At 42.1% G+C, this 53,095-nt stretch overlaps 5 protein-coding genes across 12 annotated transcripts; 4 read left to right on the top strand and 1 right to left on the bottom strand.

Annotated features, from left to right (window-relative positions):
• Positions 1 to 1,076: 1,076 nt before the first annotated feature.
• On the bottom strand, positions 1,077 to 3,240 carry fam167b (family with sequence similarity 167 member B). Its single transcript, XM_023399880.2, has 2 exons — positions 2,810 to 3,240; positions 1,077 to 2,367 (listed from the first exon to the last, which is right to left on the bottom strand). Exons 1-2 carry the CDS (start codon positions 3,107 to 3,109, stop codon positions 2,104 to 2,106), a joined length of 564 nt encoding a protein of 187 aa, XP_023255648.1. The 5' UTR covers positions 3,110 to 3,240; the 3' UTR covers positions 1,077 to 2,103.
• A 1,029-nt stretch (positions 3,241 to 4,269) lies between these two features.
• LOC111650079 (myotubularin-related protein 9) lies at positions 4,270 to 11,511 on the top strand. 4 transcript variants are annotated; one of them, XM_023399860.2, is made up of 12 exons: positions 4,270 to 4,396; positions 4,512 to 4,779; positions 5,168 to 5,224; positions 5,744 to 5,852; positions 6,055 to 6,180; positions 7,313 to 7,486; positions 7,568 to 7,785; positions 7,879 to 8,040; positions 9,387 to 9,528; positions 9,972 to 10,192; positions 10,299 to 10,450; positions 10,637 to 10,752. In XM_023399860.2, exons 2-12 carry the CDS (start codon positions 4,595 to 4,597, stop codon positions 10,735 to 10,737), a joined length of 1,647 nt encoding a protein of 548 aa, XP_023255628.1. In that variant the 5' UTR covers positions 4,270 to 4,396; positions 4,512 to 4,594; the 3' UTR covers positions 10,738 to 10,752. The 4 variants fall into 4 exon arrangements, with proteins under 4 accessions (XP_023255628.1, XP_087028345.1, XP_023255629.1 ...); XM_087172219.1 differs by having other exon boundaries at positions 4,290 to 4,400; XM_023399861.2 differs by lacking the exon at positions 4,270 to 4,396 and adding an exon at positions 11,423 to 11,511 and having other exon boundaries at positions 4,411 to 4,779; positions 10,637 to 10,759.
• Positions 11,423 to 15,174, top strand: tdh2 (L-threonine dehydrogenase 2). Of its 2 annotated transcripts, XM_023399864.2 has the most exons (9): positions 11,423 to 11,515; positions 11,633 to 11,839; positions 12,510 to 12,552; positions 12,642 to 12,712; positions 12,854 to 13,003; positions 13,087 to 13,259; positions 13,343 to 13,433; positions 13,532 to 13,801; positions 14,218 to 15,174. In XM_023399864.2, exons 2-9 carry the CDS (start codon positions 11,647 to 11,649, stop codon positions 14,361 to 14,363), a joined length of 1,137 nt encoding a protein of 378 aa, XP_023255632.1. In that variant the 5' UTR covers positions 11,423 to 11,515; positions 11,633 to 11,646; the 3' UTR covers positions 14,364 to 15,174. The 2 variants fall into 2 exon arrangements, with proteins under 2 accessions (XP_023255632.1, XP_087028346.1); XM_087172220.1 differs by lacking the exon at positions 11,423 to 11,515 and having other exon boundaries at positions 11,751 to 11,839; positions 11,942 to 12,552.
• A 561-nt stretch (positions 15,175 to 15,735) lies between these two features.
• On the top strand, positions 15,736 to 26,928 carry srrm1 (serine/arginine repetitive matrix 1). Of its 4 annotated transcripts, XM_023399883.2 has the most exons (17): positions 15,736 to 15,843; positions 16,777 to 16,866; positions 17,099 to 17,221; positions 19,533 to 19,703; positions 20,012 to 20,112; positions 20,215 to 20,439; positions 20,705 to 20,890; positions 21,003 to 21,122; positions 21,357 to 21,565; positions 21,869 to 21,949; positions 22,852 to 22,938; positions 23,145 to 23,280; positions 24,215 to 24,301; positions 24,392 to 24,877; positions 24,994 to 25,180; positions 25,761 to 25,934; positions 26,083 to 26,928. In XM_023399883.2, the coding sequence occupies exons 1-17, from the start codon at positions 15,823 to 15,825 to the stop codon at positions 26,191 to 26,193; spliced, it is 2,595 nt and encodes an 864-aa protein (XP_023255651.1). In that variant the 5' UTR covers positions 15,736 to 15,822; the 3' UTR covers positions 26,194 to 26,928. The 4 variants fall into 4 exon arrangements, with proteins under 4 accessions (XP_023255651.1, XP_023255652.1, XP_023255655.1 ...); XM_023399884.2 differs by lacking the exon at positions 22,852 to 22,938 and having other exon boundaries at positions 15,739 to 15,843; XM_023399887.2 differs by lacking the exons at positions 15,736 to 15,843; positions 16,777 to 16,866; positions 17,099 to 17,221 and adding an exon at positions 17,457 to 17,585.
• A 1,128-nt stretch (positions 26,929 to 28,056) lies between these two features.
• clic4 (CLIC family member 4) lies at positions 28,057 to 47,611 on the top strand. Its single transcript, XM_023399888.2, has 6 exons — positions 28,057 to 28,443; positions 40,369 to 40,478; positions 42,654 to 42,779; positions 43,143 to 43,249; positions 44,225 to 44,406; positions 45,655 to 47,611. Exons 1-6 carry the CDS (start codon positions 28,375 to 28,377, stop codon positions 45,817 to 45,819), a joined length of 759 nt encoding a protein of 252 aa, XP_023255656.1. The 5' UTR covers positions 28,057 to 28,374; the 3' UTR covers positions 45,820 to 47,611.
• Positions 47,612 to 53,095: the final 5,484 nt, after the last annotated feature.

Here is a 53,095-nt window from a genome sequence, read left to right as displayed (position 1 = left end):
CTTTTTGACATTTAGGCGGTGGTCTGTTACAGAACCTTTTACTGAGCTCATTTCTGTAAAACAACTAGAAAACAAAAAGGTACAGATACAGGATGAAATAATATCGTGGATCAAGTGGGACATAAAAAAAGGGCTTCGCCATCTTCAGTTCAGAGTTCAGCTTGTGACAGGCTCTAAGGGTATCCCTATTCACAGCTGTCACGATTTCCAAATGTGGCTGGAAATCGCATTCTGTTACGCAATCAAACTGAGATGCTATCAATATGCAGAAAGTTTTCCAGCCCTCCTACCTCCCGCTTCACAGTGCAGGTGCTGGCCTCTTTCATGTGAGCAAGTGTGGCTCTCGATTGATGCTAATGCTTACTCACATACACTTAAACACAGTCTTTAACAATTTCAAATATCATAAACTGATAGATGTATATGCTTTATTTAAACTGATATCAGCTTCCGCTCATATGATGACAAGTGGTGTGGTGTGTGTGTGTGTGTGTGTGTGTGTGGGGGGGGGGGGGGGGGGGGTCAAGGGAAACTCTGCAGGGCAGAGCGGAGTGGCACACCAGTCTGCAGCGCTTCATTGTAAAAGCATTCACTAAAGAACAAAGCCTCAAGGTATCATACCTGCATTCTCCATATAACACTCATTTCCACTGTCGAGGTCTAACGTCACACAATGAGGTCACCCATGTCCTGAAGTATGGCATGTTACAATGATTTCAACAATCCTACTTTTGCTCTCATTTTCACACAGTGACCGCATTCTGCCAAGGCATATTTGGTTTCTTGTTCAACTAATTATGCTCAACAATGTCTGTGGTTATGCACATCCCCCTAGGGCTCCATTCATATGTGTGGATATTACACCGGGTCATGAATGTCTTGTGGAGGGAAAGAGGAGACTATTGTGCACGGGCGGCTTTAAGAAACAAGGATGGATGACATGGGATGGATCTGATCATGTGGCATGTGGTGGCATTTAAGCAAGGTAAGACTGATAGTAGCACACTTTTCAATCATGTAATAACTTGCATTTTAAACTTCTTGATGTGCCAATAAAATACAATTTACAACTGACAGGCATAGTAAACTCTCTTTAATATTGTGTTGTATATGCAAAAAATTAGCCGTTTACATTTTAAGGCATTTTGCTTTTAAACTCATTTGTCATGTACATTCATATTACAGTGGCATGATTTAACAATATCAGTGATAAAAATGTCAATAAATGATTTTACATTTAACACAATTACAAGATATGTAAAATATAACAACAAAAATATTTTACTCTTCTTACTTATATAATAAACCATCTAACATGGCCTAAACTGCCCACTGAGCACCTCAGTCCGCTCCGTCACTATCCTGCCATATATAGCTTACAATCTGTGCTCTGCAGCATGTGCACTGTGGTAATGGAAAACAAAATGTATCACACATACTGTAGCCTCCTGGGTCCTGTCACTGCAGCGGTGAGCGTATAGAGATATTTTTGGTTTGTGAGGAACGAGGGGTATAAATCTGCAGGAGTGAGACCACCGACTTCCTGTGAGGATACTGAACACTTAACGTTTGCTTTATCTGATAAGACCAGATTGAACCAGATGTGCCACCTTTATACTTTATATATCTGTGAATTACTAATGATGTGACCTTGTGACCTCCTCCCTCCCCCACCTTTTTGGCACATGTGCAACCTTGTTTCTGCAACTCCAAATGACCTTTGTATAAGATATATAACATAATGCCCATCCCATAGCTATCATTACATTTCAGTCTTGCTCTTAGTCTTCATCTACTTTGATGCACATTGCATTGTGCAAAGAACAGTCAATAGTGGAGCAGCCCAGGCTCCGTCCAGCAGGAAGGTGTGTTGGTATTAAGGGTGTGTGCCCCTACAGGTCTGCACACAGAAGCTTCCTCATGCATGTCAAGCCGCTGTGCACATCTAAAGAGTTTATTTTCATTTTCACCCCTGGCACCAGTAGTTGGCAGCCACTCTTCAGTCTGTCACCAAAACACCCTCAAAGGAGGAAATAACCCCAATAATATGCCCACAGCACCAGAGAGGAAGCCATGGGAACATTCACAGTCATCTTGACTGTTTTAACAAAGTGAGAAGCGTCTGGAGTTGATGTTCATCTTGGTGAGGCCCAGGTGTTTCAGAGGGGTGGACAGAGCAAAGGCGGCCTTCATGGGGATGTCACACAGCAGGTCTGATTCCTCTCCGCACTCCTCCAGCTCGTAGGTCGCGTCGTCCAGCATCTCCTTATGGCGGTCACACACCTGCTCCACCTTCAGCCGGTGGATCTCCCCTCGCAGACGGATCAGCTGACGGGCCAGACGGTTGTCCTGGACTTGCATCTCCCTCTGGAGGATGGAGCAAAGGAGGTTGAGGAGAAAGTGAGCATCAGTGAGATACCAGAAAATATGTGGAAGTTTGGATTTAGATAACTTTAGATTTAGTTTTATTTACTCATCAAAGGGTTTTAATCACTGGTATGTGCTATATACGGGTACAGCATCCTGGGACTGTGAGAAAACAGACATCTGTTTGTTCCACAGACTTTGTTTATGCAAAGATGACTGCATGAAGTAGGTCATGCAAGGCCTTGACTTATGCAGAGCACATCACTGACGAATCATTGCAACATAGAACATCTATTATGTGTAGATGGGTATCATTGTTGATTTTTGGTTCGACAGGAAGAAGGAATTTCAACTTCTATGACATTACTTGCACTAAAAATAACACTAATTGCCCTATATGTTTGTCAAATAAAATGAAATAAAATGTTTGGTTGTCACTCACCAGCTCTTTTCTCAGAAACTCCAAAGCATCATCAATAGTATCAAAGCCACAGATGTTGCGCACAACCAGCTCTGAGTTCTCATTTCGCAAAATCGCAGGCATGGAAACGACTTGTCCCCCAGAGCCAGGAGCGTCTGCTGGACAGCCTTCCTTCCACGGTCGGCTCTGGACCCGCTCCTGCCACTCCAGATAGGATGGTCTGCGAGTCTGTAGCTTCAGCTTCTCTGTGAGCGCTTTCACGCTGTCCAGATCCTCAGCGCGTCCCTCGGAGGACTCATCTCCAAACTCCTTAAAATCCATCGCTCCAGAGAAGGAGAGTCAGACTGCGACAGAACACAGTCCCTGGAAAATCCGCGTCGAGTTCGCTCGCAGGTTTTTGCAGCTTGGCGATTTGAGCGCAACAGGTCCTCACCTCCTTTATAGGGAGAAAAGGAGCAGTGACCGCCCATCCCGCGGAGGACAGGGAGGCTGCAGAATTTATAGGCTTTTTATGAACGAAGACAGATTTCCCTGAACTTCCTCCAGATTCTGTAGCAGAGACTGGGCGTCGCTTTGTCAAACTTTTATCTTATTTCATATTTCTAAACAAGCAGTGGTGTAGGAAGTGGACAGATTCTTTACTATTGTATTTCTACAACAGTGTAGAATGCCCCAATACAAGTAAAAACACAAGTTCTGAATTCAAACTATTACTTAAATCAAAATACAGAAATAATAATAATGAGCTGTATCGAACCACTTTACATTCCTGGGTAGTTTAATCTAACACACTGCGTGGGCTACAATTTCATAAGCCTGCCATGTGTTTTGCATGTAAAAGCTGCAATCAGCAAAGAGTAAATACATGTATTGTGTAGGGACATGGAAAGTTTCACTTTCCTCTGAAAGATGGTGCAGTGGAAGGATAAAGTGTAGCATAAAGTGGAAATACAGGTAAGCCACAAGTACCTCAAATGAAGCACGGTACTTGAGTACATGTACTTGGTTACAGTCCACCACTGTACTCTTGTACTTTTTTTTTTATTAAAATGAGGCATTCTGCATGAGTAAAAGTACTTTCATTTCTAAATACTTCCATTAGCTACTGAATGCAGAAGTAAAGTAAAAGACTCAAGCAGTTCCTCCACCACAGCACAAAACAGCAAAAGTCTGACCGGTGGGTCGTGATTTACACCTGCTCTCTCTCTGTTTGCCTATGCTGCCATCTAGTGGCTGTCTCTTATACACATCTACCGGTGGGTCGTGATTTACACCTGCTCTCTCTCTGTTTGCCTATGCTGCCATCTAGTGGCTGTCTCTTATACACATCTACCGGTGGGTCGTGATTTACACCTGCTCTCTCTCTGTTTGCCTATGCTGCCATCTAGTGGCTGTCTCTTATACACATCTACCGGTGGGTCGTGATTTACACCTGCTCTCTCTCTGTTTGCCTATGCTGCCATCTAGTGGCTGTCTCTTATACACATCTCAGTGTTGCTGTCACTCAGGAAACGTGCACTTCCGTTTTCAGTCTACTCAAGCAACACATTTTCCATTTCGGTGACCACCCTGTGTTTGAGAAGGTGAAAGCTATACACCAGAGGCTGGGTGGGTATGTTCACAGAAAAATGAAATCTATTTATAACCTCCTTATCGTCAAACAAACAGAGCGCAACAGCGGTGTAGACAGAGGAGGAGGCTCACTGCTTTCATTTGCTAACAGAAGCGGCGAGGAAGTGATTTGAAGTCGAGGTCTGTGCTTCTTAAGTTCGCCAGCGGTGGGTTTTGATTTTTAACCGGCAGCAGATGGAGTTTTCTGACCACATCAAGACCGCCAATGTGGAGGATGTTGTGCTCCGACAGCCCCTACACCCGCCGAGCAGGGGCACCCTGTGCATCACCGGCCACCACCTGCTCTTCTCGGACAGGGGGGAGGGCAGCTCCCGGCAGGTTTTACTGCTCCTCAGGAACATCGATGCCATTGAGAAAAGGTGAGGGAGGACGACTGAGAAGTGAGAGGTCATCGTCACTGTGACAATGTACATCTTACCAAGTCGTGTAGTTTCCTACTGCATTAGAAAATGATCATGTGCAGCGGTAGAAGTCGGCCAAAACAACAACACGTCTCTTGAGTCAACAGGAATCCATCAACAGCCATAATGTTTAATGCGTCTAATTACATCAATTAATGAGGGATCTTTCAAGCACTAATTTCTTGAGAGTATGATTGCAGACTTGTGCATGATCAAACAAATAATCAATCACACTAATCAACAATAACTAACCATCACCAAGTTGCCTCTACTGTGCCAGTGAATGATCTAATGTCTAATTCATGTCTAATTACACTATTCCTCAAATCTTTTTTTTTTTTACCAGTGTGGAAAACCTTTTGGGCTATTCCGCCCTCTTCTCTAATGCAGGCCGCAGTGAAAGGTTGGACATCATTTGTGTTGCAGTGTGTCTGCTCTGTGCTGCCCTTATTGTCCACAGTACTGGAGAATGAAATTTGCTAACAAGATTACAGCAGCTCTCCTGTCACCCTGCACACGCTTGTGTTGAGGGTTGCTTGCTATTTGCTTTTAAGCCTTGTAGAAGCTTAAGCCTTGCTGGAAACCACTGGATATATTTTTGGTCAGTAACAGAGAGTAGGAGTTGCACACTGATTTGTCAGCAATATAAAGCCCCCTCTCTCTCTCTCACACACACACACACACACACACACACACACACACACACACACACACACACACACACACAGCCCAAACCCAGACTGGGTTTGTCATCCATCTCTGCTGCAAGTCAAACTTTCTGCACTGCAAGAATCAAGACATGCAGCATTGACGGGAGGGGGGGGGTAGAAATACATGTTTTGTTTACATTCTTTTGCAAGAGTCATAGTGGTGTGTGTGTCTTTGTGTGTGTGTGTGTGTGTGTGTGTGTGTGTGTGTGTAGGATATCTGGATCCTCAGGAACGATTACCATCAAGTGTAAAGATCTGCGTGTGCTACAGCTTGACATCCCAGGCATGGAGCAGTGTCTCAATATTGCACGCTCTATCGAGGTATAATAATTAATCCTAGAATCGTACTGAGCCCTGAAATGTACAAAAGGTTGAGGAAATCATTATTTGGTCTTGTGATGGGCTCTCATCTTTTTTTGAATACATTATCTCTCACTATTTCCTCTTTGCCCTGGTTTCTGCTTTAAATCTGATAATAATCTATTTCGATGTCTTACAACATTCTCTTTCTCACTCTCTGTAGACTCTGTCCTGTCTGGACTGTGTGTCGGAGATGTATCCTTTCTTTTACAGACCTACTGATCTCAGCCTGGAGGACCAGTGGGGTCTCTCATCCCCTGAAAAGCTCTACAGTCAAGTGACAGAGCTCGTAAGCAACAGATGAATCTCTATAAACTTGTTGCTGCTGTACAGACATGTAATTTCACATGCATAAAACACATGTACACACATAAGTCTCACAGGCAACCTTTCCCAACAGTGACCCACCACCCACATGACAGGAAAATGCCAGGGGCAAATGAATGTAGGGGTCAGGATTCAGGATATCCTTGTTGCTTAGCTTTCATTTGTTTTCCCTTAATTTCAGAATGTGCTGCACATAATGTGTATTCATGCTTAACAGACAGACATCTTCCTCTAGGAATAGCATGTTGCTATGGTGAGGGGTGGACCCTGAGGGCAGCAGCATTGTTGCATGTGTTTTACAGGCACAATGTTCCCAGAACATGGGAGATATCTGTACTTTTCATCAGGCTGGCTTAGTGGAACCTGATTGGAGCGTGCATGTCTTTGTCTTTCTTGCCACTTCCAAGAGAGTTGAGCTGTCCTGTTTAGCTGACAACTACAAATTGTAAACTGTAACTCTTGATTAAAGAAAATTTAATATCAAAATTTGTCACAGGGTTAGGGTTAGGGGTGTCAGGTCTGTCTGTACACCCAGATGGTTATCTCAGCCTAGCGTAAAGACTAAAAATAGGCTAATTAGAACAATGATATAGAGCTAGGCTAATTGTTTCCCCATGTTTCCAGTATTAGTTAAGCTAAGCTAATCTGCTACCGGCCCCAGCTTGATATATATTCTTTAGACATGAAAGTCGTATCAATATTCACATCTAATTCTTTGCAAGAAAGCGAGTCGATGTATTTCACAACATTTGAACTATTTCTTTAAAGCTGTTTCTTTGGAAAACATATTAGCTTCACGTACAAGTTTGCATTACAGAATGGCATCCCATGTTGCAGTTTTGTCATTTTATACCTATATGATGTGACCAATCAGTAGTCAACAGTGAAACAAAACATGTATTTTCCCTCCTGGTCTTTAAGAATGAACATGTCAGCAGTTAGCACATGCACCCACCCACATGAGAGCTGTTTCCTGTGACATTAATATCATGAAGTTGAAATTTTCCAACCAGGGAACTGCTGTTTTCAGTAATTCATTAGTTATTTGTTTTGTGTGACTAGTGTTAATCACCTTCTCTCTCTTCTGTTTGCAGCATGATAGGTGGAGATTGAGCACTGTGAACAGAGAACACTCAGTGTGTCCCACCTACCCCTCAGCTCTCATCGTTCCCAAGGACATAAATGATGACATGTTGGTAAAAGCAGCCAAATTCAGACAGGGGGGACGTTTCCCCGTCCTCTGCTACTACCACAGGAAGAATGGCATGGTGAGATGCTTGTGTGTTCCTCCTCTAGCCTACAATATATACAAGCTACCAAACAATTCTGACCAAACTAAAACTTTACAGGTAATCATGCGCAGCAGTCAGCCGCTGACGGGGGCCAATAGGAAGCGCTGCAGGGAAGATGAGCTCCTCCTCGAGGCTGTGATTGACGGCTCTGACAAAGGTTACATTATTGACACCCGCTCCAGTCAGCAGGCTCAGCAGGTCCGGATGACAGGTGGAGGGTTTGAGTCCAAATCGTGCTACAGCCGCTGGAAGAGACTACACAGACAGGTGGAAAGGTGTGTGTATAAGAAACGTGTACTGGGAGTGGATGCTGTTCATCGTTTTATGATACTGATCTTTCACCATTTCCTACATATGTGTGTCAACAGGGGTAAAGCTCTCCAGGAGAGTCTAATTAAGCTGGTGGAAGCCTGTGGTGACGAGTCCCATAATATGGACCGTTGGCTCAGTAAGCTCGAGAATTCAAAGTGGCTGTCTCGCGTCCAAACTGCTCTGTCAACTGCTGGCCTGCTGGCAGAGTGTGTGGAGAGGTAAGATCTTACACATCTTATGTGTGTGTGGTGGGATTACAGTTGGTGAGCTGTATGCAAATACATGTGTCTGTGAAGAATTTTTTCTCACTTAAATAAAACATTACAGGAGGATAGTAAAATCCTCAAATACTAATGTTTGAATACTATAATAGAAAGATGTCATTAATTCAAACTGTACACACAGAGAAATAAGGGTTTCGTTTTTGTACCCTAATGTACATTTTTCAGAAAAGTACCCTGTAATGTCCTGAAATGCTCCTTAGGGTGATAACTGGGCTGATAACTGTGGAACTTACAAAACAATACAAAATCATTGCTGACAGCAAAGAATACATAACTGTACATATAACAAGACTGAAGTACAGACAGATGATGCTGCAGATCAGTGATTACAAAATTTAAATATAGAGTTGGGTTTGTTGTAATAGAATAGGTGACAATTCCCGTTCAATTGTTGGTCTTGGAATAATTTTTATCATCTTCATTAACAACATAGCTGGGTGTATAGGGTGTACATTTAGTGATTGCAGCTAGTCTTTGTTATAATGGTTTTGATGATGTTGTAGGGTCATGATGCAGGCTCATAAAGACAGTGTTAAAACACTGAATTAATTGAATCTAATACAGTATGTGAATCATGAATTTGCATTTTGTACTTTTACTTAACTTCCTGTTTTCTGTATGAAACCAAATGAAATTTTGCTTGGTGGCACTCAGTGATTAGAGAATGGCTCCTTAGGTCTTATGCTTCAGCTTAATGTTGAGACGCACCGCTTTTTGTCATGTGCTGGAACTTTTTTAAGGACAAATCAGTTCTATCAGAACAATATATTGAAATGCAATGAAAATGGATTAGTTTACATATAAAAGGCTGATTTTGTTAAAAGATTTGTCTCTGAATGTAGGGGTATGTTTTACCTCATAAAGGTACAAACTGACGTGTCGCACCAACTTTACCTCATAAAGTACCAATTCTGTACCTTTCCACTGGGTATATTTTTGTACCAGGACATAAAGGTACCTTTTGTCACTAGGGGTACTGAAATGTTCCTATAGACGTGCAGACAAGAAGGCACAAAAATGTGCCAAATGTTCAAAGGTACGGTGCAGTACCCTGCCTGAAGGAACTCAAATGCATATTTTTATCAAAAGCACTATAAGGAAAAACTATAATGATGTCAGGACAACTGAACAAATAATGACAACACCAACAAAGACAAAACTAAAGCATTTAAATCCTGACAGCAACACTTTCCGTCGTTGTTTTGATTTGAAATAAATGCAGCGTGATTTTTATGCATATAGAGTTACAACACTGTGCTGTGTTTGTTGATTTTGTCCAGAGATGGTCATTCGGTTCTGGTTCATGGTTCTGAAGGGACAGATTCCACTTTGCTCATCAGCACTGTGGCTCAGCTCATCATGGACCCATGCTGCCGCACACTGGAGGGGTTCCTGGCTCTGCTGGAGAGGGAGTGGGTACAGGTGAGTGTATGTGTGTGTATGAGAAGATTGGGAAGACGCTAAGATATCCTTTTTGGAAAGACCTGTTGGAATAAATGTTGGCCAAACACTGTGGGTTATAGAAACAACAGAGATATAACACTACCCGTGACGACCCATCAGTTTTCCCCCACACTTTTATTTTTCAGGTTGATTTTCTTACTAAACTCTCTGGTCACGGTCCTCTGACAGTCCAAACAGCATATTCCAGATGAGAGAAGATCTGAGTCCATAAAAATGTTGATATGGTCGTCTGACTCTCCTTCAGTTAGGCCATTTACAATACGCTCAAAGTAGCCACAAACTAACAGCTGCAAGTGCCACAGCCAGTGTTTTTCCCCCTGGGTTTTGCCTTACAGAATACATTCAGCCTGCCACAGAATTCAGTGTGCCTGTGTATGTACTGTGTGCATTTCCTCTCTCAGGCAGGACACCCGTTCCAGCAGCGATGTGCCCACTCAGCCCACTCCCACGCTCGTCTCCAGCAGGAGTCCCCGGTCTTCCTGCTGCTGCTGGACTGTGTGTGGCAGCTGTGGCGTCAGTTCCCTCTGGCTCTGGGCTTCTCCGAGGCGCTGCTCCTGAAGCTGGCGACTGAGGCCTACGCCTCCAACTACGGCACCTTCCTCTGTAACAGCGACCAGGAGAGGTCCGTGGTACTTGGCATTTGGAATCAATGGCTGACACAAAACTTTCTGTGTCATACCAACCTTTATGTTCATGTGCGTCACGTTACCTCATTCTCCTTCTCTCAGGTGCTCTCTAGGAGTGAAGGAGAAGACTCACTGTTTGTTCCAGGCCCTGCTGAGGCCCGAGGAGAGAGAGCGTTACTCCAACCCCCTATATGAGCGCACTGAGCTGGCAATCTGGCCCTCAGTCCACCCTCAGTCCCTGCAGCTCTGGAGAGGTGAGCTTTGATTGGCAGATGCATTCAAACCTGACCTTGTGTTTTCTGACCTGTCAGTTAGCATCATTACTAACATTCATTCAGTATTGTAGCCTCTTATATAATTGCAGTGCCTTCGCTAGTGTTGTATGCATAAGTGTTGATAACTTTGGGGAGTCTTGACTAAAGCCCATGTCTGATCCTCAGGCTTTTTTCTGAGGTGGACTCAACAGGCTCGTCACCTGGAGGAGGCTCAGGAGGAAATAAGAAACATGGTCATTGCATGGGGGAGGCTGGCACTCAACTGATAAAACCGTCCAACATGTATGAGTATGTGAAGATGATTAGTCTGAACATGTTGAACATGTTTTAATGAGGAACGTTAAAATGTGCAATGCCTTTGACTCTGGGAACGTTTTCCGAATCCTCAATAACCTGCAGTGATTTAATGTAAAGTATATTTTATTCTTTCATAAAATAATATTAGAAAAAACTTAATTGTTGGTGTCATTTGAGGCTTTTAGCCATCTATAATTTCACATCATATTTCACTGCTTTATAAACGACTTAAATTTTCTCTAATTATAGCCTGTGTTTTGCATAATTCCAGTGGGATGATTATTTTCTGGCAAATATTCACTCATAAATATTATCAAAAGAAGAAGGCTGTGTAACTGACACACCTCCCAGTCCTGTTAAGCTCAGCTAAACACTCTTCACAATGCAAATCCCTGTGCACAGCAAGTCAGCATGTTTGCACACACGGAGCTTTGCAAGCTGGAGACTGTAGTCCTGTTCAGTCAAGAGCCACAAGCCCTGGTGATTACACAAAGTGGACAAGAACCACATAGCCCAGCATGACTTTCTATAGCTGCTTATTTATCCAGTGGTTACTGGGTGAACTGAAACGGTGACCAATCGGATGGTAATCTTTTCATTCTAACACGTAAATGCCTCAAACGCTGTCTTATCGCCTCTTGTTTTGCAATTTAGTTTAGAGGAGTAGTTTTGGATGTACTAAGTTGCATCTGCTGGTGTTGGATCAAGAATCATCTGTCTGGGATTTCTGATTTTGTCAGCACACAGGTAATGTATTTTTTTCCATCTCTATTAGTTGAATCTGCGTCTGTCAAGCTGTTTTAAGATTATTATGTTCTGTGTAATCAGAACAGTGTGATTAAGCTCAGTTTAACCTTCCTAAAGAACTGCTATTGGACATGCAACCGGGTGTGCTGGTCTGTGCGCCCACTGCGGCTGTGCTGGGCCTGTTTTGCCGAGGTTGCCTCAGCAGGGTGCAGAGTTCGCCCAGTCGCAGCTTCAGGTCTTTGCCCAGGCAGATGAGCAGGTGGAACAGCCGGGAGACCTGCAGCCCCCCACCTCCTCAGGAAAACCCTCGTGTTCTCATCACAGGTGACACAAATATCTGTCTGTCACTCGCACGCAAAAGCTGCTTCAATCTGACATTTATTTATATATTCAGGGAAAGATGTGTTTGTTTTTTTTTTTCCACAGCTACCCAAACACTGAACCTGTGAAGCTGCCATTGCTTTCTACCACTTTCACTGTGGAGTCACTGTTGGCTGTGGGTTGTACTATTGGCCGCAGAGCAGCTACAATAGGGGCAGAATGCGTTACACAAGTGCAACTTTTAAAGGATCCAAAAGTGGTGCAAAACACTCAGATCTTAAGTTTCTAATAACATGAAATGTGATAGTATTGGGAGAAAGGATTCATATCAATGTCTTATCAATGGCATGAGTGGAATACTACAGACGTGCAGTCGTTTTTTTCTTTTCGAGTTGTTTTCACAGTGCACCAGCAGCAAGACCCCATTTTGACTCTTCACAATAGAGTGCATGCAGACAGTGCTAGTGATATAAAAGAGCCAATGAGTCACTGTGGGGAGAATAATACCCTGCTGTCACTTTTTGTCCCAGGATAAAGCTTTGGAACAAACAAAAAGCTTTTTTTTTTTTTTTCAGCTGAAGCATGGTGCACCAAAAACATTGGTTTTCATTTTCATATCAAACTCATTTGTTTTTCTGCACAGATAAAATGTTAAAATTGTCTCTGTATACAGGTGGCCTTGGACAGTTGGGTGTGGGGCTTGCACAAATGCTCAGGTGAGATATTTAGAAATTCCTGAGACATCAAAGTTTGTGAAAGTATGAAATTTGAGTGTCATCATCATCATATCTATATTCATGTGTAGAAAACAGTATGGAACAGAGAATGTAATCCTCTCAGACATCAAGAAGCCTTCACCTCATGTTTTCAGCAGTGGTATGCAAAACCTAATTCAAGTTATATGACTTTTTGTTTTCTGTTTTTCTGATATAATTCATATATTTCTCATTTCACACATCACAGAATAAACAGCTAATGCTTTTAAATGAAGTCCTCACCTCCCCTTCTTGTCATCAGGTCCATTTGTGTATGCTGATGTGCTGGACTACAAACACCTCCGAGAACTGATTGTAAATAATCGTATCACTTGGCTGGTCCACTACAGCGCTCTGCTCAGTGCTGTGGGAGAGGCTAATGTGGCTTTGGCACGCAAGATCAACATCACAGGTCCGCTTGACTGCACACAGCATTTACATATACCACCTTTTCAGGGATTATTGTGTTGAACTTTGGATGTTCTGCTGATCTAGGCCTTCATAATGTGCTGGACTTGGCCCTGGAGAACTGCCTGCGCCTCTTCGTCCCAAGCACCATTGGAGCATTTGGTCCCTCTTCTCCACGTGACCCGGCCCCTGACCTCTGTGTGCAAAGACCTCGAACCATCTATGGCGTGTCCAAAGTGCATGGAGAACTGATGGGGGAGGTAAAATGATCTTAAAAATCCACACACACATACAGAGACTCCATTGGAGTACGTGTCATGTCAATCCGCTTCTCATTCTTCAGTATCTCCATCATAAGTATGGCTTGGACTTCCGCTGCCTACGTTACCCAGGTGTGATATCAGTCAACACGCCTCCTGGAGGAGGAACAACAGGTATTGCATCATTTAACATCTGCATATCAACACAGTGTATATTCAGCACAATCGGATGGATCTTATGGACTAAGCACTCTGGACTTCTGTCTTCACAGACTATGCAGTTCAAATCTTCCACGATGCTCTTAGCACAGGTCATCACGAGTGCTACTTGCGACCCGACACACGTCTTCCCATGATGCATATCTCTGACTGCCACCGTGCCACAGTAGAGTTCATGCAGGCTCCAGAGTGCCAGCTGTCCCTGCGCACCTACAACATCGCTGCCATGAGCTTCACGCCAGAGGAGGTGGCCCAAGAAATCCGCAAGCATCTCCCTCACCTCAAGGTCACCTACAATCCTGACTCTGTCCGCCAGACCATCGGTATGTCTCAATGCGTGTGGTACACATAGCTTCATACAAAACCTGGGTGGGATGACACATATTAGAATTGGCAAAGTGGGGGTCCAACTGACATGACACAAAATCAGCTATATGGAAATATTATATTGATTGAGGCTATTAATCCATAGGTCAGTTTTGATAAAATTTGATTTGTATTCACTTGTTGGTGTTTGTGATTAAAGGACAAAAAATTGCAACATTACTGGTGATTTGCTCACTGTTAACTTGTTAAAGTGTGTGACATTTTAAGAAAAAGCTCAATCTGTAAGACTTTCCTGGATGGACCTGAAAGCATTTTTATCTTCTTTTATTTTGAAAATCGTTGGTGGGACTGATATTGCTATCTTTAATCTTGTTGTGATGGGGCTAATGTGGTCATCTCTGTCACTTTGCAGCAGACAGCTGGCCAGTGAGGTTTGATGACACCAATGCCAGGAGAGACTGGGGCTGGGCACCGGCCTTCGGGCTCGAAGAACTCGTGTCAGACATGCTGCGCTCCATTCGAGACAAGAGGACCAATGAGGGTTTGCCAGTCAGCTAGCAAAACCTGCTCCACAAAGACGGACCAATGCCCTACCCCTGACTTTTCTTCAGCCTGCATTTACCAACAATACACTATCTTTCACTTCACTTTCAGACGTCGTCAACCACTATCCTGTGTCACTCTGGACCATTACAGTAATGAGCCAGGGACTGTTTGTAAAGTGGGAGTTCTCAGTCAGAACCTCTCAATCTACAGTGGACAGTGAGACGTCATACATATGCGCACAAGCACACAGTCTTTTTCAGGGAATAATATACTGTCAAACCTTCTCTCCATCTTTGTTGTTTTTAATTGTTATCATGGTATAAGCATCACTTTACACATGGGTATGTTGCCTCCGATGGAACAGAAAACTACTTACTTCTTAAGCTTTAGAGATTTTCAAATGTCATTGCATGCATGGACACAGTAGTCTGTTACAATGTCTATTACAATGTCTAACACAAAATGGACCAGTTGCATATTTAAAGTAACAAATCTGTCGTACACTTTGATACCAGGATCATCTGAAATGACTGGCTCAGTTAACACTGGACTGTATTGACACATCGTGTATTCTGGCTGTTTTATGAGACAGTCTTTTATAGTATAGTCTATCAAGTGAAAATCACACACTGTATGCAACCCCACTACCCTTGCTGTGGCATCTAACAAGAAGCCTTTATTTTACTTTTCTGCCAGCAGTGTGATTTTGGTTATGAATGAGTACCAATAACAAATGAAGCCTTATTAACTTTGAAAAACAATGTATAAAAATGCAGTGTACTTTGAATCAGACCTTGAACAATAAAAATGTTATTTATCCAAACACCAGTGATTATTGTATATTGCTCAACCTTGTGCATTCATATTGGTGCAATTTTGAGTAACTGAACTTGAGAATTTCCATTTTAAGCTATCCCATACTTCTTCTCTACTACATCTCAGAGAGAATGATTAGGCTACTCTTTTTATACGACTACATTTATTTCACTACTGTAAACACTGGTTAATTTGCAAATCCTGATTGTATATGCAAAAAGCATGATCCTCAAATAAAGTATGATGCAGTGTTATAGATTCAACGACGCAGCAGTTTATGAGGTTAAGATTGTCCCCACTTTGACTAACTACATTAAAATTCTGCTCACACATTCATGCATCAATAATTATAAGCCTATGGCATAACATTCGTGATTCTGTAACAGTCAGGGGTCATTCTGTGTAAGGAGAGGTTTTAATGTTAATAAGTATATTTGCCATTGAGAGTTGACACCGTAGCACTTTAACTAGAGTACACATTTCAATGCAAAACTGTTTAATTTTATCCACAAACAGGGGAGGATTTATCCTCCGCCTCTCCGCGGTCATTATAGCAGATGTATTGCTTGTTTCTTCCTGCAGAGGCGCACCCTCCATCCGGCTCGCCACACACGTCTTTCTCATCGGCGGCTGTTATTATCAATTTTCTCCGATAATGGACGCGGGATTCTTCCGCGTAAGATATTTAATCTTATTTCTGACTTTAAGTGTCTTGTTGTTAAGTTGCCTGGCTATACATTGTTTGCTTAGAACATTGATGTGCCATATGTAATTCGGCGGAGGGCCATACAGTCAGAAACGTTACGGCCAGGGCTTCGTCTATCAACCGATAACAAGCTTGGGTTTCGCCATTAGTCGTGTTTCTACTGGGCAACTCTCAGAGTGAAGCTGCACGTCTTAACTAAAACAATGTGTGTTACCCTACAGCCCAATGTAACGTTACATTGCTTAAATGTTATAACCTTTCCACATTAATGCGCAGGTGGGAAACATTTGCAGGAAGTAGACGAGCCAACCTAGCTAGCTAGCTACTGCTAATTTGCTAGCTTTGGCTAAAGATGGCGCCCGGGCGGTGCATCGTTTCTGTCTCTGTGGGCTAGTCACGACCACTGATACGCTCCCGTTAGCGAGTATATGTAGACATTTAGGTGTATTGAATTACTGCACTAATGTGACTTTTGATATTGTGTCCACATCAGCGCCGGTTTCAGTCAAAGTAGCCGCCAGACTGTGCTAATATTAGCCGGTCAGTTTTCCTTTGAGGATTAAGCAGGCTAACTGTTAGCTTAACTAAGGTTAGCTTGCTGGTATCAGTGTCACATACGACTCAATTTGACGGTTTAAATTTAACAGGATACTTTGGTCACCTGAACCGACGTTGATTAAAAATTTGAACTTAATTAAGTACACGTGTTAGTACAAGTATCCCAGGGTTAGCTAACTTAACCTAAATTCTGTGTTTTGGTTTCGATGTACTGCCGGTTTCTTAGAGTGCAGTAACGTGACGCGGGGCTAGGAAGTTTGAAGCATACGTTGATTTGCGTGTAGATACAATTGCCATCGTACATCAAACAAGCTAACTAATATTTGATGGTTTATTGTTCCTTAGGGCACGAGTGCGGAGCAAGACAACCGTTTCAGCAACAAGCACAAGAAACTGCTGAAGCAGCTGAAATTTGCAGAATGTCTGGACAAGAAGGTATGAGACCATCCACATGATCAATAGTTTTTCCACTGTGTTAGTATCTTTTCCTCAACAAATTGTTTCTTTTAAAAATGTAATTACTTGTGATTTGCCAGCCACCATTGCCATCATTTGCATTGAATGAAACTGAAGGCCACAGCTCCAAGTAGACCATGTAGCCTCAGGTCATTTAGTCACTGATTGATTTTACAAACTGGGTGCTTTTGGTTGCTTGTGTCACCCTTAGGTGGACATGACCAAAGTGAACCTGGAAGTCATCAAACCTTGGATTACCCAACGAGTGACAGAGATTCTGGGATTCGAGGATGATGTCGTCATAGAGTTCATATTTAACCAGCTTGAGGAAAAGGTAAGATCTATAGCTGTGTTATTTTTTGTTTTTTCAAAACATAAATTTGAGGGCAATGCTTAGTCAGTAAGAAGGGATATAATCAAATAATTGCACATCCTAGTCAAATTGAAATTGAATGGGTAAAGTAACAATTGGTATAAAACTGATATATGATAACATAACCATGTTTTGCTGTTATGTGACAAAGTGCCTTTATTTAGCAGTCTTCTAATGATGATGTGATTTATGATTTAAAAGGCCTGAACCAATATGGATGTTATACCTTGCATCAGAAGTATAGCACCAACACCTAATTAGCTCTCTCCTGAGCCCAAAGTCACTGAGCCCAACTCTCCCTTCATGATGCAGTGTGTGGTTTGAGGTGAGTTATATGCAGGGATCACCTATATCATGTCAGTGAAAGACACACCTGAACAATGCCATAATCATATTCTCCGTAGGTACTTGCAGTGCATCATTAAACTGCCCAGATCCCTTTTAAATGTAACTGGAATTATAGGCTAAAAACAGTGAGGATTTAACAATGTGCCACAGCCTATTGTTAAGAGTATTGGATCTCCTTTTTTACATTCTTAAAAGAGTGAAGAGTATTTTAACACCAAGCTGAAATAGATTGTTTAAGTGAAAGTTTCAAGTCTTTTGCACCTCTTTTGGGTGTGGTCAGAAATGTCCTCTGTTGCACTGGTAACCATTCCTAAAAGTGATGCGATGGTTGTCATGATCACACCCCAGGTGTATCTGCATCATTGTGGCAAGTTCAGAACTTAAGCCACTGGAGGTCAGCAAAAAACAAGATCTTGAGCTGATTTTGAGTTACACTGTAACAAGTCTGTTAAAACCTCTGACTCCACCAGCATCTCAAGTGAGTGTGGTCAGATGTGTAACAGACTCCTGATTTGCAACCATAAGTAACAATACTTTTCAGCTTGGTGTTAAGTTACTCTTTATGTTTTCGACTGTAACAAAGTCCTTCTTGGCAGTAGAGCTGTAATGTGAAGCCCAACTGGTGTTATGTATTTCATTTCGAACTCTAAACTGCATGTTCTTCATCTCAGAGGCTGTAGGCTACTTTATTTAAATAGACTCATCACAGCCATCATAACCGAGTTAACTTTTTTTAATTTATTTTTTTGAATCATACTGCTCCACTGATATGTTAAACCATTTGGGGTATCTGGGTAATAGGTAATTTCCATTACACAGACAAAAGAAAAAGAGTAAATGGAGGGAAAACAACAAGTAATTTACACACAGTATCCTCCATTAGTTACCAGGCTTCCATCCCATAGTATACTTGAATGCAAGTTTTGGCATATATGCATATAACCCTCCTTAATGACTTCCATTCTTCTTAGATGCTAAAAGCGTCATATGTATTTATTAAATAATGGTATATGTGACACCAGCTTTCCACATTAAAATATGATTTTAATAAAAAAGAAAAAAATATCTTTTGCTTGCCATGGCTTTTGGGGGGTGGGGTGGGCTGTTGAAGCTAAGTTTAAAGGGTTCTGTTGCATAATGGTAAGATTGGCTAATTGAATTGAGATTACGGTATCTCACAATTATTCTATCAGTTGTTGAAATAAAACTCCTTTTTTTGTGTAACTGTGTACTCATTATTGCTTGTTCGTCTCTTGCAATTTAGATAAATGATATAACATTAAGCTCAAGGTGGTTGAGTCTCAAGCAGTAGGGAGGCGGAAGCAAGCCAAGGGAGCTCCGTGCCCACTGATCCCACGGGACTCACTGAAGACACCGGAACTGTACTTGCAGTGTTGGGTTTTAATGCACTCTGTATTGTGGCTATTTGTTTAACTCCTGAAGTGTAGACGGAGGGGAGACTGGAAAACAGTGGGTGGGTAGGGACACAGAAATGTAAAGTAGTGGGGATAGCACTGAGGAAATCAAAGTATTGATATGGCATTTTTTTTTAATGATAGATTATGTATCTGGGAAATAAAAATTGGTCATAACAGCAGTATTGCATGCAGTTTTTATATGACTAGATATGTCTCCCCTCAGCAAGCTTGCATTCTCAGTTTGAGTTTGTGAGTACAATTTAAATCAATCACACTTTTATTTTGATTGGTTATTGAGTCCAGTATTGGACCCAAGGACGTTAAATATTCTAGTCAGTATCTAACATGTTTTGAGTATGGTTAACTACATAGTCACAGGTATAGTTTAGTGAAGAGTAGAAGGTAGGAAGCCCCATTTGTGGGATCCTACCTCCCTCTGATATTTGCCTTCAATCATTTCAATTGCCATATGGTCTTTCTCTCCCCCCTTCGTGTGTGTGTTGCAGCATCCGGACAGCAAGATGATGCAGATCAACCTGACAGGCTTCCTGAATGGGAAGAATGCCCGTGAGTTCATGAAGGACCTGTGGCCCCTGCTGTTGAGTGCCCAGGAGAACATTGCCGGCATCCCCTCTGCTTTTTTGGAACAGAAGAAAGAGGAAATTAAACAGAGACAGGTGAGCTGCTGTCTGAAGTCAAATTTGGCAAAATGTCTGCGTAAACTCACGGTCCTGGATCGGTGGCTTCTGACGATGTGTAGGAGGGTCAAGTAGCCCAGACAGATGAAGACAGTGTAAATAGGTCTGACAAAGTCATAGACGCGCAGAAATAGCGTGTCTAACTTTGGAGACACATTTTTGTAAAATGCTATGATCACAGCGAGCTAATATAGAATAAACAAGTGACAGTATATGAACACTGCAGGATTGAAGATATATTGGTGATGAAAGTGATGATTGATCCAATATTGTTCCATTTCTGGTAGATTGAGCAAGAGAAGCTAGCTTCTCTTAAGAAGGTGGATGAAGACAAGAAGGAAAAGGACAAGGAAACCAGAGAGAGGGCTCAGTCAAAGAGCCCGAGGAGGTAAGAGAAAACCTTTCAGTATTTAGATTAGTGGGCAGAAGTTGCATTTGTGTATTTATTGCAGAAAATGGAAAATTGTTCTTGGTTTTCTTCTCTGTCCAGGCGAAAGACAAGGTCACCATCACCACGGCGAAGGTCACCAGTGAAGCGGGAAAGGAAACATAGCCCCTCACGCTCCCCAAGACGCAAACCTAGCCCAGCTGGTGGCAACTCACCCCCTCCACCCCTGATGCAGCTGCCTACAAAACCGTTAGAGCAGCTTGTGGAGCCAGATACATCAGGAAGAGCTCTGCCAGAACCAGTGGTCCAAGAAGCTTCTTCCACCTGGTTTGTGGAATACTTCAAAAATTTAAATTTTATCTGGGATCCAAAGTTTGTAGTTATTTGTTTTTAATGTAAATAATAATTATAATAATATAATAATTTCAAGTTCACATGATCTTATTTTCATGTATTATTTTAGTTAGATACTTGAGTCAAATGTCTAGGTAGTATTGTTGGTTGTATAGTAAGGTTTAGTGTAGTATAGTCGTGCCTTTAGATTACAATAACGATCTGACGGAACGTTCAATCTTCTTTCTGTGGTCTATAGTGACACAGTTGTGGAGGTGGTGAAAGCTGACTCAGTGACAGAAGTCAAAGAACCCTCCCTAGAGAAAACTCATAAGAAAGAGGAAAGACCCAGGTCTCGGGAAAGGGAGAAGGACAGCAGGAGGGAAAGGCCTCACCACCGCTCCCGTTCTCATTCCCGTTCTCGCAGACGTCGCTCCCGTTCTAGGTAATTAATTCACATTCATGGCATTAACTTACAATGATGTCTTCCAGTCTTGGGCCTCAATTACTTTTTATGTAAAATCAATGACCTCAATTCGCCCTCCCTACCCCATCAGATCATACTCCCCTCGTAGAAGGCAGAGTCCCAGGAGGAGAATGTCACCTCGTCGAAGGAGTCCCCCCCGACGTGGTCCCACCAGCTCCAGACACAGACACAGACGCTCCCCAGTCCGCAGGTCAGTGAGAACCTAGGCAGGGTGCACAGGGTGGTCTTGTGGTTAAATGGACCATCCTTAAGTTATAGCCTCAATTCATCGTGATCTCTTCCTGTTTTCAAGATTTTAGTATTTTATTGTCATATATTGCATATGACTGCAGGGTGCTATTGTGTATACTATACCCCGGCCATGCTGAGGACTTCGGACCTTAATTTTCCTGTTTTAAGGTGTTAATGTATTCGTGTCCTACAGGAGGCGTTCTCGCTCTGCTTCATCCTCTGGCAGCAGCTCCTCAGGCTCTCGCTCACCTAAAAAAGCGATGAAAAGAATATCTAGCACACCTCCCCGAAAACAGGTCCATCATCCAGACACCTCCATTAGCCCTGCGGGGAAGGACAGGCGCTCGCCGTCTCCACGGGCTAGAAGAGGCCGGGGTTCGGCTTCCCCACCCAGATCATCTGGTATGATCTTAACAATTCAATTCATCCGTGGCTCTCTGTATTTATTACATCTTTGTCTGGTATAGCCATGTGACCATTTCAGTTACTTGGCTTCTTCTGGTTCTTAGAAATCAGATTTCATTATTTAAAATGTTGCTTTGCTCAAATTCTTTGGTAAATGAGGGTACATAGAACCAAATTATTGCCGTGCAATTAAAATGTGCATGGGCAAGAAGTAAGCCATTATTTCAAATTTTATAATAAAACAAGAATTATTATTATTACACAAAGTTCATCTAAAATTCTTGGTGGCTTGTTTTTCAGGTTTAAAGCGAAAACCAGGAGGAAGGGGTGATTCTCCACCTGATAATACCAAGCCCAGACACTCTGAAGGGTCTGACTCAGGTAAGTGACAAATTCTCTTTTAAAGAACTGTAATGACCTTTCACCTCTCAGCTCACTAACAGAGATGACCAGTCGTATGGAGTTCCCAGCCACTTCTACTTGTCATAAATGGACTTTTTTTTTTTGCCCAGTTTGTTTGCCCTGATTTTTCAAGAGGGAGGGGATGTTCACCTCATTAAGGTCATTGCAACTTGGCTTTGTCTTAAATTTATTTGCAGGTGTCATTTACAAAATGCTTAATTTTAATCGTGCCAACGAGAGGGAAAGGAATATTTGTGAAAATTTTTTTTTTTTTTTTTTTTGTTTTTCTTTTTTGGTCAAGAATGATTTTATACAGTAGAAAATGGAGATAAAGTTCAATAAGGTAGAAAGTCACGTAAATGTGTGCCATATAACCTCATTACAGTGCCCCCATTAACCTGCTCTGATGACTCTTTTTTTTCCCCATTTTTTTCCCCCTATTTTTTATTTATTTAAAAAAAGGCATTGTCAATATACAAAAAATAAGCTCAGATAATTTTACATAAGGCCCTTTTCCATTTTTTTGTGTACAAGTATACATGCGGATCAACAGAAAAAAGTCTATAAGGATCACAGTGCTTGTGTGTCGTAGCTCAGTCCTCCAGGAACCGCTCTGATAATTCTGTGTAGTAAACATGTATTGATCCCAGTTAACTCATCACTATAAACGGAGTGAAACAAAACTCCTTATACCAACACAAGGGACACTAGTAGTAAAATATATGGTCCTATTGCACTGTGCCATGCTGAAACATGATCAAAACTCAAACCAAATAAATAAACCAACAAATCTATTTCTGTAATATTTGTAACTTTTCCATGGCAGTCTGTTTAACTGGTTTTGTTAACACTGATGGGACACTCAATGCTCTACATTTCAGAGGAGGATAAAAATGAGAAAGGGGCAACAGCAGATTCGGTGCAGCAGCGACGTCAGTATCGCAGACAGAATCGACAGTCGTCTTCAGGTTAAAAGCGTTTTTATCCCCGTTCTTTCCTCTCCCATACCCAACCCCTTTCTCTAACCAAGTCTCTGTCCATGTCATCTTGCACTCATCGTCTCATGGACTTTTGAAGCTGTGCCCTAACCCCAACCTTGGTGTCTTTTCCTCACCGCATACAGTTAAGGCTACAACGAAACAGTTGCTGATGCCCCCTGTCTCTGTGGTTTCAGATACAGGGTCTTCCTCCTCAGAAGATGAGGGACCCAAGAGGCCGACAGCAGGGCCAGGTGCAAGGAATGGTGAAGTCAGGAGGAGACGAAGCCGTACGCCTTCCCCACGGAGGCGACACAGGGATCTCTCTCCAAGGTTAGACATAGGCACAATACTTATACATAGGTCTGGGTGATAAAACGATAGCAATAATTATCGCGAAATTATTTTCTTCGATAGAAACAATAAAAATGTTTGATAAGTTTTGAATATAATTAGGTCTGCATTGCACAAGTTAGGATGCACGGTGAGGTATAAATGCAGGTCAGCACATGATATTATTTACAGAGGTACGCAGTGGCTGGCGGGCAGAACACAGCTCAAAGGACGAAGATATTGTCAACGAGAGAGGCCGCTCAACTTCAGTAGTTTGAAGATATTTGGGCTATTTAGTCTGACAAAGACAGCAATGTGCACTGCACACTGTGCCGGAGACATGTTCCATCAAAGTCAGGCAACACCCCAAACCTGTTTCATATTTGAAACAATATCGGCCGTTAGAACACACAGAAAGTGAGAAATTACAGGCCCAAACAAGTATTAGTGGACCCTCAACGAGCGCCAGGCCAGTACCCAGCGCAAATCTTCTTCTTTTATTTATTTTGCAGTCTGATCATGTTACATGTGCGCTGTATCACACTGTAGAACTTAATTTTCTATTTACTATGTTGAGTAAAAAGGACTGAAAAGGATTTTGATTTTAATCATGCATATTTTGTCATATTTTGAATGTTTTACCTCAGAGTTTTTAAATGTTCTGCTGTTTGGCAAGTGTTTGTCATGTTCTGACTAAATAGAACAGTTTAAAACCACAATTGACTGGTTTCTTCAACTTTCACTCAGGAGCTAAAATCAGCCTTTTAAGAAGAAGAAGAAAGAAATAATGATGTGGCATTTATCGTGATAAATACCGATACATTTTTATCGTGATAACAGTTTTGGCCATATCACCCAGCCCTACTTCCACACTATCTGAATGATTTAACTTCTAAAACCCACATTATAACCAACAATATTTGTACCTTTCCAGGAAAAGAAGATCTCCATCTCCTGGACGCAGACGACGCTCCCCCTCTCCCCCACGACGTCGCAGATCTCCCTCTCCTCCTAGACGCAGGTATAAGCATGGTCATGTCCATTTTGTTTTATTTTAATGTTAATAATCAAGGATTCAGAGTGGTTTTTGACAATTGTATTTGGTGCCTAGGTCTCCCTCCCCACCTCCCCGTCGACGATCTCCATCCCCCAGACGATATTCTCCTCCTATCCAGCGTCGCTACAGCCCCTCACCATTGCCTCCACAGAAGAGGAAGATGTCTAGCTCTCCTGCTAAACGCTCCTCTCCAGGGCCCAAGCGACGTCCCTCTAGGTCCCCCAAGCGCAGAAGTTCTCCTGCTCAAAGGAGACGCACACCTCCATCCTCCTCATCACCACCACCAAGACATAGGAGGAGCCCCATGTTGCCTTCTGGCTGGCAAAGCAGGGACACACGGTCCCCTGCTGCAGGAGCCGGCCGCCCGTCCCCATCTCCTGTAAACCGCAGTCGCAATCTTAGGGGTTCCACCAGTCCCCAGGGACGTTTTGAAAGCTCCTGCACATCTCCATCAAACCAGCGAAGACAGCAGTCCCCTTCACACAGTGGCAAACCCTTCCGCAGAGTGTCCCGCACCCCAGAGCCACGCAGCAACCAGAGGTAAAAGAAGCAAGCATTTATAGGACAGTCGTTTTATTCTTTTTGTACACTGGAACCTGTGTATGTGCAGTTAGTCTTTGAACATCCTCCTGATGTCAACTGTATCTTCTCCACAGACCCTCTCCAAGCCCCCAGCCTATGAGGAGAGCATCTTCCAGATCAAGATCTGTTTCTCCTCAACCAGCAGCTCAGAAACGTCCACCCCCTGCATCTGCCTCCCCCTCACCGTCTCGCTCTGCTAGTGGGTCCCCACCACCAGCCAAAAAGGCCAGCAGCGGTTCCGGCAGTCAGTCCCCAAGCAAGGTTTGATATTTAATATTATTATCCTAAGGTTGATGGTATTAACACTTAAAGGTTTATGACTTCAGTCTTGAATATTATGCATGTCTTCAAATGCAGAATGCCACACATTCTGGAAAAAATCTGCGATGCCTGGATGTTTTTAATGTGCAACAAAATTATAATTAGGTTGTTGCATGCCCCTAAATTGAATTTTGTCTAGTATCCTAAAGGGTGTTAGTTTGTAATTGGGGTTTTGTTTAGGGATGATGTTGCAATGAAAGTATGCAGCTGGAAATGCAGTTTGAAATCTAAAGTGTTTTGAACACTCCAGACAATTAGATATGCATCATCATCCCATCTCTTAAACACTTTGAAAGACCTTTAATACTGGGAGTACTTGAAAGCATCTTGAGCCGCAAAACCAATTCTGTAAATTGTTGGAAATTCCCTGGAAATTATGTATTTAATTAAGTAGGAACCCCGCTGTTGCATAATCCCTGCTTGGCACAGTAATGCTTTGAATGTCATTCCTATTATGTTGTTTATGTGTGTCATTTAGTAGCACTCAATGTCGGCCTCATAAAAACCTGTTTTATTGCAGAACTCAGATGTTGACGGCAGTGGGAAGAAAAAGAAGAAGAAGAAGGAAAAGAAACACAAGAAAGAGAAGAAACATAAGAAGCACAAGAAGCACAAGAAGGAGAAAAGTGGTGCTGCTGGTAATGGAGATGGGCAAGAAAACCAGGTTGTGGAGGAGGATGGAGATTCAAGAAAGGTAAAATTTGGTTACTAAAAATCACAGAAACTAAGGCCTTCTGATCCCTGTTCAATAAATCTTAAAAAATGAAACTAGTGGACTTTACTACATTACTAGTGGACAAAACTAGTGGATACACGAGTGATGTTTCACACTCTTCTTTTAGGAATCAGATAGTGAAGTAGATGACAGCTTGGACGACCTAGAGAAGCACCTAAGAGAGAAGGCCCTGCGCTCCATGAGGAAGGCCCAGATGTCTCCATCACAGATGTCCTGAAAACAAGGGGCTTTCTCACTTTTGAATTTTCCACTCACTCTTGATGTTTGTCATCAACCTGGTTCAGCTTTAGAATGTACAAATTGTTAATTCTTGAGTCTTTTGTTTTTCTTTTTACTGGTTTGGTACATTCTGAAGAGTGCGTTGCATTATGAGCTTGATTTGTCAGTTAGTGTATTATCTAAACTGTAAAGAAGCTTGTGTTGTCTATCATTTTAAATTGTTGAGCAGGGAAACGGTTTAAGCTCGGAGGTTAGAGTTGGGCAGGTTTCAATTATTTTCCACAGCCTACACTAGATTCCATTGAGAAATTATTGCATGTGCAGTGATTGTCTCTGATGTGCATGAACCACTGACCTTATGGAGTGTAGAGAAAAACCAACATACAGTAACATACTGTTACTACTGCCTTTTTATTAGTGGAACCAGTGACACAGCTGTGTGCACTGTTAGAGGCCCTAACAGAATGTCTTGTCCCACATTGTAACTCAATAGAGGTGTTTGGCATTGTTTAACCTGCTGTTTTTTCTGACTTTGAAATGATCTTGTTTTATGACTAAAACAGTCTGATATGATACAGAGTATGCTTTAATTTTCCAAATGAATTGATATGCAATTTTATGTTGACACTCTTGCACCAAGCTAATCTCTGTGGGACTGCTCTATAATTTGTATTTAGCAACCCTGGCTCTTGTCATCTGGTCATCCTTTCAGAATTAAAACCTTTTTATAGGATTTGTGTATTTTCCTTTAATATAAAGGGGCTGGAAGATTTGATCAGTTTTGTGTTGGTGGGGAATCTATCAACTGACAATCGATTTGGATGGATGCAGATAAAAAAAAAATCTTTAAAAGCAGGTAAAATGCAGAATTGGTCATTACTTCTGTTAGAGTTCACCTACATCTTCTGAAGCTGGGTGTATGACATCTGCCTGCACTGCATAATTATTCAAATGAGACATCAGGGCCCCAATCTTATGTGTCTAAGTCAAAACATCTAATGACAACATGCTGCAGGATATTCAGCAGCTGATCAGAAAAGTATGTGTTCTGTGTAACTAAATCAATAAAACAACCGGTGTCTTTGTCACTAGTTAGACCAAAAAGTCAATTTACTCATACTTTTTTCTTAGTTTCACGACAGTGACAGTTGATCCTTAACTGATTTCTTGAATTGTATTATTTAATGACAAAAAACTAGGGCTGAACCTTTGTGCCAAAAAAAAAAAACATTAATTATATAGTAATTATTTTTGACATATTGCAATTGCGAAATGAGTCACGGTTATAGTAGAAATGCTGGAGTACCAAACCAGCATGTGAGGAATATGATTTACAGACCGGGGCATCTCTTAAGCATCAAAATGCTTCATTTATGGTCCGTACGCTTTGCCTTTTATTAAAGAAATTGCAGCTGCTGCAATTTGGATATTGCAGATGGCCATATTGCCATTATTTCGATTAATTGCTCAGCCCTGCAAATAAAATTTTAAAAACAAAAGTACAGCATGTATGCAAACTGATAAAGATTATTACATTATTGCTATGTTTTTCATTAAAATAGGACTTAGACTAAAATATAAATAAAATATAAAGTGGTGGACAATTGACCTAATGAGAAATTTTCTTTGGATTTCCTCTATATCTCTTAAAGAAAAGTTTAATGGCGGCAGGCGATTTAAGAAAATGGATTTATTTTTCTGACAAAAATAGTGTATCTGTCCTGGGACTGACGAGAAGCACTTCCAGCGCTATTCCTCCTCATCCTCCTCCCAATGAGAGACTCCCTCCTCAAACCCTCCCACATTTTCTGTTTGCGCTTCAATGACATCACAGCTTTAAATATTCCCGTTGCTTCTCCCACCGTCCTCATCGTCACTGCTCAGCCAGCGTAAAGAGCCTCACAAGCCAACGATGTGTTTGTAGTTCAGCCAGCTTGAAGTTTAAACACCAGCGTTAAAACAGTTGTATCCGGCAGACACCTCTGCCTCCTCGTCCGCCCCGCTCAACACACTTTCTGCGTCCAGCACCGCGGGTACTCCTTGGGGGAGAAAAAGCGCCTACTGGGATTGAGTGCGGAAAAGAGGGTGGTGGAGAAGTGGACCGAACCAAGTCGGGCGTGGTAGCAAGAAGAAAAGAAACTCATCTTTGTTAGCGAAACTTCACAAAGTAGCATCCACAATGTCGCTGTCGGTACCGCAGAACGGAGTAAAGGCGGACAACGAGCCCGTTATCGAGCTGTTTGTGAAGGTAAGACCGCAGCACAAGTCGTATGGGAGAAGTTTTTCATTGTCGGTTAAACCTAACGTGTATCAGTTCACAGCGATGAGAAATGCTTCATTACTGGTTTGGGAAGGAAAATAACGCTATCGATATTATTTCTACAGACTAGGGATTTGTTTAGCTAAGACCACTTGAGCTAGCAATGCGTTAGTGTTTCACTCACGGGGGTCTGTATTTGATATAAAGGCTGGGAGAAGATAGCTAGTCACTTGAAGTGAAAATCTGTAGGTTTTACATCCATAACCCTCTCTGCCATTGTGGCCATGTGGAGCCTGCAGTGTCACCAGCAGGGCGGATGCAGCTTGCGCCCCCCCCCCTCGCCCCATCGTGGGGAAGGACGAGCCTGCCATGCTGAAAAACTGGGCGCTAATTCGGTAACAAAAGCTCAGTAGCTGCGGTCCACAGCAGCCGATACTACACTTTAAACATGTGCACACTTGCTGCAGTTGTATTTCTAAGTTGATTGACACAATATGCAGGTGATGGATTATGTTAGAGGTGCATACATCCATACATCCATCCATACATCCATCCTTACGGCCATGAATAGACTCAAACCAGTCATTTCAGTGTAAGTTTGGTGTTTGGATCATCAGTCTGCCACCATAGATCTCTGAAGGATAGACTGGTTCAGTGATGGCCTTGTTAGAGATTATTTATAAGACAAGGATATGACAAAGAAATTGTGGGCTGTTGCTACAGTATGTTACAGATCTACATTTACATCTGTCATTAGTGGTGTTGGTGCTGTATTGTGTGTTGTTATTACTATGAACACAGTTCTTTACATTTACATATGGTGACACATCAGAGAGCTTGATGGATGACCTACAGAGAAATCTTTTTTTTTTTTTCTACAGCACCACTGCCTTTCCTATAACTGTACTCATGCATCAGATCGTCTCTGCCTCTCAGGGGTGACGCTGATGATTGTGGTGGTGGTGGTGGTGGAGGGTAGTGAATGGCTGTTTTCTTTTCTTCAGCCTGTTGCTTTGGAGGGCGGGAAAATGACAGAGGAAAGAAAAGGGGGAGAAAGGGGCTGTATACGGGGGCAGGGGGAGTGGGAGGGGGTATGAGGTCCTGCATTGCCTGGGAGAGTATGTGGGTGGTAGTGCAGTGGGGTGTCACTGACCACAACAACAAACACTTAATAGTATGTGTATGTTTACAGATCTGAAATACATTTCTTATTGCTACTTATGAGAATAGTTACTTGTGATAAGCCTAATTAAAAATGTTTATTTACAAATCCACCATATTTAAATTTAATCATATTATGCATTTGTAACCTTGTGTACCTGGCTTCTGTTTTGGGGTGTGTCATACTGTCAGCTCAGGCCTGTAAAAGTTTGATTCTCTGTCTTCCCAAATCTGTCCAGATTCAGCACAAATACTGAAATCCTTTTCTTGTATTGTTGCTGTTGACTCTCTAAAGGGAGTCCTTTTTGTTGTGAGGTGTTGATGAGGCAGAGAAGCAGAGGCTGATGGGAAAGAACTGGCCAGCATTATTTCCTTAACTACGTCCCACAGCCTCCTGGAGAAGTTACATCATCCCCAGGCCTGGAAGGTTTACATATGTGGCCAACTCTTCCCTCCCAGCCCCTCCCTCTTTGGACTGTGCAGCCCCGTTGTGTACAGAAGTTTCCTCCATTGTGTGTTTTCTCGTTGTGTCTGTGTGGGGGGACATGATAGCCTCTCGTCTCTATTGCTCTAGCGCGGCTGTGTGTTACCTACATGTCCACATCTATTATTGATGCCGTTGTTCTTACTGTGCTGCGTTAAACACAGTCATGGGGGACAATGGCAGGCATGCAGGTTGCCATAGGCACACTGGTGCGAGCTGGGCCTCTGGGAACAGCTGATAAGGAACTGTGTGTGCTGCTCTCCATGCACAGCAGTGTCAGATCTGTTAGGGCACTGCCACATATCAGAGCTGACTAATTATACTTCCAGTACATGAGTCTCCACAGTGTCTGTCTGAATAGACTGAGCAGTGATGGCGCTGTTAACCCATTAACAGTAGTTGACCCTCCCACTTTAGAGACACTTAGATGATTTCGCACTAAAACTTTTCTACCTGCAGGGTTTATCACAACAGTCGTAACATTGCTATGGGAACACTTGACGTTAGACTCATCTTCAAGGGCGGTGAGGTGAAGCTCAGCATTGTCAGCATTTTTTTGCTCTAAGTTGCAAATGAGTGTGATATAATGACATTGTAAGAGGGAAGGTCGACCCTTGACCTCATCACAGTACGGCAGATTAGATATCATTTTGCACACGAGGAGTAGTCTGCTCTGGTGAGCTGGAGAGGTTCTCCTTTCCAACATCCTCCCATGTCTATTTCACTTGGCACTTCCACACATAACATGGTTGAAGTGGTAACATGAAACCCTAAATCTGATGTATTTATGTGCTGTGATAATTGTGAGACGTTTTTCTGTGACTTGAAGTCGAGAAGAACAAAATCTGCAGCTCCGTATAATTATGTTGAATCATCGCAATTCAAGTTACACTTTGAAATCTTGACTCTTAAAATGAGGTTCATCCATTTCTCTATATTGATCATAGCACTACCTGATTGAATCAGACGGAGTGGTTTTCTTCAAAGCTGCTCTGAGATGAGTCAGGTGGTTGTATTGCGTTACTTCTACTGGATGGTGAAAGAGATTCACTGTTGTTGATGTGTATGATTCTTGTCATTAGTACAGGCCTGATTATGTTTTCATTCAGTTTCTCACAGCTTTAAAAAGCTGCTCTGAATTATTTCTGGCCAGATATGCTGGTGCTTCCTTTTCCGCCACCATATGTCCTGACTATATGGCAGTGAACAGAATATGGATGAGTTAAGACAAACAGACAAGCGTTATCTCTACTTGTGTATGCGTCTGTCGGCTGCAAATGTGCCAAGGTCACGTTACTGGTTGGAAAGCCTCCTGCTGCCTCCAAACTTCCATCCTCTTGCCAGCAGTGACAGCATAGCCAGTAAACATGTTAGAGAAGTGCTTTTAAGTCTGGATGGCATAAGAGCCCATCTGTGTTTGTGGTTGTCCTTCGGGACAGTCTCTTGGGAACAGTGGAGTGGAAAGCCGGCAACATGGCAGAGGTCCCAACAAAGTGGCACTTCTGTAGGGATGATCAGGGTGAACAGTCAGCACACTCTGTAGGCGCAATTAATAGTCAACACACATTGCAGTGCCCACTCAGATTTAAGTTTCACTTCCATGTATATGAGAAAATATGCTACGGTCCATGTGAAGTCATAGTAGACACGAGGAGTCTGTTCTGTGAGGTTTATTTAAAAGGCCTTGGGAAGAGCAGCTCATGTCCTTTTGTGCTATCAGCCACAACACGTGATAATCAGAGTTGTGACATGTGATGTACTGTTTTTATGGAAACACAATGACCTTTTTCAGCACTTACTTTGCTCAATGCTGTTGCATGAAATTACTTGCAAGGCCAAGTGCTACATGTACATGTTTTTATCAGTGTACAGTTGATCCACAGGATGATGGTAAAGGTATCAAGTCATAGCTCTGTTTGAATGTCACACTAAAATTTGCTTACTGTTTGCATATTGCTTTTCAGTTAAAATAAACCCTTTCTCTCCCCCTTGGTGGCATGGGTGGTATTCTAGGCAACCGAGTGCTTTTTTTTTTTTCTTTTTTTTTTTAAATAGGAAAATCGATGGCAGAGTTTATTTTTCCCCAAGCATATAGCAATGCTGCAGTCAGCATCATGAGTTAGGGTACAAAGATTAATGGCGTGTTACTGTTGTAGAGTGCTGTGCTGTGCTGTTGCTGTGAATTTGCTTTTGCAGCACCTGACCTGTCACTGCTTCTTCTCTGTAACGATCTGGTTGACTGACTCTCTGGAAACTGGCCTAATCCTTCTGGCAGCGTGTTATTACACCAAATCGAAGAGGGGCAATCAGTCTTTGTATTTATACGGGGAGGCGTATTAAGAACTTATTTATGTTCATGTCAGAAGATTATAGGATTGATCTTTGCTACACATGTGATCCCAGTTGTGCCTGAATAAATGTATCCTGTATGATATCATGTTGTGCCAAAATGTCCAGAGGAAAAGTTGAGTTCAATCTAATAGGCAGAGGAAGAGCTTGTCTCATTTGTTCTCCCCGACCAGGAAACCAGTGGCTAATGAGGCATTTCTCCTGCAAGCTCAATGACGGGAAGTGAGGCCAGCCCAGAACAACATAGATCTGAGACTTCAAAGATTGAATCCAACCAGATTCAGAATTCTTGCTAGTTCATGGTGCGTTTTACTTGTGAGCTAATAGGGCTGTACAGGTCGCTGCAGCAGTTGTAACCTACCAGGTCAGGATACAGAGGAAAAACGAGCCTCTGACTCACCTCTGCTTCTCTGTTACATCATCTTCACTGTCAGAGGAGGTGAATGACCCCTTAAATAAGTGAATCTGCCCTCCTTACTACACATGTAACTTAATCAGTGTCAACATGATCCAGTCTGCTTGTGTTTCACGTGCTACGTTATTTGTAGCAGAGCCAACTGACCTACTGATGTAACCCAAAGTGAACCCGAACATGGAGAATAGGGTGACAGGGGGCCCTCGGTGTCCCATACATCCATTGAGGTTTGGCGGTAGAAGACTGTGGCCAATCCCAATGTCCGCCCTCACAGACTCGCAGACACCCCATGAGGGTTTAGGACTGTCTCACTGTAAAATCATAATTTTTACAGACTTTGCCTGAGGGTATTACCAGCATTTCATAGCGTAGTGATGTTAAACACAGGGTTACCGTGGTTGCCACGGGATGCCCAGAAGCGTTTTAAAAGAACAGTAAACAACTCCCATAAAGTGGAAAAAACAATAAGATGGAAGAAGAAATGCTAACAAACAAGCATGGAAGGAATGAACCCTAACGCTAATGTTACAAGAAAAAAGAAGTTTACATGTAAATATAAACAGAGCTCAGCGGTCACTGTATGAATGATGGCAAGATGATAAATTCCAAATCTGCTTTCATCAGATCTGGTCCAACATTACTATTTTGTTTACAAACAGGGAGCGAAGGGAGGAAATAAAAAATGTAAAATCAAAAGTTCCAACCCCACAATTGTACACATCATATTTTGGCATCGTCAAAGTAACGTGATATGTCACAAAGTGCTGTCCTGTTCCTTTTTGTAAAATTTTGAGCCCTTCCAGCCTCTCGTACTCACCAGGTGATGTCAGTGAAGTCTGTGAGGGGTCAGGGTTTAGGCATTGGGAGGGACATTAGGATTGGGCCTATTAGACTAATGAAGCTCTTCACTAGTCAGTGTTAACATTAGCGCTACTCGGTTAAAGCTGAAATTAATTATTTTATATTCTGATGAAGTTAATCTTGAGTATTGAGTTTTAAAAACAATAACAGCAGCTCACATTGAAGTAGTTGTGACTATTTTAAACTAAAGTTAAATATTTTAATGTTGGTTTGATGTGCTACATGTTATGCCACGCAATTTATTACGTGTGATAATATGATGCATAAATATACAGTCTATGTCCATGCAAACTTTAAGGTTTGTGCAGAAGCTGCTCCACAAGTGTTTTGCATGTTTGATTTTTATGATGTGAAAAGCTAGGCAGTATGTCTCAGACTGATGCTGAAAAACATCTCAATTGCTGGTCAGAGTGGACACAACCAACCAGAACACAGCCAGTGGCCAGAGAGAGAGAGAGACGCACTGTCTGCTCAGAATTACTGATGAGGCCTGTGCTTGTTTGGCCATGGTGCGGGCTTTGCTGCCATGCTGATCTGGCTTGCGTGGTAATGGCATGCTGGCACTGTGTTTCTGCCTGAGGGAGGTTCACAGCTGTCTAGACGAGACATTTGTCCTAAAGGAGTCACTACAGAGTTCATTTGGGTTTGAATCAAATCTTTACAGCCTTGTGCCAGTGACATTAGCTTTTTAAAGACGTTTCAAGTTTGTGATATTTTTTTGTTTTCAGGGCAGACAAGCGGTGAGCAGTTTTACGTCCTTTTGCAAATGGAATGAAAAAGAGGGCAAAGGAAGACAAAAGTGGGTTTTATGTATGTAGGTGTGAATGTGTGACTCTGCCCTTGTCTTCAGTCTGGGGTCTATGATTGTGTAAGTGGGTGGAGTTGAAGCCGGAGCCGACTTCAGTTTGCAGCTTGTTGTTTGTATTAGACACTTGAAACAACAGAGCGAGGGTGATTGTTGGGTCCCTCGGATCTCCCATGTGGCTGTCTGTTTGTTTTTCCATCATTTGGGATCTGTATTACTCATCACCAAACACTCATCCTGTGCTCAATTTGCTGTAATCTTATCTCCTACAGTGAGGTTAAAAACAGTGGTTCTAATATTATTGACTTGGCCTTACGTCATTGCTGTAGCATGATTAAACCTCTTTTGGACTTAAACTTCCAATTTTCCACAGAAACCGATGGTTCTTAGCGCTCATGTGCTCAGGCACAGAGGGTCTGTGTCTGACTGGTCTTGAGGTTTCCACTGAGTGATGTCAGCCTGAGTCAGAGCCACACCAAGGATGTGATGGCGTTTCCATGATCCAGCAGGGTCTGACTCCTCAGTACACTCATTTCTCCGAGTGGTCAGACTCATCACCCACTCAGTCCAGCCCTACTCAATCAGACATCGAGCCAAACCTCACATTTTTATGATAGGCAAAATCCGCCCAGAGCACAGAGCATCAAACTGTTGAGAACCAAAAGATGGCATCAGATAACTAGTTTTTGGAATTCATACTTTTCTTTACTTATGTCTATTTTTCTACACCTCATCATTGGTATCAGAAGTCTCTTAGTTACAAGTTGTGACTCTAGATGTCTCATTTTCAAGGCCCAAAGATTTAAAACAATCTGATATTTTACAACAGAGCAAAGATTTGAGATAAAAATATGTTTAGCAGAAAAAAAAAATTCTGTTCCATTAAGCATCTCATGAACGCCTCAGATTAATTCCACTGTCAGTTAATCCAAAACAGCAAATCCCCACAATAGAGAATGGATTGTATTTTTGTTTGAAAAATGACTGAAGTGATCGGCTATCGAGAGAGTTACCAATGATTATTTTTCTTTCAATCAATTAACCGACTGTTCATTTCAGCTCTACCTTCAGTGGCCTTCAAAACATCATTCTGATATTTTGCTTAGACAGTGCATAGTTGATGCTGATGACCTGTGATGTTTATGATCTTAACCTGTCTCTATAAGTATCTGCCCTGCTGACATGCTCCCAAGGTATCAAATCATCCCAGGTGTAGGGCTGTTGTTCTGCAGCTGGCCTTGAACTCTGATCTCCCTTTTGGACTTGGACACATGACAGAGTGTATGTGTCATGAAGCTAATTTACAGCTTTCCCTTAAGGTGGCTAAATTTAGCGAAGCCGACTAAGAGCATCGTGGGCTGAGTAACCCTGAGTAACAGGCAGGTTTTGGTTCAGCTCCACAGTCTAGTCACAGCCCTAACCTCAGCTTAGCCTGCATACTTGTCCAGCAAACAGGGAGAGGCGTTGCCATGACGTTGCCATGGCTGCACACTCTCAAACAGACATTCCTGCTGTGTGTCAGAGCAGGAGGAGGAAAGCTGCATCGTCAGTTCCTTATTCGGTCAAAGTGTGGCTGGAACTTGCTCAGCTGCCCACCCAATTTAGAATATGAAGTGTGCTGGGGAGGGAAAGGCACGGGCTGCCATGTTACTAAAATTAGGCCGTGAGCAGAGACTGGGAGGACCATGCCCAATCTGAACAGGATCCATTGTCCCTGAGCGCTGGCTACTGTAACTGTGATCTCACATCACCAGTCTAAAAGAAAAAACGTTGTCTAAAATAATGATGAGTGTTCGTTAAAGAAAGTGTGAGAAGTCGTAGAACAAAAGAGGGAGAGGTTGAGTTGAACAGCTCTTGCATTTTATGTGGCTACTTGTAAAGTGTTATGGGGCTGAACTTGTGAAGAGGAAACCTGTTAAAAGTGCAGATACCTTCAAGTGCATACATGGCCACATTATGTTCAAGGCTGTTAGGTTTAAGGCCTTGCATCATCCTTATTACTCCTGGGATGTGCTCATTACATCAGTGAGTACTTGAGCAAAGTCAAAGAGGAAGTGATAAGAGGAATGACCTCACTTTTTTTTAGAAGATACTATGTGTTTCAGAGACATGTCTGGCCCCTGACTGACTGAGTCTCATTGTGTTGCTATGGGGCCACACTGTCCTGTACGCAAATAACATCCGACTTGAGCATGAGTCACACCCTCCACTGGGCAGCTGTGTGTGTTTGGTATTAAATAAACAAGCATCTGTTGACTCGCAGCCCATCTATTGAGCCTAAATAAAGCACAAGTGTCTGTTACCAGTAGTCAGCTGTTGCTGCTTCTCTGGCCCAGACTTTATTACAGCCGTTTCACATCGGGGAGAAATCTCAGTCTGAATCTTTGTGAAAGATGCTCCGTCGCCAAGATGTGAGTCATTTTTGACACAGGGAGGCAAAATAGCAGACTGCACACTGGGCGCAGCTCAGTGTTCTTGTGAATGCTGCTTGTATTTGGAAGTGAATTGCTGGTTTACTTCTTGGAAAAAGTGCATCTTTTTCAACTGATGTGCCTTACCTTATAAGGGCCGGTTTGAAACAATTTCTTGCCTGGCTTGTGTGTTTTTATTGGGGTGTTTTTTCAACCCCTGCTAACTGGTGACGTTCTTCAAACTCTACAAACAAAAAGTGCTTTGTGTTGTTGGTGTATAGAAGGTTCTCCAGAAGCCCTTTTTCTGAATGTCACACTATAATAATAGCGGCTCTATGGAAAGTGTTAGTAGGGTAGAGGATGACGACAATGTTTGGAGGGATTTTTTTTAACCTCTTTATACTGTTTTTTTAGGTTTTATATAAAAATCTAGTTTTAGTTTTTAATTTTCTTTGATCAGCTGAGGTCATCCTCTTGATGCTTCTTTGAAATGTTACTCAAGACAATTTTTGCTGAGGATCACCTCACATGTGTCCACACAAAATGTAGGGTAGCTCCTCCTTAACAGCGCAGTAGTTTATGTCACAGACAGCGGAAATGCAGCCCCACCAGCATCGTCACTTTGACTAAACAAAGCACCCTCTTCGGTGGGAGTAACAGGACATTTCTGGAATAGTTTCTCCCTCCTCCCCAAATGCCAAGCACGCCCCCCCCCCCCCCTCTACAGAGGGGCCCAGGATAAGGGGAGAGGAATAAAGGGGGAAGAGGAGGAGGAGGAAGAAACAAGCAGTGTGCCAAACAGCACACAGCCCCTGAAGCTCACTGTCTTTTCTCCTCCTCTCACTTTAAGTATCTATTATTGCTTGATGTCTTCCATGTCAGTTAGCACTACCTATGATGCCTAATTTCCTCCCTACTTCCAGTAATCTCTCTCTCTCTCTCTCTCTCTCTGCCTCTGCTGCCATCTCTCTCCCTCTGCAGCAGATCCCTGCTATCAGTGTCTTTGGCAGAGAGCTGCAGTCTGCTCTGCTGCAGACTCCAGAGGGTAGGAGCCTTGCCACGGCTCCAGGAACAGACGGAGAGAGAAAGAAGAGTGTGCAATGTCTTTCTCAGCTGCTGTGGCCTTCTTCTTGGCCACTTGAGACACAGGACTTAGATGAACTCAGCTTAAAAGCAGCTCACTCTGTTCGAGTATATTAAACACCTTTGGATCAACTAATGACACTGCAACGTGTGGTTTGCATTTTTGTCCCTACAGAAAGAGGGCTCACTTCAGACGCTTCACCTGTGAATCGGTAATCCCCTCCTCACTGCGTGCTCTGCTTTCCATGTCATATGTGTCTGGCCATTGCCATGGGAACAGTTGCTGTGCTGCATTGCCACTCTTGATCCAGCACTGAATGGTTCTCTGTAGGTGTAGTGCTGTGGGGAAAATGGAATAATCATCCCATTCATGTCTTTCTGATCCCATAAGGATCAGCTAATGTCAGCTGAGTGTGGTAACGGCCGTGAACCACGATACCGCCAACACTTCACGGCCGCAGCTTTATTTTGGAATTGAATCATGTAAGGTGAAAAGGGGACTTTCATTGGCTGAACAAAGGCAGTGATCTAATCCACGCTTTTCAGATATTGAATTCAGGGGGGGGGCGGGACAGCCACAGTACAATGGGAGCCAGCAGGCAGATCAAACAGAGCCATCCCACTGGGCGTCACACAGAGGACAACAGCAGCCAGCCTGTCCGCACCAGCAAGGAGCTGCTGGACTGGCTCAATGCGTCAAAACAAAGTCCTCTATTGAGGACAGTTCAGAAGCTGCATCTCGGATATTAAACAAATATTCTTGTAACAGCTGTTGAGTTGAGATCTGATTTAAATTTTATTCTTATCTTTGCAAATCTGTCGGCAACTTCGCAAACATTATTTGTGCAAAAACGAGTAATGTCTTTTTTTTTTTTAATGTCTTTTGCATGACACACACTGAAACACTTTGCATACCACCTCTGCAGTTGCAAAAAAGAGAGTAAAAAAAGGAGGACATATGCAGAGGAAGCGCAGTGAATGAGGAGTGACTGACGACACAAGAGGCTGACATAATAGAAACGATATTCAGCCGCTTCACAGAGGATCTGCTACAGTATTACACTGAATGAAGAGGTGCATTCCAGGGCGCAGATACGTGAATGACCTCCATGCTTGTCCTTGTGAATAGATGAATACGGTGCATTCTTTTCTTTTTCTTTTTTGCCTGCCTTGCTTGGAGAATGACATACCTCAACACGCTTGGCATCCACAACTCTGCATCTTTAATAAAGGTTGTGATGTAAATCTGGTGATTTAAGTATGTAAGAAGTAAAATGTAGACATTTTATTTGTTGGTGTAACGTGAATGGCAAGGCGCAGATGAGAACAATATCCGATTTCGGTTTCACAATGACGGCTCTTGATTTTTACCAGCAGTGTGGCTTAACTGGAATTCTAGTAGGTTGTCTCGGAGAGGACATAACTGTGCGGCAGTCATCATAGCAGATTTCATTAAGATACTGCGCAAAGCTCAGTTAATCAAATGAAATGCTTATTCTTCCTCCTGATGTAGAATCCAAACCATATTTGTCCTTTTCTCCTCACTCCCTACATGGCTACTAAGTTTCTCTCGTCCATTGCAGGGGTGTTCAGACTGGATTTCAGCTTTTCATTATTATCAGCTTTCGAAAAGAAAGAACTTGTTTTGATTTGGATATTAAAATCCCATCTCAAACCTGAATCCTGTCTTTGGTTCTGTTGCTGAACGATGAGCGCTCACCATTAATTCCAAGGGCGCACACCACTTCCCATTGATCTCGTTGTCACCGCCACCGCTCAGTCTTGTGTTTGTGCAGTCTAGCAAAAGGGGAAACAAGAGGCCATCCGAGTCTTAATCACTCCAGAAGTTTCCTCTTACTCTTAGACAGCAGTTTGGCAGATTAATGGAGGAGGAAGTGTGCTGAAGCATTTAAAACAAGGGGCTCTGCCCTCTACTCTTTCCCTACTCCTCAAGTGTTTTCGAGGGCAGCCTGTAATGTGTATGAAAGAGTCGTTGTCTGAAATGGGCCCTCTCCGGGCGAGTGGAGTGAAACGCCCCAGGCCGTAAAGATTGTGCAACAGAGATGTGATCCCTACTAAGATTATTGGGCCCTTTTTTCGTTTTGGCCTCCGCTATAAGCCAAGTGCTATCAGTGGTAGAAACTTGTTACAGATGTTTTTAAGATCTTGCTATCTTGTGTTTTATACGTGCAGTGATTAAATCCTGGCCGTTTCCACCCTGTACTTAATGGTCCCGGTGAGATAGAAAGAGGTGTGCCCTCTGTCTTCAGGACTGGTATCTGTGATATGTTGCTGATAGTTAGTCTGCTCCTATCCTAACTTGCTATCTCTCTGTATATTTAAGGCGGGAAGTGATGGAGAAAGCATCGGGAACTGCCCCTTCTCTCAGAGGCTCTTCATGATCCTGTGGCTTAAAGGAGTCGTCTTCAACGTCACCACAGTGGACCTCAAGAGGTGAGTCCAGCCCCCATCCTCCTCTTCATCGATATCCTCCTCTGCTGCTGCTTGTCCTCATTTCATTGGCTGGGATTAAAAAAGATATTCAACTTGTTTTCCTGCCACCCATTTTCTGGGTGTTTCCACAAAGGCCTCAGTGCCTTGAAAACGCTTTGATGCAGCCCCACCTCTTAACACGCTCGCTGCTTCCCCACTGCTTATTTGGTTTTCCCATGACCCTTTCCCAGGCCGGAGAAAATCGGAGGAAAATAAACATACAGACTCTGGAGGGTCTATTTAAGGTTCTTAACTCCACTCACTTCCTGCCTAGATTTTGGTGGGCAACATGTTATTTTTTTATGCCTGGGATCAGAAAACCAGTGATCCTCTGCAATTTTGTCTTGCATATATATATATATATATATATATATATATATTTTTTTTTTATTATTTCATTTTTCCTCCCAGCTGCAAGAGAACGTGCTTTCACATGTGGATTCCAGTACCAGAAGCTCTTTACCAAACCCACTATGTTTCTGTCTGTGTGATTCATCTAAATGCTCCCTCAATGTTTTTTCCACTTGCTAAGCCAGGACAGGCAAGTGCCAGATTATTTTCAGCCATGGCTGATGGTCAGATGGACGTCTGGTTTCTATGGTTTTTTTCTCTTCGTCACGTATGTTTGACTCAGAGATTCAAATTTCTGACGTTTTATTCCACAGCGTGGTTCATCCATGTGGCAGCTGGTTCAACACCAGTCGCCTCCCCCTCCTCCTCCAGGACATGGGGATCACTGCGTGCTGACAAAACACAACAGAGATGTACTTGATAAATACTGCGGCCTTTCTATACAGCTAAGAGGAAAGCAGTGTCCATTTGACTAGCTATTTGGTTTTAATGCATGCCTGCACATTCAAGATGAGTGCATAGGTTGCCAAAGAACATTTGCATAATTTCCCTGGCAGAAGGTCTGTAACATAAAACAATGCATGCTAGTATCCTGTATAAGGCAATGGAGGATGTCCGCCTACTTAGCCGTGTCTCTTTACCACTTGCTCCTCAAACAACCCTTTGTTCAGCTGGAACTGCTTCAGCCTTTGCTTTTTCCATGCAATATACTGTCTGTAATCTTGAGTCAACATAAAACGGCTGTATTGCAAAAGGAGGCGTGTGTTTGCCATATTCATGGTTCGTTTTATTGCAGTATTTAAACTGAAGAACGGTTCGTGTTGTTTCACTCATAGAAGGACGTGGAAGTCACATGTCATTCCCCTGTGTGGAGATGTTTTATGTTTCCTGAGTTTAGGTCTTGTCTTGAGTCAAGGCTTTTGTGCTAATATTTGTTTCTATGATGAAAACCTCAAGGCAGCTTCTTACCCACTCCTCAGTGATATCACCGGGTGAGGGTGCCACTTCCCTTTTTGCATGCCAAAGAATTGAAGTCATTTCCCGTTTTTTGCGCCCTTAGATGACTTATCCCAAAAATCAGCCACCATTATGTACACCATCACACCACAAACCCAGACCATTTTAAGACTCTGTGTGGATGGATGTTGTTTCATATATTAGATCAGCAGCGGATTCACACTGTCTGCTATCTTACACCCATCTGTTAGGCTCTGAGCTGTCGAGACACTGCTGTGTTTTATGTTGTCGTTATGGAGGGATTTAAGCATCTGGGTTCTGTGGATTTCACAAGCGAGTTGTGTTCACACTACTCATTCGATACATGCTCATTTTTGTTTGTGTGTCAGTGTCATCTGTCTGCCAGAGGCATCTGGTACAAAATGTGCTGGTTTGAAGGCCAGAGAGAAGGGGACACACAAACACACTCATGAAGACAAACGCACTCAAACACAGTTAAAGACAGAGCAGCTATAGTTGGATAAGGAGGACGGCTGGAAGGCTCTAGAAAAATGTGGTTTAAAGTGCAGCAGGCAGAGCCACGGCACACTTTACTTGAACTGTTTTATTCACATATTTAACCAGAATCAGACCAGTTGTGACTCTTGTCTCATTTACAAGCCCTTTATCACTAACTCAGTGTCAGTAATCTGTGTTCTTTTACAATTTAACAATCTGAACATATTTTAAAACTTGCAAACATACGTTATAAAAATGTCTTTAATTGGTTGCATGACTCGGCTCTGCTTGCTTCAGTCCACTGAAGTTGCCCTACTCTCTGTCCTCCAGGAAGCCAGCAGACCTCCAGAACCTGGCCCCCGGCACACACCCACCTTTCATAACCTTCAATGGCGAGGTCAAAACTGATGTCAACAAGATCGAGGAGTTTCTTGAGGATGTCCTCTGCCCACCCAAGTGAGTGCTTTCTCACCCCTGTGATAACAGCTTGCTAACACACTGCTGCCACAGTGTGGTGGCTTTTACATGATCCATTAGCATGTAGCAAAGGTAGAGAGGCCTTATGTGGATTTAAATTGAGACACATGTTTTACTTAAAGGATAAGGCTGACAATATTCTATAATTTTCTTTTCTTATCATCAACAAATCCCCTGAATAGAACAAAACATTTTCCATGTTCATCTCAATTTTTTGAATAACAAATTTGGGTCTATGGCACAGATTAATTAGCTGTAGACAGTAAAAAATACAGAATATCACCAGACATGTACTTTTTTAAACTCTTCTTATTTGTGTTATGTATGTGTGCTTGTGTGCAGGTACATCAAGCTTGGTGCAAGACACCCCGAGTCAAACACAGCTGGTATGGACATCTTTGCCAAGTTTTCAGCATTCATCAAGAACTCCAAACCAGATGCAAATGAGGGTAAGTTTCCTGCGTATGTCTCATACACACACGCACTAGAGTCTGGTACACTGGTTAACACTAGAGATCCAGAAACCTCCCTATTGTGCAGGGAGAGTCATCTGGTTGCTAGGTGACATTGGAAGCCCTGCCCTGATTGGTGGATTACAGCCTCACTCAGGAACACAGAGCTTTTGTTCTGCTGCCTCCTCCTGCCCGTATGCTCTCTGTCTCACCTGGCTGAGCTCTCTGGAAAACCACAGAGCAGCTTTCCTGAGAATGAACTAGTGTTCACATTCATCCTTCCTGTTCTTGGTTTATGCACCGTGTCCACCTCCTGTGAGAGAAAGCCAGCATCATAAACTTAGAAGATAAGATAGGAATAATATGAAAAATATGTAGTCTTTTTGTCTTAGAGTTTCTGAATCCTGGATGAAACAATTTGTGGAATTGCTTCCTGGAAGGATGTTTATAATATTGACAAAATACCAAGATTTTGTATCATGTTTTCATTGGCAGTTCACCACGCTGGGAAAATATTGAACCATAGTGAGCTGGATGTGAATGCCAAGGCTATGTCAACAAGAGTTTGAGGCTGAATCTCATGGTTCAGTGATAAGTGCTATCCAAAGTGCCGGGTCACATCTACTCTTGGACTACTGATCGGGGTTGCAGCTACATTCATTTCCTATTTTGCTAACAACAGAATAAAGTGTAAATGAATAATCTATAGATGGATAGATACAAGGTGAGACTGGGTTAGATTGTACAGGTGTTGATGATGCAGCCATGTCCTGTATTTATAATGGTCACACTATGGCTTGTCTCGTGGTGAAATGCTGCCCTCATGTGGTTGATCAGCATACAGCTGAAACAGATGTGGTGGAGGCCTCAGGAAAAGTATGTCAAAAGTTGATTATTTGCTCATGCTGAACATATGATTAAACTTAAAGCAGTGTTTACTGTTTTTACAATATCTCCTGTTTCTCCTCACAGCTCTGGAGCGCGGGCTACTGAAGACACTGCAGAAGCTGGATGAGTATCTTTGCTCGCCACTGCCCGACGAGATCGACCACAACAGCATCGAGGACGTCAAGGTGTCCAACCGCAAGTTCTTGGATGGTGATGAAATGACTCTGGCCGACTGCAACCTGCTGCCCAAGCTGCATATAGTGAAGGTGAGTGAGTGACACATTGCTGACAGTATATTTAGGGGAAACTTCAACTACTGGTACATTGAAATAGGCGGCCTCACGTAATTGCCAGCATAGCTCCGCCCAGCTTCAACCTGAGCAGTGGGATCAGCATGAATAAGATAAAACATTCTTCAAGATGGAGGAGTCATTGGTTGAAGTGACTGCTAGTATCAGTCTACCAGAGAAACTGTTGGTGTTAATGTTTCTCAAAATTAAATAAATGGTTTAAGTTACAAATCTGTAGGTTTGCAACTAATGATCATTTCCATTATCGTTTAATCAGTTATTTCGCTCAATATACTGTAGGGAATTAATGTAGATGATGTCAGAAAATAGAAATCACAATTTCCCAAAGCCCAGTTTTATCTCTTTTTTTTTTTTAATGTCTTGTTCTGTCTAACAATCGAAAAACCGAAGATACTGTACCACGGTAGAGGACAGAGAAAAACAGAAAATCTTCACATTTTAGAAGCAGGGACTCGTGAATTATTAACTTCAACAATTAATCAACCACCAACATTGTTAATTAAGTAAAGTCACTGATCAAAGAGGACTGTTTTAGCTCCACTATAATGCATATATATATATATATATATAATAAAATGTACTGAAGTCTGGGAGAGGCAGAGTGTCCTGTTGCTGGTCTTTCTTGTTTAGAAAGATAATTAACATCTAACATCTCAAAGTATAAAAGTTGCTTATAGCACCTCTTGACTATTACAGCTATTAGTCTTTTCGAGCTTATTTCTTTAGCTCTTCATGACAGTTATTCTCTCACAATGGCCATTAATCATGAGATAATAATATAAAATCCTACAATAGTTGTACTTTTGAGTTATTTTTTTAAAGTTTTTATATGTTAATTATTTTATAGGGCTGCAACAAATTATTTTCTGGATTTTAATTGATTATTGTGGAACATGTCCATCAGAATTTACTTCAGCCTAAAATGATGTAACCACATTCATTTCTTCCAAACAGTCAATTATTTGATTATTGAAATACCTCCAAATAATTTTCAGTTGACTTCTTAAGAAGACTTAAAAGTGAAATTGTTTGACAGAAGATTTTTGTTTTGATTTAGATGAGCTGTAAACTAATACAAAGAAATAGACATACATACAAATCATGCCGAGTTAAACATAAGGGTTCGTTGTTCCATTTTTGAGCGTTATTATTTATTTATTATTTCCTTCATTTATGGACTATGACGCCTCACTTTCCCTGCAGGTGGTAGCCAAGAAGTACAGAGGGTTCGACATCCCCAAAGAGATGACGGCCATCTGGAAGTACCTGAACATCGCCTACACACGCGAAGAGTTCACCAACACCTGCCCCAGCGACAAAGAGATCGAGATCGCCTACGCAGACGTAGCCAAGAGGCTGGTCAAATAAGCTCCTCTGTCCTGACATCGTCCTTCCATCCATCACCCTACAACCTCCCCCCTCTACACTCCCTCTACACCTCTCTCTCTCTCCTCAGCACCAGGACTGATGTGCTCATTCACGAGAAAGAAAAAACTCTGGACTTCTTTTTCCTTCTCTCCTCATTTAGAGCGAACCCCCCCCTCGCAATGCATGAACCTTTCCTGATCTTTTTTTTTTTTTTTTGGCCTCAGATTTTTATGAAAATCTCTTTGGTTGGTACAGCAAAGGTCACAGTTGTTCCATCTTAAATTGCGTTTGTTTTTCATTTGCTGATGAATGTTGTGAGGTGATGAGGTGACGGAGAAGCAGCCAGACAGTGTATCAGTGCTTATCAATGTCGGGAGCCTCATCAAACACACTCCCTGATAAAGTGACCTTCAAAGTGACCTTCTCTCTGCGAAGGGGAAAGGTCATAAGCTGTTGTTAATTTTCTGTTGTCTGTTTGATGTTGAAGTCACTCTCTCTAGGTTTGCTATAAAAATGAAACACTGAGAAGCTGTTTGTTTTTTTGTTTTTGTTTTTATTTCCTGTCTTTTGGCTTATTAAGACGTGTTGTAAACAGTGTTGAAGCTTCAGTGTTTTGGCTCAAGTATTTGACAGGTTTAGGTTGAAACTGAAGCTAATCCAAACCTGAGTGATTGACATATCAAGCAAGAAATGCTTTATTTTAATGTTGAGCTGTTTAAAAATCAAAAAATAATTGTAACTACAGGTAAAGCTACCTGTTATTCATGCTCTGATTTCCTCATTGCCTCAAACAGGCAAAAGTCTTGTAGCTCAGCTCAGTAGAATTTTAGGAAATTTCCTGTACCGGCTGTAGAAATAACAACTCAGGAAAAATGTAACCTGAGGTCTAAAAAATATTCAACCATATGTAGCTTACAGACACGTCCAAGGATGTATCAGTGTTTAGACTGGCCTTTTGTAAATCACCATATTGCCATGGAAAATGTCCATATAAACACTAGCAACTCCTTCTTCTCCTCTTCTCGAAGGAAAGTCTCTACTTTGTTCGTGCTGACTGTAGTGGTAGTTTGGATTACACATCGCAGACCAAAAAGCGGCACATTATTCTGGTCTCACTGTGGATAGGATGACACCGGCCATATAAACTAGTGAAGTCAAAAAAAAAAACAGAAGAAACCACACATCCTCACTGTCCGTTTCTCCATGGCCTACAGGATGGCGGACACTAATGTGCGGTCAGGCGCCAGGAAAGGCAACACTTAAGATATTTATGACAAAACAAACCAAGGAGAGCAGCAATGAAATATACTGTATACCTGGTTGAATTTCACGTCCTCTTCAGTGTGTAGATTGATCTCAAAGGTAGTGAATGTATGTTATGATACAGTAGCTCCAAAAGTGCTTTAGTGAGGATAAAGCAAAATCTGTTTTGTTTTCTCCAGTTTTCAGACATTTGTTATGAAGCAAATTTGATAAGAAAAAAATAAAGGAATTGTAAATATTTGTTTTGATTGCTCAGAATTCAATGTGTAAATTTTATACATGTCATCTGAATTTTGAAAAAAAACAGGCCATTTCTCGCCTGCTTGGATTGTAATTCTACATTAACCCAGCTCCTCTCTGCCTTACTTGTTTTCTCTCTGCGGATGTTTTTGCAAGAAGGTTTTTTTCTGAGATCATTTCATTATAACATGTGAAGTTGTACAAAGAAATATCCAAGCTACGTCATGGCTTTTTTTTTTTTTTTAACAATATTGACTGAATTGAAATAAACTTCTTATTGGCACTCTGACTTGTGTTGTACAACCCTTCAGTCTTAGTATCTGTCTTGTCATATATAAGAGATTGGGCTGCCCTTTGGCCCTCAACTCTATTTACAACTTGCATGTTTTCAGATTACTGTTCATAGCCCCTATCAATATCCCAATTTAGCAAGTCCTCCCTTCAATTTCAAAAAGACTAGTCAAAAAAAGTCCAAGATGATTACCAGTGTTGCCATCACTCACTTCCAGTGGCTCAGCGGCTTTACTGCATAAACAGCCCAACTCCTAAAGTTAAATGGATGTTTTTCAGCCTTTTATCTTAAAGAAGCTATTTGCAGATTTTGCTCTTCCTACATGGGCAGTGTTAGCATTAACAACTGTTTACTGAGCAGTCTGGAAGAAACATTGTTCAGCCTCAAACTTCATTCCTTTACTCACCAAGAGCTGCCTCCAGAGGTGGAGAGTAACATAAATATTTACTCTTGTCTCTGTCAGGCCATTTCTTCTACTGAAGTTAGCATGCTAACCAAGTAGCCCTGGCCCGTCTTGTCCCTTTCTGATAGCGACTCACTGACGCCTCCAATCTGCCCTGAATATGTAGCACTGCTCAGAGGGTGTATTATAACCTCTTGTATTTAAAGACAGCGATGGCTGAAGCTCTTGTGAAGCGACTATCACCACTCCCTGCAAGAAACCACAATTCAATATTTTTAATATTTTTATAGTCCATAATTTGAATTAAAAAACATTGTGAATCGATCTAGAGGTCACCAACACAGAAATATAGAAAGGTTTGGGGACCCCTGGGCCAAAGCGTGTTTGTTTACAGCTCTCTCTCTCTCTCTCTGCAAGGAATGTCTCATGTGGGTTTTCACCCACTGTGGGCTCCACCTCCCCCTGAAGACACCCTCTCGCAGTCAACTCGACAATGTTTTTCAGCCAATTCCCTACTGTTCTGAAGCACACACAAACAACTCTATTCTGCAGGGATGATTGCAGCCAAAGTTTCACAAGAGAAGAAAAAAAGGAAGAAAAAAAAGGTGTGGGGGTGTACAGTTTTTGGATGTTCTCCAGATCATTAAAGTGTCATGTTGCAGCTCCAGACATTCTCTGCTCCCTTACTGGTGAACACTGAGACACAGTCTCCACTTGTAATTCACTGGGAGGAAATCCACCCAGACACAAACAGACAGACGCTTGTGCGTGTGTGTGTGTGTGTGTGTGTGTGTCAGTGTGAGGTAAGAGAAGACACAACAAGGCTGGATATTATTCAGACCACACACTCATTACAAGCAGGGTGAGTGTATTAGTGTAATTGGTTAATGAAGGTGAGGCCAGAGGGAGCTGAGAGTGTTGTTTCTCAATCATGTTGTCTGTGTGTGTGTGTGTGTGTGTGTGTGTGTGTGTGTGTGTGTCTTTGTGTGCGTGTGTGTGTTTGTGTGCGTGTGTGTGTGCGTGTGTGTGTGTGTGTGTGTGTGTGTGTGTGGAAAGAGCAGGGCAATATCACACACCATGAGAGGGAGCCAACCAGTCAGCCAAACTATGAACCCACACAGCTTGCAGCCACAGTTGTTGCCCTCGATCTTTCTTTGTTAGGATGAGAAAATCTTGTGCCCTTTAACTGCAGGGTCGCAACTTCTTTAGCCCTGATATCCATTTTTGCCGTTATGCTTTTACTTCAACAGGTAAATCAGTCAGCTGTGTATTTCTTTACTCCTCTATAGTTCAGTGGAGCCTTTTCTGTTTGGCATTGACTCTTTCTGTGCAGTGCCAATTCAGTTTGCAGGTTTTACACAACACCCATTTATACAGCTGGCTAAATATTTACACTGGTAAAGTAGCTCACTCAAGGGTACATAGTGATATCCCAACTGGGTTTTAGACCTACAATGTGTGAAAACCCTTCTTTGCATATGAACTCTGTGCACCTGACATTTGATGTGGCTGTAGGTCACCACATTTGATTTACTGTTGATTGACAGCACAAAGGCCAATATGTAGAAAACCCATGGCTATGAGAGCATTAGGATTTTACACAGATGTTTTTTTCTGAATATGAAAATAATATGTTGTGAAATATCTTTTCATTTTTAATTTGACCACAATTTTCTACTTGAACGCATTACCCTGCCTCTGTTATGACAGCTTTAGATTAAAAGAAGGATGAGTGTCATTTTCATAGCCAGTGTGCCAGTATTCAAAGTTCACTAGGGCCGACAGGCAAGGCCTGTCATTGTCTATTTAAGATATAAGCCACAATTGAACCTCAAGGCCAGACTTTGAAGTGGTTTTAGAAGAGCTACAAACTGTATTTTGAAGTAGAAGTAAAAATATATAAATATTTAATTTCAAATCATAAATATTTTCATTTTCAAGCAACATAGTTCTTGACGACCACAAGCATCAGCCTAAGGCAGTGGCTTCTGACTATTTTTGCTGCTTACACAAAGCAACTTGAGATCCATTGTCACCAGTTGCATATTTTACTGTATATCTGGATTATGAACCAAAACAGGGATTTTTTTTCCTCTGTTTAATTTTAAACCATAAGATGTAAATGTATCTAGGAATTGAAAGAAAAAGGTGAGGGAGAGGGAAAAACAAAAACATTTAAATCTGCTTTTGTATTTTTACCACTCAGATCTAACTCGTCCAGACCCCTTTGGTTTGGAACCAACTGCCTAAAATGGAAACTAAGGCACTGTTACTACGTGGTGATTACCATAATGATAATTAAGTGGTCATAAAACTATGCATTTCCTATTTTTCAGCTACAACATTCAGCCAATTCAAATGAAAATGAGGAAACATGTTTGCAGAAGCCAAGCTTGTGTGACATGTAAATGAACTAATAACATTAATAATGGCTGTATTCCACTCAGGTGTGCCAGTCTAAGGGTTTTGGTATTGTACCCACTGGCTCAGTGGCTGGACTTACTGGCACACCTGAATGGCACAGAACCATAATTAATGTTATTAGTTCCACCTGTGCTTCCCCTGCTCTGAGAGGTCATCGTGTTCATCATAAAAGATTTTAAAGTGACTAATTTGGCACCATAATAACTACATACAATGATTACACAGCATAGATATTGAATAGTAGCTCGTTAGTATTAAAAATTAGCCACAGGTGTGAAGGACAGCTAATGAGCCAATCAGAGCCGAGCAGGAGAAGTGAAAAGACAGCAGTTGCCGGGGCCTGGTACAGGCCACGCAGCATGTTGTTTTGATTGTTGTTGTTGTTGTTGTTGTTGTTGTTGTTGGAGGACGAAGACGACGACGACGACAACGGTGAAGTGCAGCCATTCCCGTCATACTAAGGTACAGCAGCAGAACTCATAATGCTTCCCATGGCCTTTATCTTTTGCTTACATCTTGAGAAATGTTGGCCTTTATTCAGAAAATATGCTGGCATCAGCTCGCGTGCTCCAAAATAGGCCTACACGTAGTCTGCGACTGGTTAGCGCCGAGGGTATGTTGATCCTCCAGCAAGGTGTGTTTTTCTTGCCAAGCTTCTTCAAGTCGTACAAGCTGTCATTGACCCATCAGCTTGTGTGTCTTTCTTGGCTGCAACAGAGAGTTTTTGTGTGGCGGCATATAGTTACTCATAAATAGGCCTATATACTGTGATAGCTCTGAAAAACACATCAATATGCTAAGAGTGATGGAGAGTGGCACCCTGAAGGAAAGTAGGAAACTCGATATTTTTATATATTTGGTTGTTTAAACAGGTTTCAAATGCAATGAATATCAATAGTTTGGCGATATACCTGGTGTCAGGAGGTGTATTTTAAAGGTTCATTTCACTTAAATTAGAAGAAACTGTATTCTCTCAATCAGATTAGATTTCTGCTGCCACACAAAACAATGCAGGTGACTTTTCATATCATTGAAGAAAATTAATTAAAATCTGCCAATCTTTCCAGAGACGGTGTCTCTACTTACTTATAACAAGTAATTGGCTTTTTACTCAATTTAGTGTGAAACTGCACTAGTACAAATTAAAGTCTCAGCGTTTAAAATGTTATTTAAGTAAAAGTAGTACTATTATTATTAGCAAAATGTGCCTAAGTTGTTAAAAGTAAGCACTCATAATGCAGAAAATGACCCCTGTGCCATATTATTACATTGCATTTTATTGTTGTAGTAGAACTAATTTGTTTAATTTGTAATGTCCTATTTGGTAGTTTAATGTATAATGCGTCAGATTTTTATAAGTTCATCATATATTTTGTTTGTAGAATCATTATTTGTATAATATAAATAATTTGTAAAGTTACTAGTGAGTCCAGCTGTCAAAAAAATGTCACAGAATAAAAAGTATGATATGTGGGAAATCTAGTTAACTAGAAGTATAAAGTTGCATGCAATGAAAATACAGGACTTGGGTAAATGCTTTTAGTTAGATTCCACTGGCAGTGAAAGTTTTTATAGGAGTAATTTCTTCGATTTAAAAAGTTTAGTCATGAAAACTGTTGGCGGCACGTTTCTTGTATTATCCAGAAAAACAGGGACATTGTTTCTCATTTAAATGAAATTTGTTGGTAAGCATCATATTTAAAATGATAAAAATGGGCAAAAGGAACCCAACCATCTGCATGGCTAGAAACCACCACAGGTAATAGTTTATGAACTCATGAACTCGCCCTTCAGTTGAAGTTGAGCACAGTTTCAAAGGTGGTCAGCTGCAATTAAAAGAAAGGCTACAGACTCTTCCTTCAATCCTTCCATGGGGTGCAGGATGTCTGTGCGACCCACACTGTCACTCATTATTTTGAGCCCTGTGAGGGTCTAACATTGCTATACAAGTGGAGTTCATTGTGGCATCAGCCACTCCATCAACTCCCAGACCACCGAGTAACAGCTCAGCTTATCTGCTGTGCTCCAGTGCCTGCAGTCAACCAGTCAGGGTGGGTTTTGTGTGCTCGCATTGTTTATTTTAGCCCTCATTAAAATGTGGTGTGGTGGCTGTCTCTCTCCGGGGCTCAGTGGCTACTGTGGTGGGGAGATAGGGGACTGTGGTGGACCCCCTTGGGCGGCCCACAAAAAGCTGCCTCACCCCCTTCCCCTGCTTGCCGCTCACCCCATCTGGGTCCTGGAGTCACACCCTGTGGCAGAGCTGCGGTTAACTGCCGCTGTTGGTTGGTAAAGAGGCACAGTGAGGGTTCAGGGATACAAACTCAAGTAGAGGAGGTGCCATTCCCTATAATCACCACTAGAGGGTGCTCAGCCACAGTAAGCTAAAAGAGAGGGAACTTCGGGAGCTGGCAGACACTATTCTCAAGGGGTTTTGTTCTAATCTCCTTTACATGGTCAGCACTTTTTCACAGGAAGCATGAGAGAGGTGGTGTGTGTGTGTGTGTGTGTGTGTGTGTGTGTGTGTGTGTGTGTGTGTGTGTGTGTGTGTGTGTGTGAGTGTGAGTGAGTCGGGGATAAAGAGAGATGTGTGTCTTAAAATGAGTACTTTTACATAGAAAACATCAGCTGTGTACTTGAAAGACACTATGTGACGT

Source organism: Seriola lalandi, unplaced genomic scaffold (assembly GCF_002814215.2).
Source record: "Seriola lalandi dorsalis isolate HSWRI2012SDOR001 ecotype SW California unplaced genomic scaffold, Sedor1 jcf7180002052126, whole genome shotgun sequence".
Lineage (NCBI taxonomy): Eukaryota > Metazoa > Chordata > Actinopteri > Carangiformes > Carangidae > Seriola > Seriola lalandi.
This window is presented reverse-complemented; position numbering and strand designations above follow the sequence as displayed.

What these genes read in the sequence shown, in the direction of transcription:
- fam167b (XM_023399880.2), bottom strand. Translation starts at nt 3,109, where the DNA reads ATGGATTTTAAGGAGTTTGGAGATGAGTCCTCCGAGGGACGCGCTGAG. An exon ending in AGTTTCTGAGAAAAGAGCTG is followed by an intron (nt 2,368 to 2,809) that starts GTGAGTGACAAC and finishes TCCATCCTCCAG; the next exon opens with AGGGAGATGCAAGTCCAGGA.
- LOC111650079 (XM_023399861.2), top strand. Translation starts at nt 4,595, where the DNA reads ATGGAGTTTTCTGACCACATCAAGACCGCCAATGTGGAGGATGTTGTG. An exon ending in ATCGATGCCATTGAGAAAAG is followed by an intron (nt 4,780 to 5,167) that starts GTGAGGGAGGAC and finishes TTTTTTTACCAG; the next exon opens with TGTGGAAAACCTTTTGGGCT. An exon ending in CTGGCAGAGTGTGTGGAGAG is followed by an intron (nt 8,041 to 9,386) that starts GTAAGATCTTAC and finishes GATTTTGTCCAG; the next exon opens with AGATGGTCATTCGGTTCTGG.
- tdh2 (XM_023399864.2), top strand. Translation starts at nt 11,647, where the DNA reads ATGCAACCGGGTGTGCTGGTCTGTGCGCCCACTGCGGCTGTGCTGGGC. An exon ending in GGGCTTGCACAAATGCTCAG is followed by an intron (nt 12,553 to 12,641) that starts GTGAGATATTTA and finishes ATTCATGTGTAG; the next exon opens with AAAACAGTATGGAACAGAGA. An exon ending in TCCTGGAGGAGGAACAACAG is followed by an intron (nt 13,434 to 13,531) that starts GTATTGCATCAT and finishes CTGTCTTCACAG; the next exon opens with ACTATGCAGTTCAAATCTTC.
- srrm1 (XM_023399883.2), top strand. Translation starts at nt 15,823, where the DNA reads ATGGACGCGGGATTCTTCCGC. An exon ending in CAAGAAGCTTCTTCCACCTG is followed by an intron (nt 20,440 to 20,704) that starts GTTTGTGGAATA and finishes TGTGGTCTATAG; the next exon opens with TGACACAGTTGTGGAGGTGG. An exon ending in TTCCCCACCCAGATCATCTG is followed by an intron (nt 21,566 to 21,868) that starts GTATGATCTTAA and finishes CTTGTTTTTCAG; the next exon opens with GTTTAAAGCGAAAACCAGGA.
- clic4 (XM_023399888.2), top strand. Translation starts at nt 28,375, where the DNA reads ATGTCGCTGTCGGTACCGCAGAACGGAGTAAAGGCGGACAACGAGCCC. An exon ending in TTATCGAGCTGTTTGTGAAG is followed by an intron (nt 28,444 to 40,368) that starts GTAAGACCGCAG and finishes TGTATATTTAAG; the next exon opens with GCGGGAAGTGATGGAGAAAG. An exon ending in CAAACCAGATGCAAATGAGG is followed by an intron (nt 43,250 to 44,224) that starts GTAAGTTTCCTG and finishes TTCTCCTCACAG; the next exon opens with CTCTGGAGCGCGGGCTACTG.